The following is a 68,154-nucleotide window of genomic DNA, read 5'->3' on the forward strand; positions in this document are numbered from 1 at the left end:
AAGTGATTATATTTTATATATACATATAATATATGCTAGCAAAGGCATGTGATTACCAGTTTATTGGCTGATCAACCCTAAGCCAAGTTGGTTTAGAATGTTGGGTGTACTTGCTAGCTAGCTAATTAATCAAATTAGTACAATATTTATTTATTCATTACCTCAAGAAGATTAATATTTTCGGGAATTGCAACTGTTTTTATTGGTAATGTCGATCATGAGTTTTTCTTAGTAATATAATGCATCTTATCACTACATCCAATACTTATTAAGTTTATAGAACTAAATTAAAATTCTGACTTTCTCCCGCTCCAATCTTTTCTCGAGTTCGATTTTATTTAAGTTCAACCCTAGAACGTAATACTAATTACCTTTGGTGAGATTGTAGAGTCATAATCTTGATCAAAGATTTGCTTCATCAGCATCCTTCATAAACGACCTTAATTATTTATATAAATGTCTCTTCCAAATTCATAAGAGATGACAAATAATCAATGCCTTATAATTTAAGCCAAAAGATATATAATTAAGGAGCCCCAAAATTTAAATTTATTGTACCAAACGTATCACCCTATTGGACAGTGGCTTGTCAGAATCTTATAATATAATTCATTTGCTTATGTATTTTGCAGATTCGAGCCATCAGGAATCTGAGCATGTTTGATGGTGAATCTTGTCTTTTTTATTATATGAAAATTTTATTTGCATTTCATGGACTACATTTCGAGGCTCCCAACAGTTTTCAGTACTATTTTACTTTCCACATTTTGATGCTTCGCAATTCTAAAGAGGTAACTGCATCTGCAAATCATATATTGGGTTTGAAATGGTAAAACTACCATGTAACCCCTTGTATCAAGAGTTAGGTTACATGTTGTCCTACTATTGAAAAAATGAGAAATTAGTCCCTGTACATTATATTAAAGAGCAAATTGGTTCTTTCTGTTGAAAATTTCACCCATTTATATTGTTAAAAAATTGGCGTGATTGATGGAATAATCAGACAGAGACGTGTCACCTGTCATGTGTACCTCATGTTGACGTACAGGGATAAATTTTTAATAAAAGGACCAGCTTTTTGGTCTACGTACGAGGACTAATTTGCTATTTTTTTAGTGGAGGGGGCAAAATGCAATCCAACTCCTAGTATAGGGGTTCCATGTTACTTTTACTTTTTTTAAATTGATAAATACAATTTAACTAGGGTTAATATATTATTTGGTACTTGATTTTGGATTTGATTTTCAACTTGGTACTTGAGCTATATTTTTGTCACAATTAACCACCTATGTACTTTTTACCAGAACACATTGAATTTTTATTTTTATTTTTGGCTCAGTTGATGTGAATAAATTAATAATAGGAAGCCGTTGGTAAATACCAGCCACTTTCCTAGACAAAAATTACAAAACATCCATCACACATGCAAACTACTAATAGATAAAAAGAAAATAGATCACCACCAAGCTTTAAATAATGCTGATCTTCTCACCCCTGCTACAGCCAAAGCTGTAGCCATGCCATGACCTTGCCTATAAACTAATGCAAAGTGAACACTAACCAGATAGTCAATACAACGATCAATACCTACGAAAAGATTCCACATTGAACACTGAAGCTGAACTAAGGTACCAAGTTGAACTTAGATATAAAATGATATATTAACTCTTCCAACTAGGAGCATGCTTGAAGTTATTGTTTATGTTATAACAATTGTGAATAGAGTAATCATTTGATACATCATCTATGGAGTTTTTTAGACTCCACAAAAGATTAAAAGTATGATATATAAGTGCTACTTTTATTTATATTTATATTTTTACTACATCCTATAATACATTTGTTACACTTTAGACATTTTTGCATTGAAAATATAGATTCCATCTATTTTATACAGGCAAAAATTACATTCCTATGGACAAAGAGAAAAAATCTACCAACACATGGACCCAACCTTAATTCTCGTAAGTATATATCTGTTCATTCACTCTCTATACAGATGATAATTACCAAACATCTACTCTCTATTTATTTAAGAGTTTGATTAGATTGGTGTTATTGATAAATCGGATTTTAAATTAGTTAAAAATTATAAAAAATGTTTTACCTATTATTATATTTTTATATAAAATCTAGAAAATACATATGCTATAGTTTTTAATAACTCAATTTTATTATACCAAAACTTCATTATTTGTTTTTCTAATCAATTTTCTGTAAATATATTTGTTACATAAACTATTTTTCCCTTACGTAATGAGTGTGTTATAATCTAAATTAAATAATTGACATCTTGTAACCATTGGATCCATAAAACATTAGATTATAAGCAGGCAGGAGTATGATTTATGGATCAGCGCATGTGCAAATAATAAGTCAAAATTATGGTGGGTTTTCTGAGGGACAAAGTCAAAAGAATATTGAATTATAAAATATAATTTTGTTATTGTATTAATTAATAATTTTAAAATTATAAAGAAACAACCTCATTAATGAAATAAAAGATGGTCAATGCATCAAATATTAAGGTTTTTAAAAATATGCTCTAAAAGCAATTTGTCAATGAAATCCTTAATTTCCGTCATACTGTCCAAAGAAATTAAGGAATAATGGCATATAATCTTTATTCTTTAAGTTCCAAAATCGACTGAGAGATTTTCTAATTCCAAGGTTTTAGATCTCATGGTCCCAACTTCCCAACTTTAGGACATGTTATTAACTGGATTAAAATATATATTATGGTTATTTTTAAAGAATAAATATATAAATTTTAATTTTATGTAATTTTATACGTGTCATTTTGATTTGATTCGGTTTTCATGAACTATAATTTTCATTATTGATATAACTGCATTTTATGTTTATATATTTAAATAATTATTCTTATACAATATAAAAAATAAATTGAGGTGTTTATTTCTTTAAATGTGTACAGTTAAAGAAAAATTAAAATTAATACGTACAATTACACGAAACAGAAGTTCATATATAATTTTGATATTTATCCATTTTCTAAAGTGTATATATGTGTGTTTTTTATATTCTTCATGTCCGTTTTATGGTGGAGTTCGTGGCTGTCCCTCCCAACAATGTCATCTTCAAGGTTTAAACATGCGTATTTCTCTTGGGAGTGTAATGTGCCTTACCATTACACCCAATCACTTGTTGATTTAAAGTGTATATATATATCATGATTATTCGAAGTGTATCAAGAGTCCTTATACTATAATAATTTATTCATGACCCGATTCGACTCATAAAAGAAACAACCTAATCATCCCCCAAAAAAACCATGTATTTTTTTCAATCATACGCTAGTTCAAAAATACATGAATTTTCTTAGGGATGGTTGGATTTTTTTTTTATGGATTAAGTCATGGGTAAAGTAGTTGGGAAAGATATATATTTTGTCTAAATTATCAGCAACTTAACGCCATATTATAATAGTGTCAAATTTTAATATATAAAAATTAACGTAGAGCCATTTTAGTAGAGAGACTAAAATAAAGTTTTATGTAATAATTTATTTTGATATTTTGATATTACATTTAATACATATTGTGATTTTAAATACTCACAGTATATACTTAGAATAATTCATTAAGATTTAAGGAAAACAGTACTCGTGAATAGCTTAGGATCGCACACGCATTTAAAAATTTGGTTTACTAGAATCAATAAAATCTGGTCCAATAAACATCATTTATTTATAATTAATTATCTTAAATTTTGCTAATAAGTTTTGTATTAAAATTAGGGTTCTAACGTGTATTCCAACGTTATTATTATTATTAAATTCAAAAGATAAACAATACATAAATTTTCCTTTTCTACAAAAGCCACCTTAACTTCTATATAATATCATTAAGTATATGTTGACTAACATCATCCCTTATAAAATTTATTATTCAATTTTGAAATTCGATCTCGAGAAGTTAAAATGTCAAGTTCTTCTATTAGTCTTGTCGTATATTTGACTTGTGAATTTAGTATATCTTTTCTAATTTGATCAATTTTCGTGCTTGATCTAAACAGTAGCAACTAAGTTCATTAGGTCAAGTTTTACTATCAGTCTTGTACTATATATAAATTGTGAATTTAATATCAATTTTCTTTTGTTTTATACTTTTCAAATTTCAAATTTTCATTTCTCACTTAAAACAGAGTCGCTAAATCCCTTAATTCAAATAACATGACTTTTTTCGAGTATTATTTGTAAATAATAACAAGCTAACATTGCATTAAAAATAAAAAAAAGTATAAGGACTAAAAATAATTAAATTAGAATACAAAGACTAAATCTACAATTTACACAAATTTAACTTGGTTATTATGTTAAATGTATTTAAAATATGAATTAAATACACGAACATCTTAAAATTATGACCCTCATTCTAAATCGATCTTTACAATTCAATTGTTAAAACCATTTAGTTTAATTTTACAATTAAATTGATCGACTTTAATGATGGGTGACATGATTGATATAATTTTAATAGTTTCTTAAGGACCAATTTAGAATGAAATTCATAAATTTGAGATGCTTGGTGCAATTAACTCTTAAAACATTGTTTAGTGAAATCAATGTTAAGCACAGAGCGTAACTTATTGACTTTCAAAACTCCAAATTTAAGGTTTAAACGTTTAATACAATATCTCTAATAACAACCAATGTAATTAATGCTTTGTCTTACCCTATTTTTGGAGGTTTTTCCGAGGTTAGGTGTGTTGATGTCACGACAACTTTCGCATGTTTACTGTAATAACACGACACAAATTTTAAGATCTCGTGAAGAATTTTTAAGTTCTAGGCTAAATAACTATATATATATATTATCATAAACTTAGTTTTTCATATAAAAATAACATTCAAGTATTAGTATTTGTATTATTTTTGGGTACAAATTTTAGGAAACCATAAATTATTTTCAACAATCTCATTTCATTACTTTTAGGGTAAATTATTAAAATAATCACTTTTTGTTTGTTAATTTAGACTATATTTTAGTTATTTATATTTAAAATGTTATGTTCTAGTCACTTACGTTATCGTTTTGTTACGAAATGATCACTTTATTAAAATTTGTTAGCTCCGAAATGACAATCAGAAGTAGTTAAAATAAGTTTTAAATGCCAATGTGGATGCTCAGTTAGGATGAGAAAAACATTACTTACTGTCACATATACAGAAAAACATGAAAAGATGGACCTCCTTTTTGCAAAAAAAACTATAATATCGGAACCCAAAACCCAAGTAAAGAATAAAAAAATCATTACTTACTGTAATTCATGCTTGGACCTTCCATTGAATCGATCCTTTATTCTTCCATTTTCAATAAAAAATTCAACTGATTGATGGAGCACTCAGTTTGATTTCTATTGTTTCGATTCAACAAAGATTGACTATGAAAATGTATGGTTTTTTTTTAGTCAAAATGAAAACAAAAGCTAAAAGAAAAAGAGGCTAATGGTTCTTTTTTTCTCGTTCAATGATTAATATGATGCATTGGTTCTGATTAATTCGGGAAACCAAATTAACATTTTTCTTTAATTAATTTAGAAAATTCAGTTGATTAAATTTATTTAATTAAAAAATCAATTAATTTACTTGGCTGGACATCCGTGTTGGCATTTAAAACTCATTTTAACTGCCATGTCGGATTGCCGTTTGGGAGGTAACAGATATTAATAGCAGAGTTATCGTTTCGTAACAAAACGATAACTAAGTGACTAAAACGTAACATTTCAAACATAAATGGCTAAAATATAATCGAGGTAAACAAAAGTGACTACTTTAATAGTTTACCTTTACTTGAAGCATTTATTTATTTGGGAAATTTTTTTCTAAAATAGTTATAGGCTAAGTTCAAGGAAGTAATTAAACCTAAAATTATGCTCTAATTTACCTATTATTCATTGATTTTTTTTTTCCAAGAATGTGATTAATTTAAATAAAACATGGACTTTGCACATTAATTCATTACAAGCCTGATTGAGTGGAGTGGACGATTATGGGCTGTTAAAAATAGAATGAACAACTGTCCCTGTAGTTCTACAAAATTAAAAATTTAGTCCAATCATAGTAATTTTGTAAAAAATTCTACTCAGTATATTTATTTTTCATTAATTATGTCATGTCAGATGATGATCGTTTGATGAACATTTAATGGTAAATTTCGATAAAAATAATATCAATGTTGAAGACACAATTTTAAATAAAAAAGGAAAAATTAATTTTTTAATTTTTAAATATTAGGTCTGAATCTCAAATTTTATCCAAGTAATATTTTAACCTATAGTAAAATTGCCTTTGAACATTGTTGTACAACTCTAAAAAAAAAAAAAACATGGTACGTTACGGAGAACAGGAAATAGCATAATACTTGAAGTTGTATTTTGATAAATTAATCGAAGTATATCGAAAAATCCGAAAATAATTAATTGGACTGAATCTTTTTTTTACCTTAATCTATACAAGGTAAATATATAAAATTAAAAAAAAAAAAAGGTTAAATTAAACTAGGCAATAATGACTCAAATCCTCTAATAAAGAAATAGAATCCTGCTTGATTTGTGCTTGGTGTGGATTCTCGTGTAATTTGCTGTCATCATCATCATCATCAACAGCCATTTGAGTTCCGGTCAGTTTCATGGCTCTTTCAGCTTCAAAATCCCAATCTGTTCGAACCAAAACCAGTAACATAGTGGCCATACACGACACTTGAGCTGCCAACATTCCAAGCCATAACCCTTTAAAATCAAAACCAGCAAAAAAAGCTAACCATACAGCAACCGGCATACCAACAAGGTAAAAACAACCCAAGTTTATATTAGCACCGTATTTAGGCCTTGCTGTGCCTCGAAGAACGCCGCACCCGGTTGTTTGTGGGCAGTTGCCGAGTTCACATAAGCCGATTATAGGTAAAACAAGTGAAGTTAATGCAATGATATCTTTATCGGCTGTAAACATGGTAGCCCATATGTTTCTCACCAGTACAGCAAAAAGGAGTGCTGATAAGCCCAGAATGAATCCACAGTTTAGGCCTACAAAGGCGGCGAGTTTGGCTTTTTTGGGCTGGTTAGCACCGAGTTCATTGCCGACTCTTGTTGATACACTGAAGCTTAATGAAGATGGGAATATGTATATCAATGCTGTTGTTTGAATCAAAATGCCCATTGAAGCAACTGTTGCTTTGGGGTTTAAAAGTAAACCACATAAAAGGATCATAATCTCGTACCACCACCATTCAAGACAGACCGAAATACAGCTTGGAATGGCTAAATTCAGTAAAGATTTCCATTCTTTAAAACACTCCATTGAAAACCCTCCCCATGTTCTTTTATGGACACCAAAGTAAAGGATATAGATTATCAATGAACCAACTAGGTTGATATTGGTCCAAACCCCACTAAGTGCAACCCCTTTGATGCCTAATTTAAGGTGTGTTACAAGAAAGTAATTGATGGGTACATGTAGAAGAATAGACAAAATGGCACAACATGTTAAAGGGAGAGTTATTGATTGGGTTCTGAGATAAATCCTCAATGGGTGTAAAAGAGATTGAGCTAAAAGATCAGAGACTGAATAAACAAGATACCGTTGTGCTTCATTAGCTATACTTTCATCTTGACCACAGACTATCAGTATTTTCTTCATATTCATCCATAAAACAGAAATAGGCAATGATGAAGCAAGCAACAAAAGCACTGTCCTTTGTAAGGTGATACCTAAAAGGGTATATTTTTTAGCACCAAAAGCTTGACCACAAATGGACTCCATCCCCATAGCAAGACCTGAAAGAATAGAATAACCAGTGATATTGGCAAAGCCAATGGCGAGTGAACCACCAGCCAAGGCAAGTTCACCGAGTCGGCCGAGAAATAACATGGAAATCAATGAACGGGAGTATAACATGAGACCGGTTAGGATCATAGGGAAAGCAATATTAGCTATGGAGATGGCTTCTTTCACTGCAAGGGAAACAGAAAAAAGACTGCCTAGCTTTTTTTGTGTATGGATTGTCGGGGATTTTGGGATTAAAGATTCGTAAACATTGAATGACCCTTTAGAGGCGTTGATTGAAAGAAGGGAAGGAATATTTGAATCATCATCATCACATTTGCAGGAAGATGTAAACTGGCACATCTTTTTTGCTATATGTGAAGACGATACGAGAGAGATAATTAAGGAGGGGATTGTATAAAGAGGGAGTAAAGGGGTTTTATAGTGGGTTTTTGTCACACGCACTGGCACCAATACAAGGGCATATATAAATATATATAAATATATAGATTGTAGGTTCGTAAATGTCGTGTTGCTGATTGGGACCGGCATTGGCAGTAGGGGTTAAAAAGAGAAAGAAGAAGAAGAAGAAAAGTTTACTACTTTATCAACTGAGATTCTAGATTAATCACTTGGTTTTATTTTGATATAATGATAAATTTAGCTCTTAATGTTTATAATTTTTTCAACTTAATTTTTATATTTTTAGGGTTAAATAAAACATTACGCTTTTAATGATGTTGGTACATGACCTTATTTATCTTATATACCGTCAATAAATAATTTAAAATTTATAAAAAAAAGTTAATAAAAATAAAAAAAACAAAAGAAAGTATGAAATACACATGAATTGCCATGTAGATTGTCATGAGTTAGCACTTCTATTAAAAAATAATTCGACTTTATTTGAAAGGTTGATAGAATTTGACTTTTTTAAAAGTTGAGGCTAAACTAATAAAAAATGTAAACATTACGGGCTTAATTTATTATTATGCATTTTTTTCTTTGTTTATGTTTGGCTTAAAGTGTTTCCAACCCAAATTTTCAATTTCTCTCAATTTTGATATTGAGCAAATTGGTCTCTTTAAAAAATTAAAGCAATTTAATATTTATCGATTTGAAAGTGATCAACTAAAGACAATTAATCGCAACATTTTCATCAATTATACATAATTTTGAATGATATAACAAATTAAGCCCTCGATGTCTACATATTCAGTTAATTATTCTAAAAATAATCTAAAAATGTATAAATTTTAAAAAAAATCTAAAAATTTCAAAAACAATACGTGTAGCTTCAAATATATATAAAAATAAATAGAAGGTATAAACTTCAAAGGCTAAAATTATTATCATACCAATTAAAATTATGTAAAATTGATGAAAAACATTACCGATGCAATTAACAAAGATTGACTTGCTATAATTTTTTTAAAAGAGATCAATTTGATCAATATCGAAATTGAGGATACCGAAGTGGGTTTTTACAAATATAATAAGGGGGTTATGCAAAACAGATATACATAAACTGTATGTAAGAGGGATTAAAAAAATATAAGGAAAGGAGTAAAGGAGTCAAAAGTGGTACTGTGGACGTTTTCGGGTACAAGATGTTCCTACAAACATAGGACAAAAACAACACATTAGGATTCCATTTCATACATATTTTTTTATTAACGGGTAAATTAACACCTAAAGCCATCATTTTACACATGTTACTTGAAACTAGAATGGTAGATTTTCAATTTTAGCCCTGTACTACATTCAAATTTTAGATTATATAAAAATGGTCAAGTTTCAATTTTGATCATTGTGTTACACTCGAATTTAAGATTCAATCTTTGCTCTTCAACTTTTTGACATAATTTGATATCTCAATTTTTTTCCAATGTTATTGATTACCGTTAAAATTCTTTTATTAAAACTTATGGTGTTGAAAATAATTATTATATATTTTTCTAAAACCTCTCATTCAAATCGTCACGATAAACTATTCTTTTCCTACCGGAATAGTGTTCTTGAGAAAATTCATGTCAACATTTTGGTTGAAATGATTAACAATATTAACTATTTAAACTAACTAATGACATTAAATTATGTTAAAAATTAAAATATATAGATTAAATCTCAAGCTTCAACAAAATGTAGAGGCCAAAAATAAAATTTGGTCATTGTCTTACAATGTAAAAAGAAGAAAAAAAAAGCAACACAAATCTAGAAGAATTGGGCAGTAACGCGTTAGTTTCTAAAGTTCTTAACGTGTTCAAATTATATATAATTTTAATTGAATAATTAATTATTTAAACTAATTAAAAACATTATAAATATATAGAAATTAAATTATGTTAAAAATAAATTATTTAAACTAATTTAATCATTTTCGTATAATGGAAAAAAGAAGAAGAAAGCATTGAGATTGCCACGTGGCAGCATTAGGTCCATCCTTATATATAGCTACGTAGATGTGCCAAAAGAAATCCTTAGTAGGATCATTAATATTGTCTCGGCACTAATGGAATTTTTGTTACATTTCATTGACGTAAGGTTTAATGTATATTATAAAAACAAAAATTTTGCCACCCTTTGAAGAGTTGTTTCACACACCACATTTACGACAATAATAATAATAATTAGTGGCATTTAGCTGATTAACGAACGATTCATGTTTAATATTTGTGATTATTTCGTAAAATGATATTATTCTTTTATTTATGAGTTCGGGAGAGATTATAAATAAATTTAAGTATTATATTAGAAAAATAGATATAATTAAAATCTATAATAAAATTAATATAAAAGAAAAAAACCAGGAGAGGCCATAAATAGATTTTGGTTTATATTTTGTTGGTTTGTATTTAAAGGGGGGGCATGTACTTTGAAACCCCATTTAGGGTTGTTCCTACCATGTTTGGGAAAATACCCAAAGTCAAAGTCAGCTTTTTATTTTGTTTTCTTTTGTTTGTCCTTTATAATTGATACAGGTAGAGGTATTGTGAAAGTTTTTATAATATGAGTCGGGTTGTGTTTTGTCTTTTTTACTCATAAAAATGACAATTTAATCTTTATACATCAGATCAAAGAGCATATTAGTTCTTCTGTTAAAAAAATTATTTATTTCTATTGTTAAAAACTGGTCTATTTACGTCAAAATGAGTTACATGTGACACATAATGTGAAACTATATGATTTTTTTGTTAGTTATATCAATTTTGATGAAATTTTAATGAAAAAATCGATTTACTTTTTGATATAAATACAGAACTACTTTACTTATTTTTAAATAAATATACAAAATACTTTCAGAAAGTTTTATAATACATTTACCAATTTATACACTACCGATAATTCCTATTACTAAAACTACAGACTATAGACTATATATAATATAAGATTATTTTCCTTTTTTTCATAATTTTTAGAATCAGAAAATTGGTAGATTTTAAAACTATTTTATGATTGGATTTTTAACGAGAAATTTAAAATTTTCTAACTTAATTGAGAACAAAATATTCCAAAAGAACAGGGTAAAGCCTGAATAACAAATACAACTATCGCGACTCAAACTCAAGTTACACTTGGGGCGGTGAACACCTTGACTATTATGCCATCACATAAGGTTCTTAATTATGTGTAACTTTTATTTAAAATAGAAGCAATTTATTGTTATTTTTTAGTATTAAAGGGAATACAATACTAAATAGTAAATTATATGACTGGACCTTAATTTCGATTTTTTAGTAATTTATTCATAAAAAAGAAGACTTGAATTGATCCCCTAGTTAAATGGGAAAATTTTCCTTTAGCCCCTCTCAAAACTTAAATAATTTATTTTAAGTATGTTATGAATAAAAAAATTGCATTTTCAGTCCTTCATAAATTAACAAGGCAGTTTTATGTTAATCGTCTCTTTCCCTTAAGTTGTAAAGACTTAACTTCTTGTGATAATTGAATATTCAATCTTAATTTTGGTAATTAAGATATTAATAGAAGAAGCTGCCCTACAATCATAAGAAAAAGGACATCATTGATTAACGAGGAATGAGGCTTGGATTGCTGAAATTTGATTTATCCTCCGTTGACCCACACAAAATCTCAAATGTAAATCAAATCTTTTATATTATTTTTATGTAAGATAAATAATTAATTGAATTTTTAAGCAGAACGTTGGGTTTGGAACTTGAATATATTTTGATATTTAAATTTTTTTTAGTTTTACTTTGATACTTAAATTATTATTTCATTACCCGATTTAATCACCAGTTTATTTATGGTGTCAAAAGAATGCGTCACGTGGCACCTCCACTAATATAGAATGTGTAACACGCGGTGTCTGTATTTATTGAAGGTGTTCACCGTCATTGTCCAAAATTTATTTTAATTTTAAGATTTATTTTTAATAGAATTTTATTTTTCAAATTTTTCTAGAATGTTTTGTTTTTCAATTTTTGAGTTACACTTTGAATTTTTAGAAATTTTGTGGTACTTTTCAGAAAAGTTAAAGTTAAAGTTATTACCATTTTAATAGAATATATGTTTTGAAATTTTCTTAATTTTAGCTATTTTTAATTTATATATATTTTGTTATTTAAATTTGTGTGGCTGACTTGAGATTAAAAAAAGTATCCAAACCTAAATCAACCTCTAAGTAAGACAAATTTAAAACTATTCCATTATTATTCAAAGGTATTTTTTGGTATTTAATACATTATTTTACTTAATTAATTACATTTTTAAGATTATACTTTAACACCAACATTTCTGTTTTTCTTCAATTTCATAAATGCAATAAATTAAATAAAATAAATAATTCTTAATTGACCTGCAAACATTTGTTAAGCAGACCTTCAATTAATTCTTGTCCATTGCCAATCACTAATTTAGTTTGACAGCAAAGTCAAAAAGAGGATTCTAAAACATTCTTGGCCACATTTAATAAAATTTATTCTTAAAAAATTGATACAAAGGAATTTATGAGAACCATATGCAAGTTAGGATGATACCGCGAGTTCTCCTGACTGTCCTCTCACTGTACGCGTCGCGCATAAAATATATATATTTTCTAGAAAGTGTGAATACAAATTAGTGTATACATGTAAAAACATCTAAATTCTATGATAAAAGTCTACTTTATTAAAGATTTGATTAGGATGTTTGGTGAGTCATGGACAAAATAAAATATGGTTCAAACATAAAAAGAAAAAAGGGAGAGAATTATATATCTACTTAAAAGTCTCAAATTGATTTTTTATTATATAAATTAAGGTGATTGAACTTAGGTTTGAACACCTTTTAAGACATCTTTTGTTAAAGGCCAAAGCATTGTTAGATATTTGCTTTGTTAGCTTGACCATTTACTTTGCTAAAACCCACATTCCCATTTGACCCGGATTATTCATCTGAGCTTAAAAGATTGTTCGATATTTAAAAACGTTTAATAAAAACAAATATTAAACTCAAAAATGAGCTTCAACAAAAAAAAATGTTTAAAATATAATTCAGACTTAAATTTTATATAAAATTTAGGTTCGATCGGCTCAATCTATTTATTTAAGAATTTAATATAGCATAAATATTAAAAAAATATGTTCAATAATTTAATTTTAGAAATTTAGATACGAGTTTAAATGCGTTCAGATATGTCATTTGCAAATATGATCAGACTTGAGAAAATGTTAAAGCTCAAATTTGGGTTGAGGTAAACTCGGACAATTATGAATGATGTTAGTATCATATATGATCCCAGTTAAAATTCGATCTGTCTAGCTCACACACGACCATCTCTACTACCAACAATGAAACACCTTTGTTAAAAGGTTTTGGTTGGTTTCTTGATTTCCAAAATGTACAAGTTTGGAAGGTTCGTTGAAAGTAAAATAAAGGCGTCTTTGAAACATCAAAAAGAAATGTAGCAATCTAGAATTTGATTCATCAGTTGTTGAGAGATAAAGATTTAATATGAATTTCGATCTTAATACCTTTCTTCCTTTATTTTCGAGCTACAACAATCCTTTGAAAAGATTGAACCCCAAAGAAAAAACGATCCTTTGAAAAGTAATAAAAAGCACTAAGCTCATGGTGATGGTGGTTCATCCTCTGCTCTGATTTTCCAAAAGCAAAAGGCGACATTCATATTTTATTCATCTTTTTTTAGAGAAGGATTTTGTTTTTTTTTTGTCTTTGGTAGTACATGAAATATCTCAATTACAAATAAATATGAATCAATATTGTGATTTTTTATCTTCACTTCATTATTGTTTTTTCTTGGTCCCTCGATTGCTGAACAAAAAGTTATTTGGATCACCATAAAATTTAGAATATTAATATTTTTAGTAAGTTGATACAGTATAAATGGTTGAAAGATAATGGCGGTTCACATGGTATCATGCAGAGAGCTGTTATGACGTTGTCGAAGATTCTAGTTTTAGAAATGTAAGCTTGATATCCTTGAGTTCTCTCTAAACTCTAGTAGTTCCTTATTTGTCCATTGTGTTACACATTCAGTGTTGGGGGAGAGTTCTCTAGATCTCTTGCACGTGTGTTTGGACATGACTAACAAATTACATATGGTCTAATTTGCATGGTAGTTGACTCATAAGCTAAACAAGTGGCACCCAATATTTGCTCTTCACGGGATCCACTCATTTGGCAAGGTTCCTTTAGCCAGGTGATCATCTTAACAGAGTTTCCCCAAACATGGCTATAACATACATATATTAGAATACGACACGATTTGAGTTAAAAAATATGTAAAAATAAATAAATATTTGATTGAAATAATAATGTTACATGCTTGAAACTTATAACATTGACTCGAGTTGAAATTCTATTATTTATTTTGTCCTATTACCTCATGACAAACCATCGAAAGAGAGTAGTTGATTGGATGGAGTGGAAGAAAGGATACCATACTACCATTCACATCGTGACAATCGATTATTTTCTTCAATTTGTTTCCTTTAATGCAGGCACCTTATCAGTATTGTGATTCGCTCCTTACAAAGGGAAAATATATGCCACCCACCGCACTATTTCCAAGGAGATATGCAACACCCAAATTGTAATTGCTTTGTCTGCTGTCTGAAAAAGCTTTGTACACTTCTGTAGAGACGCACTTGGCGAGTGCCACTTGCCATAATTTGTAGCTTTTTCAAATGGTGGCTTTCATTCAGGTTTCAGCCTTATACTTGATTGACGCAAATAAAATGGACCAACTCTGGATTTACATCCAACAGTCACAGTGGGTCCAAAAATGAAATCCCATTCATATCCACTTCCAAGAAAATTAAAACCCACACATAAAAGAAAAACAAAAAGAAAAAGAGGCACTGATTTCAGCCTCAGAAGCGATCTGTAATAAAAAATGCTAACAAAGGAAACTAGATGATAAGCAAAGACAATTGATAAACAAGTAGGGGTAGCTAATGAAATCAAATCAGACATAAAAAACAAAAAAGTTGGGAAATCGAGTACATAAAACATATTACTTCGAGTTCAAAGTAAACAGGATATATATCCATTTGCACCTAACTAGAAATCTAGGCTTTTAAAACTACACGCTACAGCAAAAGGTCAGAATCCAGCTCTAAATGTAATTGCCGAAACAGTTTTCGTCACCAAAGAAAAGCAAATAAAAACACTTCCAACTGAGTTCTGCCATGAAGACGAAGGTTCCTCCTTTAAATGCTTTCTCTAGATCCTAATCATTCCTCTGCTGCAGGAGATTGACTGCAGTTTCAAATAGCAAAATATAAAGTCAACCCATAAAAGATAAAGCAAAAACTTGTTAGATCATATAACTATACAGACCTTCCATATCTTTCATTGACTGGGCTTTCGGCTTCACCACCATAAGGGCTGGCCCTTCTTTCTGGCATAGAACCAGGGCTGCTACCACGGCCATTCTCTGGGCTAACTCTCTCTCTTCCATATGGGCTATGGCTGGGTGCACGACCATTGTCAGAAGTGGGCCTCTCTCTTCTATATGGACTGCGACTGGGGCTACGATCATTTTCAGCACTACGCTTCTCTTTCCTATAAGGACTGCGGCTAGAGCCTTGGATATTCTCAGGGCTAGCCCTCTCTTTCCTGTAAGGACTTCGGCTAGAGCCACGAGCATGGTCAGAGCTGGTCCTCTCTCTTCTCTGAGGACTACGGCTGGTGATCTGGCCATACTCAGGGCTACCTCTATCTCTCTTATAGAGACTCGGACCGTGGCCACGACCATAATCAGGGCTCCCCCTCTCCTTCCTATAAGGGCTACGACTAGAGCCACGACCATAATCGGGGCTACCCCTCTCTCTTCGGAAGGGACTTGGAGATCGTCTCCTGTCACGACCTCTCTCAGGTGACCTATCACGACCTCTCTCAGGGCTACATCCATTTCGACGATCATCATCATCTCGTACTGCATATTCAACTGAAATAACTCTATCCATCAGCTTGCTGCAAGTAGATCAGGAACCATGGTTCAGAAAACAAATTCACAGAATTATCTTTTAAATTAAGTGGTAATAATTGAAAATTTTTCGTGGGTGGCAAGTTTTCTACCTCATATTTGTAGCCTCCAAAGCTCTGGTGGCATCATCTTGGGAATCATATTGTACAAATGCAAAATTCCTTCTGATCCTTACACTTACTATCTTTCCATATGACTCGAAGTGCCTTTCCAAATCCCTAGTTCGAGTGTGATAAGGATCAAAATTGATGACAAATAAAGTCTTTGAAGGTCTTGTGTTTGCTGCAGATCTTCTTGATCCACCACCCCCACCCTCAGGCCTTCTAATGCCACGCTCATGCTAGAACACAAAGTAAAAAGAAATTTACAGCAATGAGAATGCAAACAAAAGAGCAATTTAAAGACCTCTAAAAAGTAACAATACCAAAGCATTACCTTTGTCCATTCAACACGAAGCCTACGTCCTTTCTGACCAAATTCTGTTCGATCAAGTGCTCGGATGGCATCTTCAGCATCTCTCTCATCTTCCATATAGATGAAAGCAAATCCTACACACCAGAAAAAGTTGGACTAATTATGACTTTCACTGCGGTGGAAAATGGTAACTAGGTTATGAATCCTCCCACCAAAGGAACCTTCAATCTGTTGGCATTTCCTCTTCGGCAAGAAACAAACCACCTAAAATCCTAGCCTAGGACAAAATTTTGGCAAGCTCCTTATAATCTATAAACTAAGACCAGTGAAAGTAGTAACAGACCTTGTGTGATGAACTAAGTGATGTCAAGGAACAAGAATCCAAAATTGGATGTCTCACGTGGGTCAAGGAATTAGTGTGCCTTCTCCATATTTTCTGCAGCCTCTGCCATGAGGTCAGTAATGTTTTTACCTTGAAACATGTCTGAATTTGAGGCTGGGAAAAAGTCATGAGGAATGAAAGGAAAAAATGCCCGAGGAAAATGAGGGATGACGATGCCATTGGGGATTAGAGTGACTCTTCTTGAAAGCAAGAAGAGGAAGCTCGTCACAGGCATGAAACAGAATTCTGAGGAGCTCCTCCATTACATCCCAAGAAAATCCTGCGCCAAAGAAAATGTTGAGTATGGGGGCTTATTTTTCAAAAATGCTTTTTCCCTTAAACATCCTGGACCCCCAGTAAAACTCAACAAAGGATGACTGATGCTGCTGAGTCGTGTATTATGAGGTCATACTGCTGCACCGCCAGCATGATAGGGACCAACACCTTAATGGACGAGGAGTAGGAACTTGACATTGCTCATTGCTGCAGGAACTTCTCTCATTGCGATATGTGCATACAAATTGCTCCATATTTTAATTTTTACAGACATATACAATCAAAGAATGTTATACTTGGGGTAAGCGTTCAATGAAAGCTAGTTTTTAAATACAGTATCAAGACTATCGTTTTTTTTTTTTTAAAGTGAGGGAGAAATTGGAAATGAAATCGCATAAAAGCCTGTCTCACTATAGATTGCTTTTAACCTATCATGTTGAATAATGCATAAAACTCAGTATATATTCACACAGACTATATCCTGGACCCCATCTTCATCTGTAGATTCGAAATGACTTAAAGTCCCAACAAAGGAAGCTCCTAATTCTAAATAAACAATCGCTCATTTTTTGTAACCTCTGACTTGTATATATACTTATCCATTACTGAAATCAGAAACAGACAGCTGCTACTTAAAAAATTCGTCAAACAATTATCTTATTGAGCAACTCAAGTTCAGAATAAAAAGCCCAGCTTGTCCCCATTTGCATAGTGAAGATAAAAACCATGTGGAATAGATTTTTCACTGTGCCATATTCAATAAGAAACAGCTTTTCAAGCTCAAAATACTCTTGACACCTTTACAACCAACACGTCCAGCCAAATTGCACCAATAGCATGAAAGAATATACTAAAAGAGGGGGCAGGGGAATGAAGCCCAAATTCTCACATGGAACCAATAATCAATAATGTAGATAGAGAAACAATACTTACCAGACTTCATATCTACTCTTTCGATTCTCCCAAATTTTCTGAAGAGTCGTTCCAAATCAGACTGACGTGCATCATACTCAAAGTTTCCACAGAAAATGGGTCTCATATTGCCTGAGCAGAAGTGACAACTTTCCATCAGTATTCACACAAACACACACAGACTTATGAAAGAACAAGTCAAAACTAGAGAGTTAACCATCAAGTAATAATGCGTTCTAACATGAACAGTGTAGGCAACATCATCAACAAATATTCCAAAGCTATTTAGTAAACAAATAGAGACTTCCTTGAAATATAGCATTGTGGTCAATTTCATAAACAGACCACAGAAGAAGAGACGTTCTCTAACTGAATTCACATATCTTTCGTTCTTTTCATGTTGATTCATCACACAAGAAAAAGAAAAATTGAAAACCATTCTTTTAGAGAAAATAAAAAAATAAACAGTCAACCGCAGCCAAATTAACTATTTCATAAAATTCCAGGTTCTGAAGAACTGAAACATACTGTGGATTAGGAATTTTTCATTTTTTCTCAGTTAAATACCCTCAATGGACAATATTTTCCAGGTCTTTGAAAGAAAGGGGAAAAAATGAGCTAAAAGTATAACTATAGCTTCAGGATCTAAGTCAAGAAAAAACGAAATCAAACAGCAATCAAATCTACCATAAAAATATATAAAAATCATAGATCTGAGCTAAAATGTCTTCTTAGAGACTATTTAGTACAAAAAATAGAGTAAAATGAGAGATTGGAACTGAAAGTTTTATTTAAAAGAATTATAAAAACCTAATTTCCCTTCCTTTTCACATTTCTTCATGGAAAAAAATTCAACAAGCTCGGGGAAATTAAAATAAAATAAAATTTGAACAAAAAACCGAGGATTAGAAAACGGACTTACCTTCGAAAGCAGCGATTTCAGGAAAAAAAAAATCAAGGAAAGTTCGAAACCCTAGTGAGAGAGCCCTGGGATATTTTCACGAACCGGGTTAAAATGTGAAGCTCGTGAGTCAATATATAATAAGAAAATAACGTTCGTATCTACCAAGCCCCTACTTTTTGAGATATTTGTGGAAATGGCCACAATATATTAATTAAATCCTAATTTGACCCCAATATGTTCCATATATATTATTGCTCATATTAACTAGACAAAGAAAAACATTATGTAAAAATTTAATGCGCTTTCCATCAATTTTTTGTTATTATTAAATAATAGTAGGAAATAATATATATATATATGTATATATAATAGTAACCACACGTGATTAAATTTAAACTAAAAAATAGATAAGATTTTATAATTTTACCTTTTAATACGAATTGCAACGTCTCGTACGTGGGGGTGAAATTTTATTTGGGAAGTGTAGACAAATAACGAAGAGCTTAGCGTAAAAATAAAAAATAATTTGAATAAGATAGGCAAATAAGAATAAACTAGAATATGAAATTAAAAATAAAAAAAAGGGTTTTTGAAATTTTATTTATTAATCCATCAATTTAAAAATTCAAAATTGGGGTAGGACCAAATATGCCTAATTTCAAATTTGACAGATACTTTAGAGGTATTTAAGAATTGGAGGCTAGGGCTCTAATTGACTAATTCAAAATTGGCAGGGACCAAAAAGGGGTTTAAACCAAAAAAGTTAGGAGGTCAAGACTTTAATTTATTTAATTCAAAATTAGTAGGGACCTAAGAAACAGTTGGACCAAAAAAAGTTGGGCGAGGCAAGGCCCCTTCCCACCTTCCATTTTTAGTTCCCATATTAATATTTACTTAATATAAATTTCTAATTATATTAAATTATCTCTTTGATTTTCTTTTTAAAAAAAGAATTCAATTTTCTATAACCAAAATACTCAATATGTAATTATAAAAAAAAATACCAAGTATATAAATTGATACTAAATCGTATTATAACATACTATTAAAAAATGAACAATTAATTTTAAAATTTCTTTAAAATATATAATAATTATTTTTCCTATTTTTTCTCATATACTAAAATAAATATTAAGACCAAACACAAATATCCCATTTTTCTTCAATTTTTTTTCTAAGATTAATCGTTTAAATACAATTCATTTTTGTGAGGGCTAATATATATGGCTTAAACAAAGTTGCATTAGTAAAAGTCACTTTTATTACTCAATAATGATGAATCATTTTATTCACTCGAACTAAATAGTATAGCCATATTCCTACATAAACCAAGAAGAAGCTTGATTGGAGAAGCTGGGGTTGCCAACATTGTTCAACAAATTGCTCTCCACTGCTTGGGGATGTCGTGCCCGAAAGGCAATCTCGGCCTGGGTCATAGCCAGTTGCCTCTCGACATCATGTATTTGTTGCTGCAGTAAAGATATGAGCCCAACGCAACCATACACGGGATCTTCGATTCGATATTGTGCCTCCAAGTATAAAGAATCCGCCGCTTGAGTTCGCAAATGCGACGGAAGTTGCTATGTAATAATCATCACAGACAAATTACTTCAATTCAAGTTGAATTAATCGGAATCAAAATTCATAATATAGGGTGAGGGAGATTTGACCTGAAGTAGTTTTGCGACATTGCTGGCACCATAGATCCGGTGTATGGAAACAAATCTTTGAGGATTATTGGGTGGGAAATAAGGGGAGAAAATGCAAGCGGGAGGGCATCTTCTTCTCAAATATCTACAAGCAGCACAACGGCCTGGATTCATGGTGTTAAAATTGTTATGAATATAGGATTTTCAGAATCTACTGTTATTGGAAAATAAATCTAGCAAAGATTAGGATTAATATATAACAAAATTTAGTGAAGTGAGCAATGGAATTAACGGCTAGTTCTCTTTTCAAATTTTGAAAGATTTAGAGGAGAAAGATGCTAATGTGTAGGGAAGAAAGGAAATATGGAAATTAATTAAGGCTAGAAAAATGGAGTAGAGATTTTTGCTGTCATATTTATTGTAAAAATTTAGTTATATCAAACATGTATAAAGAATGAGAGAGTATTATTGTTGTATATTATTACTATAATTGAGAGACATTGTCAAGTTAATCATCACATACGAAAATTTTGTTCGGTTAATTTTAAAGATAATTTTATTGACATCTCACCTTATTAAATGCTACGAAACTAAGAACATGTAAACTTTATATGATGCCCACGTGACTCTTACACCTATACATTTGTCCCATGAGACTTGAGGGACTATATAAGCTCCTCCTCGTGACCTAAGTAGGGCATTAACTCATTTACAAGAGAAAATGGCTCTTCTCCCCCTTCTATGAAAAATCACATACGACTTTCGTACTTTGAAAACATCTTCAACCCTCGTTCACTTATAAGGCTCTTGGCCTCCAGATGAACGGCCATTCCCAACCATATATGTCCATCAATGAGTATTTTCGATTCTTATGCATCCAATAAAGCTACTAAATTAAACCAATTTACCCACTTAGATAAGATCACATATATATTTACTATTACAAGGTATGACAAATGGCAACTCTCTCTTCATGAGACATCAACAATTTAAATATTATATATTAGATCCCACTATTAATCATAATATACAATTATTTAGTTTAATATAAAAATAAAAGAATATTTATGTTTAGTTTCAATATAAATATAATATTTATTTTCGGAATCAATATAAATAGTTTTTAAAAATAATTTTTTTAAAATCTATAATTGTTTTAAAATTAATTTTAAACTATCAAAATACCTTTTTCAATTGAAAAGGTTAAAACCTTAATAAAATTTTAAAAATCACTTTAAAAATTAAAGCAGTTTTAAAGTTAAAACTGTTTAAAATTATTTTAATTTGTCAATATTTTAAATTATTTTAATTAAATATGTTTAGAATTATTAAATTTAATTAAATTTAAAATATATTTACTTAAAAAAGTATATCTTTAATTATAATTAAGTTAAAACATTTTTAAAAAGCATGTTTTAAGACAAATCATTTAAAAAACTTTAATTTTAAATTTTTTAAATTTATATAAAATTTAAAAATGTGTTTAAAAACTAATTACAAATTATTCATTAAAAATGAATATTTTGTAAGGAAAAATGTATAAAAATTAAAACTATTAAGAGTTTGCAATCGAAAACATTTTCAACCCTTTTAAAACTATAAATATTTTTCAATAAAAATTCTAAAATTATTTTAAATTGAGAAGCTAAATAAAAGTATTTAAAACAAAAAATTTCACAAAAAATGTTTTAAAATTTTAAAACTAATAATTATTTAAAAGCAATAATAATATAAATAAACAAAGAAGTTTGGAATAAATATAGAGAGAAAGAGAAGACAGGAAATTTAAAGGTTCCAATTTATTTAAAACATAGATAATGCCAAGCATATATAAAGAGAGAAATAGTCACAACATTACATAACCAAATTAAAAACAAACTGTAAACCCATGTCCAAGCTTCTTATTTAAACCAAACTAAAACTAGATATTATAGATAGGTCCGAAACTTTATATCTAAAGTTAACTGTTTATTGAAGCTTGAAGTAAATGATTCAGACAGCTGCAGCGATGGCTATCACTCAAACTCGTCGTTGAAGTTCAGCAAGGAATCCAGGAAATCCTCATCATCCTGCAGTGATATAGAATTTATTTTTATTTAAATGTAAACAATACAAGCCATTATAAGATTGATTGATGATGATAATAACAATGATATACCTCATAGCTTGATGAATTAGCTCCAACTGGGGCACCATTGTTCGCATTGTTTGCCGAGTTATATACAGCCAGAGCTGGAGCAGGAGCAGGAGCGGGAGCTGGAGCTGGAGCGGGAGCGGAAGCGGGAGCAGGAGCTGGGGCAGTCATCACTTGGAGTACATTGCTGAGTGGGTGAGTGACAGTCACTTGTTCCCCTCCGGTTTGTTGCTATATTACATCACAAAAGATGATATAAATCAGTATGGTTTTAAGCGCGATCATATATATGTAACAAAACTAGAAATTGAAGTTTGCCTTATTAGTGACTGGGTTGGATTCATTGGAACCATCGCCTGCAGCAGGGTTGGGGTTGTTGATCAGCTCTTCAAGTTCACTTTGAACCTAGGCAAAAATCCTCTAACATTGTGAGGATTCATAAGGAAAAATGGTAGCATGCAAAATATGGAGTTAGTGGACTTACCTGCCCAATAGCTTCTTCACTCCAAGGATGGTTATCTTCATCGGACAAGGGATCGGGGAAATCGCAGTTGAGAAGTTCATCCAATGTCGGATAGATTTCCGGGAACAACGAAGGCAAGCAATAGTCGGAATTCTCAACACTCTGCTCACCAGCTTTCTCCTATACCGATAACAAAAAAAAAGCCAACCATTTTGAGAAGAATATAATACTAATTCACTCAATTACTACAATAGAAATGTATTACCTTATTAGCTAACTTTTTCGACTCAAGCACAAGGTCTTGGAGTAAACCATCACCACCTCGTGGTTCATTGCCGAGATTAGGAACATTGTTCAGCAGCTGATCAGAATTAATTTCAGTCAATCTTGTATTGCCAGTTCCTAGTCCTTGAATCAATGTCGAACTGTCAACTGGTGGAATAGGAAACTCTCGCATAAAATCTAGACTATCTAAAGGTGTAGTCCTCATGGTTGGAACATTAATATTCTCATTGTGAGTTCGATTCATTGAACCATAGTCACCGGTGGGACGGGTTTGATTCATTGAGCCATAGTCACCGGTGAGAGGGGGAGCCGACCCATTAAGGAGATGTTCATAAAACCTCATCCCACGATAGCTATTAGCAGCATTGTTGGTGTAACCAGGATTCAGGCTAGGGTAAGAGCTGTTATTCAGACTAGGGTAAGAGCTGCTACTGCTTCCGAAGAGCCCATTACCCAATGTAGCACCCGAAGAGCTGCTATTGAGACTAGGGTGAGACCTGCTACTGCTTCCAAAGAGCCCATTAACCACTGTAGAACCCGAAGAGCTGCTATTCAGACTAGGGTAAGAGCTGCTACCGCTTCCAAAGAGCCCATTACCCAATGTAGAACCCGAAGAATGAAAGCCAGCTGAGCCAAATCGGAACGGTGAAGACGAAGACGGACCAGCATTGTAAAAATCAGGCCTAGCTTGAACCTGGTTTGGGTACGTTAGCGATGAGTTTCCGCCATTCAACAAGCCACTAGAAAACCCACCCCCACCATTCACCGACGAACTCGATCCAATTCCAATTCCAATTCCAATTCCATTTCCATATCCCACGCGATTATTCAGATAGGGATTGTTCAACATGTTGCCACTGCCAGGGAAGAGTGGCTGGTTAGTTTGATTGGACAATAAACGGGATTGTCCATAGCCAAGTGGCTGTTGAGCAGCGTTGCTACTCGAAGCACCAGGATGACCGTAAAACAAGGGTACGCTCCCAGTGGAACTGTGACCCATAAGGCTCTCACGCAAACCAGGATAAGATGCTAATACCCTTAATCGTTCCATGTGTTCCAATCGAGAATACTCTTGAGCAGTTTTCAACAACAAGGGATGACCGGCGGCGAAGTTCGACTTCAGGAACCTGTCGATTACGGCCTTGGATGCAAAACAACCCCTCTCTGCTAGACGCTTTAGGAAGATCCGGTACTTCTGCAAAATTTACACGAGCCAATGGATGCATTAGGGATATATCAGAAAACATGATCTATAAAACAAATATGGAGAATAAAAAAAAATTTAAAGTAAAATATCTTTCTTGTTGGTTATTACCCAAACTGTTTTTTTTTCTTTTATTTGCATGAAGAATTAATCTTTTATTTTATGTTTACATAGCTGTTCTTGCATTGCAATTAAGAATCGATGTAATTTTATGCGGTTAATGTAAAAGTATGAGTTAAAAAATAATTGTAAAAGAAAATTAATGATATTAAAATAAATAACATAAAAATATGTGATATGATTATCATTGTATTTGTAAAAAGTTTACAAATATGTAGAAAAATATAATACATAATATATTAGAATTAAATAGAAATAGTATTTTTAAGTTTATTTTTTTATTTTTATGATGAAATCATGTATAAAAATAATAAGATTTGGAGGAATTTAAAAATATATCTAGAATTAGAAGAATGAATTTCTTCATTATTTTTACTACTAAATAAGTAAATTCAATTTTAAAATTTTAAAATTTTGATTAAAAGAAAATCCTCCTCTAAATCTCTATTCAATTGACCATTTTCATCACATTATCCATTGTTCCTTTTCAATTATCTAATGATACATAATTTTAGTATTTTTTATCTTGAATCTCAAACCCAACTTGAACCCCGAACTAATTTAGAGTTTGGGTTCAAGATTTGGGGTTCCGTAAAAAAATATCAACATTATGTATCAATGACCTGAAAAAATTACTGAAATGTCATTAAATAATTAAAATTGACTATAAATAATGTGGTAGAAAGATCCATAAAATAATTTCTCCTAAAATTTATATATCAAAATAGACTTAAATTTTATCATCTCACTTTTGGTAAATCTATGTTTATAATCTCAAAGTATTTATAAAATTTCATTTTCTAGTTTTTCAAAAATTATAAAGTCACGAAAAATAACATGTATATTCAAAATTTATTTTTGGAAGGAAAAATATATAAAATATAAAAAAATTGAAACAAATGTAGGACTTGACAAAATAGACTGGATACCATATATAAAAACAGCATTCCTTAGTACAAGTCTAAGGTTAATTCATTAAAAACTGTGTTAATTTATCAAAAATGATATAAGTAAATAATCAAAGCCAAAATCAAACCTGTAAATGACTAGCCACATTTTCCCTGGTTAAGCCTGTCGAATTCATACGCTCAAGGATCTTCTTTGGGACAGCTCCTGCTTGTGTTAAACATGAATAAAAAAATCATAATATATTAACAAAATCAACAAATTAACATAAAATATGACCAATATATATATATGTACATACTTTCAAGGCCAATTTGGCGTAGGGCTTCCAAGAACTGGTTATGAAGTGTATTCGTCCAAACAATCTTATGCTTCTTAGTCTTTTTTGGAGGTGGAGACTTCGATTCATCATCGTTATCATCCTTGTCCCTACCTTTGCCAGATGCACCTTTTCTTTTCGATCCATTCTTGGGATCGTTCTTTTCGTTATTCACCGATGACACCGACTTCGTGTTGCCACCGAGGGATAGTTTCCCGTCCGCTGGTGACGACGACGAAGATTCCCTGTCCATGTCTTCGATGAGCAAGGATTTACCTTTCTTAGCAGCAACAGCGTATTGCCATACGTTCTTTAACCCAACAGGGTCTACTGGTTTAACTATAAAGAACACAGCACCTCCTGCTAAGCTCTCTAGCATCACATTTTCATCGTCATCCGAGGACATTACTACATAACCAACAAGAACAACATTAGATATGTAATGAAATCATGAAAATAACGAAGAGATAAGATCTACTCACTGATGACAGGCAGTTTAAACTCTTTGTTGATTCGTTTTTGAAGCTCAATCCCATTCATTCCAGGCATATGGAGATCAGTGACCACTAGGTCAATACTTGGATTTGATCTAAGAACAGACAAAGCAGCTGCCGGTGTTTTAACACTCGTAACTGAGAACATACAGACAAGAAACAAGAAAAAATTAGTTCAAAATCACGCACACACACGTATATGTATGGATATATGTATGTATGTCTGTATGTACCTTCATATCGGAACTCTCTTAACATGGCAGAAACAATAGCCAATGAAGTAGAATCATCATCAACAACCAAGATAGTGATCTTCATAGCAGGAGAGTTGACACTTCTAGTAGAAACCATTTTTTTTTTCTCTTCTTGTTTGTTTTTTTGGAAGGCTTAATAGTATGAGTTTAAGAGCGACAATAGAACAGTTATATATACACTGAGTACCCCATATAAGCAATCCGTGGCTTGATATTTGGTGGTACACGTGGCAGCCAAACAAAAATTCGGCCGTTACTTTTTACATTTTTTGGAACATGAAATTATGTATTTTTGTGTGTGTGTGCGTAGGGAGTTTGGAAATTAAAAAAAAAAAAAAAACCAGCGATGACAACAAATAGTGGAGTGAGCCCCCAGAAATTTCATACCAATTTATGGCCAAAATCCAGCTCAGAATCTAAATATAAATGAAATTTACCAAATATAAGACGTTCTTACTAGGCAATTTGTTGTGTGAATGCTTTGTGTTCAAACCCTCTTCTTATGGTTCAACATATTTTCCTTTTTTGGAGTGCTTATCCTATTAATTTATAAAAATCGAGTTCCGATAATTCAAAAAATATATATTTTTATTAATTTAAATCATACACGTAAATTAAAAATGTTACAATTCTATCGCTAAATATATGTAACATATATTAATCTAGATTTTCGATTTCTTTAATCCTTATTATATATGCATTTTTTAAAAGAAATCAAGAAAATATATAAATTTTATAATAAGTGCATGTATTAATATTGGTAACATGTCAAATAACGGTATTTAAATCTTTATCTTAAATATTGTTGATGCGGAATACATTATCTTCAAATAATCTTGAATAATAGTATTTAACGATATTATTTTCAAATTCTTTAATCCTTTTATATATGCATTTTTACTGATTGTGTTACAAGTGTATCTATTAATGCTGGTAACATGCATAACAATCGTATCTTATTTGTAATATTATTGACGTGGAATGCATATCTAGAATAACGGTATTTAACGATATAACGATTTATCTTATGTTTAATATTGTCAACGCAGAACACGTTACTTTTTTTTGACAATATCCAAAATAACGGTATCTAACGATATAATGGTAAATGATCATAACTCAACTATAAGATCATTGTTGTAGAACTCATTACCTTTTTAAAATTATCTAAAATGACGGTATTTAAGGATATAACAATCATTACTCAACTACAACATCATTAACGTGGAACACGTTTTTTAAATATTACGAAATAACGACAATTAACTGTATAACGGCCGTACATTATCTATGATATTTATTGATGTGAAGTATGTTGCATTTTAACAAATCAGAATAATGATATTGAACGATATAACAATCATATTTCGCACGTTATATTATTATCACGTAATGTTCCAAAATAACGATCGATATAACGATCGTACTTTACGTATACTTGTTTTTGTCCTAGATCTAGTACCAGAGAAAGAATTAGTGTATTAGTTTCTATTTATAACTTTTTCCCAATCTTCAAGTCCGAAGAGAAAAGTATGTAAGCGTGCTTGAACCTATAATACCTTTCTAATTTTGTTATAGTAGCAATATCAACTGAGCTAAAGCTCAATCGATAATATATTAATTTTAAATATTGTTTAATCGTATAAATATTATACATGAACTCGTTTACTATTATTTTAGATTATATTATTACTCATTGACAATTTTAAATGCATAAAATTCAATATATACAAAAATTACGATGTGACAAGGAGAAATTTTGATTTGGTACAAACTTCGATTTTGATTTAATTTTCGCTTTACTCAATATTAAATTTATTTTATTTTAATATTTATATAATTAATTTAAAATTAAGTCATGTCTAATTTTAGACCAAAAATCTCATACTAAAACCTTATAAACCGGACAATGAAACATTGGTTGAATGGTATGGTTGAGATTTTAGGAATTTTGATATCCTAAATTCGAGTTTTGTCAAATTTAAATGTGTGGGTTTTTCGTCAAATATATTACAATTAATTAAATTCGAGTTTTTTATTCTATTAATTATTCAATTCAGTACTTATAATATAATTTGCTGTTTTTATTTTTATTTTTTAACTTACAAACCATAGGACTCCACTTGCTGGGCCACGGTCAAGGACTTTTTTCTGATTCCCACCCGTGCATGAAGAGTTAAAAAGTGGACTGAAATAAATGTGAGATAACCCCATGTTTATCCAATAATAATGATAAAGTAAAATTACTCCCATATGAAATCCTTTTATATTTACTCCATTCATTAATTCAATTTTGTTTTTATATAAAAGAAAATTTGAATTTAAACTGATTAAAATTAATTAAAATTTTCATATAAATCCCAAAATTTAACACAACGAAGCAACAATTGTTAAATTAGAAAAGACATAAGAGATGGAAGGAAAATAAAACTATGTTCTGTACCCACTGTTTGTAGTAAAACCATTTCCATATAAAAAATTAAATTTTAAAAAATAGAAAAGGTTTTATTGTCATTTAATACTAATATCTAATTAATTAAGAGAGAAATTAAGTTTTAACTCAAAATGGAGCAAAAACGAAATGGCAATTTTGTCTTCTCCTAATTAATGATTTAAACTAATTAATTACAATAAGTTTTGTTTCCTTTTATATTTTTTGAGGAAATTAAGTCTTGTTTCAATGTCCACTGTTTTACTAAACAAAAACAGTACCGGTGTTGTTTCATCTGGAGAAATTGAGATGTGTTTGGCTACAAATTTTCTCGTTTCGTAGGTTAATATTTGGTTAAATTGCTTGTCAGGTCCCTACATTACAGGGTCTCGATAAAATTAGTCTTTATATTGTTAAAAAAGAATCAAATAAGTCCAAATTACAACAGAATTGACATTTACTATATAAAAATGTCTTGAATTTTTTAATTGTTGTTCAATTCCAAACAAAATATTTCACTTATAGAAATTTTAAAATATTAACTTTGTCAAACAACAAATGATTTTTTTATAATAGTGATGTTATCTCTATTCCAATTTGACATTGTTTGATTCTTTTAATAGTATAGAGACTAAATTAATCCACTTAATAACAAGGAATTTAATCATGTCCCTATAATAAAGGGACATCTTAAATCTTCTTTATGTTAGCATGTCTCAAAATATGATACATAATTGAGAGACTTGTATAAGTTATTGTACAGAGAGTTTGAACACTTAATTTGTTGTAGTGAGGAACTTTATTGTACAATTCTTTTTTTATAGTAAAACTCGTTATATTGTAGTTTTACTTGTTGAATTCACATGGGTGAATCTAATTGTGGGAGTATTAGGCTTTTTCGGTTTGTAAAAATTGAATGTTGATAATGGTAATATAAAATGATCACACAGAGTAATGAGAAAGAAAAATAAAACACGCAAAAATTTTACATGGAAACAATGAAAAATAAAACACGCAAAAATTTTACATGGAAACCTTTTCGGGAAAAAAAACCATTGGCAGAGGAGAAGAAAATTCACTAATGTTAAAATTCGAATGATACAAGAGAAGTTTCGATTACACCTATTTAAAGGTTGAAAAACTTTATTCTAATCAATGTCAAATAAAAGAAGAGTGGTTATATATGGATTCTACTTGTGCAATCAATGTCAAATAAAAGAAAAGTAGTTCTATATGGATCTTACTTGTGCTACTTGATCTGTACCTCATTCGGCCATCGTCATTCGCCTCCACAGATCCCCTTATTTTGCCACTATATTTTATTTCTTTAACAATAATTTGAATCACACAACTCTAGCATAAAAAGTGTAAAAGTGAGGAAATTGTCACAAATGTGTAATAGATTTAGAATCAGTTGTTATAAGTGTTGAAGATGATGAATATTTCTCATTGAGTGAGGCTTCGCAGCCGTGGAGAAACTAAATTGCGTAAACAAACCTCGTGTCTCTTGTTTTTGTTCTATTTTATCGTAGTGCTTGAAGGAGTGTCCACTCCCTTAGCCATTCCTTTCAATCACATAGCTTTATCTCAACAACTTCAAATTTGTAACTACAAATTGTTACACAAAATAGCATTGTCTGAAAAAAAAAATCCAATAGAGGAGTAAGACAAACTTATAATAACCACAACACTAGAATGTTAAAAAACTAACCAAATTTGGTTAACAACTAGTAATTGTATCCTAACTCTGCCACAATGAACTACGATTAACCAATTAAGCATTGCTAAAGGACCCTAGGATACCCTACCGCATTAATGGTGTACGAAAAATAAAGTGTTAGATGACCAATCCTCTTCTTTCTCATCTTAAAGTCCAATCTCACGATTATCTTTACATATTGTTATTTTTTTTTATTATGTATTATATTTTATATTTATTTACAACTTTTTGTATTTAAATTTTATTTCGTTGGCTGGATAAGATGAATTTATGACAATTTTTTTTTATCAATTCTAATTAATTAATTGAGTCTTTGGGTTGGGTTATTTAGATATTTAATTATTTGGGTTGAGTTTGGTTTTATATGAGTATTGAGTGTTTGGATTAGAGGTGCTCATGGTTCGGGCCGGGCCCATAAAAAATTTCGGCTCGGGCCCGACCCGAAATATGGGCCTAAGATTTTGTCCAGGCCCGGCCCGGGAAAAAAATCATAAGCCCGGGCCGGGCCCGCCCATTTTATTTTAAAATTTTAAAAATTAAAAATATATTTTAAAATTAAAAAATTAAAAAAAGTATTTTAAAATATTTTAAAATTAAAAATTAAAAAAGTATTTTAAAATATTTTAAAATTTAAAAAATTAAAAAGTATGTAAAAATATTTTAAAATTAAAAAAATAAATATATTTATTATATCGGGCCGGGCCGAAAAAAGTGGTGCACAAAGCCCGGCCCGTTTTCTAAACGGGCCTCATTTTTTTGCCCAAGCCCATATTTCGGACGGGCCATCGGGCCGGGCCGGGCCGCCCGACCCATAAGCACCTCTAGTTTGGATATGGGTTTGGAATGGATATTTATTATCTAAAAAAGGTAAATATATTTTCGGGTACTTGAGTTTGATTTCAATATATAAACCGGTACTTATATTTTGTTTTGCTTCATATTGGTACCTAATTTTGATTTCATCCACACATTTTAGTCCATATTTATAACTCCTTTAAAATTGGCTTACTCAGTTTGGATATCCAAAATTGATAATTAACCGAATAAACCCTAAATTTGATTAAACTAACCAAATAAACCAAATTTATTTTGATTAAATCATTTTTATTTTATTAATTCGATTCATCTAACTTTCTACCCACCTTATGGGTGATAATTAATGGTATGTTTGATAAACTGAAAATTTAAATGTTGAAAAATAATTTTTATTTTACTATTAAATTTTATAAGTGCTGAATTTATATTAGAAAACCGAGTGGTCAATTAATAAATACAAGTATTGAATATAATTATGTTGTTTGATAAAACATTGATTTTTAAAATATAATATATTTTAAATTTTAATCTTATTAATATAATATTTTATATGATTTTGGATAGTTTTGGATGAAAGATAAATATATTAATTTGAATATTTTATTTTTCAAAAAGAAATTTATTTCAAAATTTTAATAAAATAAAATCAACTTAATATTTTCTATATCAAGTAAAAATTAAAATAATTATCAACACTTCTAAAATATTAAATAGTAAAAAAATTCATTTTTGAAAATGAATCAAATACCCCAAATAAAAATTATGTTAAAAAGATAACTAAATTAATTTTAAAACCTAAATAACAAAAAATTTATTCATTAAAAAAATACTACATGGTGATGACTAGAATTACTCATGGGTTAGATAAGATTTGGCCAAGGCCCAATTCTAAAAATTTTCCAAGCTTGGTCCGAGCTCGACTTGGCCCGCCCAAAAATGCATATTACTTTTTAAAAATAATAAAATATATTATATTTATAATTATATACTTTTTAATAATTAAATTTAAAGAAATTGTTTTCATTCGAACCGAATTGGGCCGTGAACAAAACCCTTTATTTAAGCCCTGCCCAAATTGGACCAGATGGGCCGCCCAGCCCAAGGAGAGCTAGGAATTTTCGTTTTAGATCTTATTGGGGGGAGAGGGTGCAGGTGGTGGTCCACACGGTGTAACGCGGCAATAAACTATGGTAGGAGGTTGGCTTCCACCGCCCAGGGACCACCGCCGCTTTGTATTTTAGGGATGAATAGCGGGGAAAGTGGCAGTTGAGGGAAGGTATTAACTGTCAACAGTGTGTCGGAAATCGTGACGTCACTCTGAAAAGTTTCCCTTCACTGTGCCTTGTTTTCTTCCTTACGGTGATGTGAAAAATCTTTCCTGTCTTTTCTATTTCATTGCCCATTCGTTTTTTCTTTTTTTTTTAAATGCAATATTTATAATATAAACATTTGAGAGGTGAAAATAAGAAATTTGGCATTGAAAAGACCAAAATAAATTATAAACTTTTTTGAGAAATTTCATTTGAAAAGGATTAAAATGAAACCAAAATTTAATTGAACAGATAAGATAAATCTTTATTATGAAAAAGAAAGTTTATGAAGTGACCAAAGAACGGTCGTGGAAGTAAGTCATTGAATTGGATTATGCTGAAACTGTCCAACTGTGGCTTGGCTTTTGACTTGGACCACAATCCATTCCAGAAAATACAGATTAATCCAACAGCCAAAATCGCCACGTTTCCTTCTCTGATTGAACCACAACTTGTCGGAAAATTAGTACACTTGGCTAAGAAACCTAGTCTTATGTTTTGTCCCTCTAATCTCCGTAACTCCACACCCTGGATTTTCCGTGTTTGCTTAATATCTAAAAATCTATATATATAATAAGACGCCCTTTCACAGTTGCTTGAAGCAGAAAAAGAAAGCTCATTTAGTTAATACTTTTCCTTGCATTTCCAAATTCGGAAGTTCATAAAGCAAGTGATTTCCTAAAATACTTGATACTAAGAGCGAATATCCTTTTCTTGAAATATACTCTTTTCAAGTCAAAAGCTTTGTTTAACTGAAACTTAAACTGATTTACTGTTTGGGTTTTTTTTAAAATGGATTTTTTAGTTCAAGATTATGATATGGTTGATTCTGGGTCGGTTTCTGAAAGTGGAACTGATCGTCCGGTGAATTTTTCCGATGACTATGTGATGTTAGCTTCGAGTTATCCAAAGAGGCGAGCTGGGAGGAAGAAGTTCCGGGAGACTCGACACCCGGTGTACCGTGGAGTTCGCCGGAGGAATCCCGGGAAGTGGGTTTCTGAAGTGAGGGAGCCTAATAAGAAGTCGAGGATTTGGCTTGGAACTTTCCCGACGGCGGATATGGCGGCGCGTGCTCACGACGTGGCAGCTATAGCACTGAGAGGGAAGTCAGCTTGTTTGAACTTCGCTGACTCAGCTTGGAATCTTCCGGTCCCGGCTTCTTCCGACCGAAAGGATATCCAAAAGACGGTGGCGGAGGTGGCGGAGACTTTCAGAACGGCTGAGCATTCGAGCGGGAATTCTAGAAACGATGCAAAGAGAAGTGAAAACACGGAGATGGAGAAAGGGTTTTACTTGGACGAAGAAGCGTTGTTTGGGACACAAAGATTTTGGGCAAATATGGCTGCCGGTATGATGATGTCACCTCCTCGTTCCGGTCATGACGGAGGATGGGAAGAACATGAAGTCGATGATTATGTACCTTTATGGAGTTATTCTATTTAAAAGTAAATTTTTTCAGACATTTTCAAGCATTCATTGGAATTTTTAGTTCACAGAAATCGCCACCGGCAATTGCCCTTTATGTTTTGTACGTACAACGATTTTTTTGGATTGTACGGGTAGTGCTGTAAGTAAAAAGATTAATGTGTATATATACGTCATAGCTTCTCCAAACAATAAATTTATAGCTTCATATCTATTTTACCATTGATATTCAAAGTTGTTCCAATAATAAGTAGAATTATTAGGGAAATTTTTATATTAGAAGTTAAATTATATATTCTATCCTCTGCTCAAAAAAAATACATATATCTAATTTTATTGTTAAAAATAAGTTATTATATATCGGTATAAGATACAAGTAACACGTCACATGTGACTTTCTGATTATTTCGTCAATCATGTCGCATTTCTGTTAAAATTTTAACCTTCACTTGTAATTCAAAAAAGATATATAAAGATTAATTTACTAGAAATATATGGATCTCTAAAGTATTTTTACGAGGATGGGAAGCTTCAAGAACTTTAAGTTAAAGCTAAGCTTAGCCCAAGTATTAGTAAGTAATTTTAAATCAAATGGGCTTCTGGGCCAGCCTTTGAATAGGCTAAGCTTCGGCCTTTTTGTCCAAAGATGGAAGATTTGAATACAATCCCTTTTATCACTCCACCAATGATTCAGTTGACAACTTCAGTGTATGTTATTATAAGTTAATGCAACAACAGACAACAAATTCGAATGTAAAAGATACAAAGCTTGCTTACATATTTTTCCATCCTTCATAATCATACAGAAGACTGACTAATCAAGCAATGCAAGTAAAAACAAGCTTAGTTTAAAGATTCAACACAAAAAATTTACATTGAAATTGGATAGAAGCCTTTGTGAATATTACCGATCACCTCGGGAAAAACAAAGACCGGAGCCTAAAAAACTTGGAGACTTCGATTACGACACATACCCTTGCATTGCGAAGAAAACACCAACCATATCGGTAAACAAAATGTCAAGCAGTCCGGTGATCGTTGCATCATGCACAAGTGAGTTGGATCGTTTCACCATTCAGTTCATGCACGAGTGGAATGAAGAAATATCACTTTATTTTCTTGAGGAGAGTTGAGGTCCTGAACTCGGCATCATCCTGGACAAAGCTCCAGCAGAAGTAAGTAAGAGGGATACTGACAGCATGCCACAGAGCGTGTGCATCTACAAACCCTTTATAAGGTGGAAAGTCTAATATTTCCAAGAACACAACAAGGCTTCCCCACACAACAAACAGCCAAACCTTCCAGCGTGATGGATGGCTAGTTATGCCGGCCCAAATTCCCCATATGAGAAGTTGAGCCACACCCATGGCCATACAAACTTTCATATTTAGACCTGCAAAACAAATCCAGCTTGTAACTAGAGTGCAACATGATAGAAAGTTCAGATGGACTAAAACTAGCAATTATACGAGTGGTTTGGACTGAAAATATCAAACTGCACCAGCGAATTAATGAATGTCGACAATATTGTTTTACGAGGGTAACAAAAAAAAGAAATACCATAATCAAGTTTGTAGAAGTTCAGATACAAGATGTGTGTTGTTACAAACGCAACCAACGGAGCAGCAACCATGACTCTTGAAGCTTCATCTCTCAAATCGAACACTCGTAATATCGCTAGAATAAGACTATACCCAACTAACGCAACAGCAGACGAATAATCTAGCTTCTCTGTCAACTCAACATCTCTACAAATAAAAGGAATCAATGATATCATGCAAAGTTATAAGAATACTCAGCTCGATATGCTTCTTCTTCTTTATTATTTTTTCTTTTTTTTTGTTTTCTCTCACCATTACTTGCCAAAGACAAAAAAACAAAGGCTTCTATGAGTAAGAACCTGATCAAGGCCTAACAGATTAGGTGCAATGTATAAGACTATGGGGTCAAAGTATATTGCTTACCGACTGTGAAAAATGGCACTCCAGAACCAGAAGTTCATAGCCAAGATGGCGTAGATATGCCACAAGCAAGTATATTCATAATAAGTCTTTTTATCAGGCCTCAAAGGCAACTTATAGTTAATAAGGATAAAAAAGGAGAGCCAACCATGAAACTGTACAGCAAGACTTAGTGCAGAGAAAGCTACAGCAACTGGTTCCTAAAAAAAAACACCATGAACTCAAAACAATCACTAACAAGAACAAGAATCTAACAAAAATGACACCAAGGTGATGATATGGTACGAACCTGTATCCCATAAACACGTTGAAAAGGCCATTTTCCATGATATTTGATGGGTTTATTCCCCAGTTTTTCCCTCTGTTCTTCTCTAGTAATCATACAATGGTACTGACAATCAGTACGGCAATCCCATTGCTTCCATTTTTGATATAGGGGTTCTTGTAAATACCATGGACCATCAATGGGTTTCCCATCGGATGAGAATTTACAGTGTTGAAAACACTTTTCCCCTACGCATCCACTCTTCTCACACTCTTCCAAACAAGCCCTAAACACCCAAATTAATAAGCAAGTTAAATTGCCGGGAAAATTAAAAAAAGATACGGTCTTTAAATTAACTCAATAAAAGAAATATTCTAAATATAGCAAATTTCAACACCATAAAAACTTTAAAAAACGGAAATTAAAATGGGTTTTCTTTTATAAGAATATATTCTTCTTTCAAGTGTTTATTACTAGTAAAATCCAACCCCATTTAGAATTGAATTTAAACAACCTAAAAATGTAGATTTTGCATCATAAAATTATCCAAATTTTCCTTCAAAAAACGATTATATTTTTCTTTTTCCTATCAAACATAAAAGAATTAAATTTATATTACTGAAGCTGCGATTCAAAATCGAGTCAGAAACTTACTTGTAAATTGGATCAGCATCACCTTCGCTGGCGTTAAGTGACGATACGAGAAAGGAAAGTACAAAAATTATCAGAATTAAACGGCAAGGAGCCATTTGATTCATAGGCCAAAAGAAAAGTAAACAGAGAAAAGAGAGAGAAAAAAAAAAGAATGATTCGACGTTTTTTTTTCTACAGAATTAGCGATTGTTGATTGAGGTTCCAGAGATGACGTGGTGGATTCCGTCCCATAGAATCGAAAAGATAATATAAATATGGAAAGAGAGAGAGAGAGAGAGAGAGAGTTTTGACGAACCGAGTTGAAGTGGTACAACGAACTCAGTAGAGAAAGAGGTGAGTCAGAGAATCAACGAGTTATGGATTTCTTTTTTTTTTTTTTCGGTTATGGAGAATCGTGACCGTGAACGTGAAGGGTGGGTTTGTTTTTCTTTTTTTTCCAGAGACCAGAATCTCGTGATTAGATGACCTCAGTAGGCTATCCGTCGCATGACACGTGGGTGTAAATGATTTTTTTGGGCAAAAATGACATACGATGTCATAGATAATGACGCCTATGCCCTTTTGACAAATCTTTAAACGGCGGCGTTTCTTTGCTGTCTTTCAAAGTAGCTGTTTGGTTACAACTTCCACGTGTGTCATAAATGAAAGTTCAAGAAAAGGGTTATTCTACCATTTGGTACCTAAATTTAGTTTTAATATTTAATTTGGTATTTGAGTTTTTTTTTTTTCAATTTGGTGTTGGCTTCAACATTCAAATTGATACCTGAATTTTTTTTTATCCTGATTTGGTACTTCAATGTTCAAATTGGCATTTAATTTTTTTATCCCAATTAAGCCCTTAAGTTTGAATTTAATGTTAAATTTGATATCTAAATTTTTTATCTCAATTAAGTACCAATAATTTTTTACTAGAGCACACATGTTAAACAATAGGGTAAATTAAAGTTTACGTTTTAGTTACTCAACTTTAAAAACTTACAAAATAATTTTTAAGCTACTTGAAAGCTTTCATTTAAATAATTAGACTGTTAATTTTTGTTTTTTTTTAAAGAGTTCGACTAGCATGCTCCAAGTGATGATTTGACAATCGTTATGACGGATCAATACCCATCAACTAATAAAAGAGCATACCTTAGATCCAAGTCGATACGATGGTTAGTGCCAAAGATCAATCAATAAAGATGTTTATATTTTGATTCATAAATTCACAGCGTTCAAAGCTATTTCATGAAAAAAACTTTATCTGTGGAAAAAAAAGGAAAATGAGAGTTTTCAATTAGTGGAGATAGCGCGAACAGAGAAGGTCATATGACTCCAATTTTAACCGTCTAGTAACTTAAATGAAAACTTTTAAATAATTTAATGAACATTTTATATCTTTTTGAAGTTGAGTGATAAAAAAATAAGGTTACTAATAATTTAGTAATCTTATGTGTAATTTATCCTTAAAAAACTCACCCTATTTTCTTCAGTGCCAGCGCCGGCGCCGGCGCCAGCGCCAGTGCCTCCGCCTCTGTAACAGTGCCTCTCCTTAGCAGCAGCAAGTGAGCCCACTCGCTCAAAAATCTCTCTCAAAACGAAAACAATGGGACATACTTTACGTAAGCTACTGCACCCGTGGACGTTTTCTAGCGCAGCAAAAAGCTGCAAATGGGTCCATCCATTCTCTTATACTCTTTTTTATTTTTTCGAACAGATACTTTCTCTTTACCATCTTTGTTTAACCGGCATAAGAATACAAGGGCGGATTTTGCCATTGAATTTTTGGGTTCAATTAAAAATTTTTAAATTTAAAGAGATTATTGAGAAGTTTTAAAATTTTTAGTAGGTCTAATTAAATTTTTAAAAAATTAGAAGTTTAATGAGAATTTATAAAAATTTTGAGGGATCAAAATGAATAATCCCAACAAAGATTAATTGTACTCACAAAATATAATATTTAATATTTAGCTATGTTTGCTATCCAAAATTATAAAAATAGCTTCATTGATAAACATAGTATATTTTTTATAAGTTTTGTGAGGATAAAGTTACAAATGTTATGCTTTTGCAAAAAGAACAAATATTTCCACTCACTTGGATAATGTTATAAACTCTTCACCCAAAAGATGTGTATATTTTAGTTTAGTCTCTTTAAAAATAATAAATTTATAAGTTTATGGTAAAATTATATTTTACTCCTTTAAATATAAAGAAATTTTATTTAGTCAGTTAAAATAATGGAATTATACCATACTGCATTTTAGCTCCCTAAATATGAAAAAGTTATATTTAATCCCTTCAAAATAATGAAATTATAAATTAATACATGATAAAATTACATTTGAATCTCTTAAAAAAAATTATAATTCAATTCCTATCAATAACTATGCATAACCAATAGGTTACATAAGCATGCATGGTGCTGGTACATATATGTATATGATATACATGTGTCATGTATGGATGTATCTAAAGCATAACCAAGTATGACTAAGAATTGCTATGCCAGGGCCCTATATGAAACTCCATTAACATTCAGCAACTACAAACATATGGTTTTTCAAGAAGATTTGGACAAGGTGATAACAGCATTCAACTTGGCAAGGCATTCAGTAGGTAAACTAAGGAAAGTATTCATGAAGACATCATCAATAGGTTCAACAAATGCTACCCCAACCAATTTGCAATTCCCCTCTTCATCTAATCTCTCACCTCTTCCACTTCTCATCTTCCCTTTCGATTCATCGGACGTTAAAACCGTCTTCACCACCAACGGCGGCGCTTCGTAAATACTCCCGACCGAAAAGCAAAACTTGGCTAAGAATTCCAAGTCAACCTACAAAAGGCAAAAGCTTCAAATTAACCTCCAATGGAATTTTAAGGCCTTCAACAACAAGCATAGCTAACCTTGCCGGATTCTTGATCGATATTCCCTTGAAACAATTGAGGAACAATGTGGATTTTCAAAAAAGGTGGCAATGGCAATCCAAGGAACTTAGTTGTTGAGCTTGCCAATGGTGGAATATACAGTGTTTTAACGTCGAAACTAACCGAAAGTTCATCGCTATCAGCAACCTTAGAACCGGTTCCAGTCCCTGTACCACCTTGTGCGTTGTATTCAAAATCTGGGTATCTAGAAATCCCAAGCTTACAAGCTCCTAATGTCTTGAAGCTAACACTGTAGACATCATTGGTCTTTGACAGTGGCAACTTGGTGGAAACAGGTTCACCTTTGTTTGGTGCATAAGAAGAGAAAGCAATAGCTTTAGTTCTAAAACATGGTGGTGTTGTTCTTACAGGGATTTGGTATAAGATTGGTGGTTCTAAGGAGATGAATTTGCACCCCATTTTGTGTTGGGAATGGAAAAGCTTGGTCAAGTTTTTGAGTTCTAGAAAGTGAAAAAGATGAGCTGAACATATCAAAAAATTTGAGGCTGGCATTTGTTGGTGTATTGGGACCTCATGTTTGTTGCATTACAGAAAAATCATCGTGTATGGTGATATTGGCTCTGAATTGAAATGTTTACCAATGGGAACATGAAGAATTAAGTTTAGGGCAATTACGTGTAGAATTTGACTCATCCTAAGTGTCGAAAAAGGTGAAGTTAAAGGGTAAAAGATGAATCATAAATCATTAGAGATAAAAAATTTATTTTATTATTGTACTAACATATAATTTCAAAAAAATTTTAAGGGACGAAAGTAAAGAGGATAAAGGCCATTGCCTGCCCCTCTTTGCCTACGTCCCTGATTATTGTCCTTTTTCTTATTCGGAAATACGTAAATATGTTTAAACTTTCCACCATGACTGCAGCTAGTGGGTGTTGGCCCGCTCTCTTCGGCTTTCCCTTTTCTCACAGTCGTCCTTTCAGACATTTTTTCTCTACCACCCAACTTTTCGTTTTTCTTTTTATCTCTGTGAGTTCCTTGTCTCTAAACGTCAACAGGGAGTGGGATGGTGCTGGTTCGGGACGAGGCTGAGCTTGGCCTCCTTTGGAGGTCTCACTAGAGCCTCTCTGGTTTTTTTTTTTTTTTTGTTCTTTGGGTTTTAACGGAAAAATAAGTAACCACTGCCAGTCTAACAGCAGCCTATAGCGTCCTCTTCGGCCTCACCCACCGGTTGTGGGTCGAGAATTGACTTTGATAGGCAATACTGAACCAACCATGCTTGTTCCTGTTCCATCTGTTTTTGACCTTAGAACCGCTAGCCTTGGAGGCTTTCACTTGTCTTGTACCGGGATTAAACCTGACCTGCTTGTAATTTCTTTCTTATGAAATGAAATTAATGTTAAAAAATAATTAAAGATTTAACAAATGGGAATTAGAAAACATAACTGGCATAATATTACAGTTACTGTTTACTTATACAGTGCCAAAATCTGAAACATGGAAAAAACTTTATACACGAATCAAAACCCCAGCAACCACAACTTGTTACTCTCTTCCTACCTATTGGATCTAACATGTTAATAAAAGCTAGAAGCAGCAATCCAACTGACACTAAAGCTGGTGCTACGCACCGGGACGTGGAAATACAGACTTGAAACACCACATGATACAAGAATTAGCTTACATGGAAAATGCAGTTTATCCGAACGTTAACCTCTGTTGGGACTATCTTGACTCATACTGACACAGCTCAACACACGAGAGATGACCTAAGGGATGTGGCAGTTGGGAGATTTGTGCATGATGCCCATCGGATAACTGATTCAGACACGATAAAATCAAGTTGTTCTCGCTCACCGTGACCGATGGTGCGGTTTCTCTTGCTGTGGAAGGCCAATAACTTGGAACCGTTCATTCCTCCTGTCCTTCCGAATTCAGCTGTCTTGGTCTCCTTTTCTCTTGCCTCAGGTCCACAGGAAAGTGAAGAATCCGGTAGCACGAGCAGTTTATCCAACCCTGTATCTGTAAGGCGGTGCAAGACATAAATTCAGATACTACATGAATGAGAACGAATCTTAAAGATTTGTTAAGATGATTAATGCAAATTACCTCCAGCAAATCGCTCAACCAGGGCAATGTTCTCTTGTTCTGCAACAGAGCTAGGACTGAAGAATGCAAAGCTTGGCATTGATGGAACAGCAGAAGAAAATTCTAAGGTTTCAGAATTACCACCGTGGAAAGAAAATCCACCCAAAGCAAAGCAAGTTGTAGATGGCTCCACCAAGGAAGAAGAAAATGAGGTTCTGCATGTTAACGAGGGTGATTGAACATCATAAATGATTGGCGATCCAGCACCAAAGCTGATATCCTGATCCCTGGACAACGAAAATGAGCCACTATGAAACTCCAACTCTCCATGACTTTGGTATACAAACTCACTTGATTCTTCATGGCAAGATTCATCGTACTTCATCCATAAATGATCTGAAAAAATAATGATTTGACTTTAAGCTTTACGAGAATTATTTCAATTTAAGAAAGCCAGTAACTAAGAATTACCAGGTTTGGCCCAGTTGCTCAGTCCCCAGTTTTAGGGAGTCGATCCCACGGGACCCTGTTTGAGGGGTTTCCCTTATAATCACAGCATAATAATAAAAAAGAAGCTACTGAAATTCCAAAACCTATGGCTATGGTAAGAACGCAATCCCAACACGAATAGCATTGTGAAACTATAAAAGTCCATTAATGCATCAGCCAGTAAGGGACATATTCGAACAGTCTTCGGGACATGCTCATGATAGTTGGTATCATAAAGCGAGTTAATTACAGTTATTGTCAGCTTACACAGGGAGAGAATTAGCAAATTACAAGATTGGTCTTTCCTTGTAACTACTTCAATTTACTTTAATAGCGACAAAAGATAATGATTTTATGCTTCAATAAATTTAAAACAAGTGTTTTTGCAGAGGTTCCAACGTACCTAAAACCTGCAGTGCGGTGAACCTTTGAGAGGGATCCGTATTGAGCATTCCCCTGACTAAATTCTTTGCAGAATCAGAAATCCGATCCCAAGGATCTGACGGGAACTGCAAATCAGCTGCCCTCACAGCATCAAATATCCTCGACTTAGTCTTACCCCAAAATGGTGGTGTCCCGCTAAGAAGTATGTATAGAATCACCCCAGCACTCCAAATATCAGCAGCCTGATTATATCCCCCAGCCAAAACTTCGGGTGCTATGTAAAACGGACTGCCAACCGTCCCGTGCAAACACTTCCCTGTTGGTAACAAATACCAAACTAGTTAAAAACATAAGAATCTCAAAATTTTTGAGGAAGCAAACAAGCACTGTGACAAAAATGTATAACTCTACCAGGCTCGATATATGTTGCAAGACCGAAATCTGCTAGTTTGATTGGCGATGATGAGGCTTTTGTAGCTAAGAGGATATTCTCTGGCTTTAAATCTCGATGTACAATCCCGATTTCATGACAATATAGGACCACTTGCATTAAATGCCTGAAGAGAACTCTAGCATCTGCCTCATAAAAACGACCATACTTCTCTAACCGGTGGAAAAGCTCCCCTCCTGCACAAAGCTCCATAACCAAATGAACATAGTCTTCGTCTTCATAAACAGCCTTGAGATCTACAACATTTGGATGCCCGGATAACCTAGTCATTATTTCGATTTCGAGCTTGACACTCCGTGCATCATCAGAGGTTACCAATCTATCTTTAGATATCGATTTGCATGCCAACACTTCTCTCGTCAACTTATCCGAGCACAACCTAATAACACCAAATTGACCCCAACCCAATTGCTCTCCAAGAATGTATCGATCTTTCAAATTTGCAGTTTGGCCAGTCTCCAATATCGTTTCACTCAAGCTTGCAACTTTGTAGCAATTACATGGCTGCTTTGATGTTTCATTGAAGCTGCTGCTCTTGGCAACAGCCATAACACTTTGAAAAATGTCCAAGTCCAACCGATCAAAAATGGTTTTAGGTTTTTGCCTTTTGGCAGGTTGTAACAACTTAGAAATCTCCCCAAAAAACCCAGTTTGTCAAATTTTAATGTCAAAGTTTTGATTTATATATCTCTCCGTTCACATAGCTCTTATCAAATCCAAATTTGAGATCCAGACCCTTCAAACATAAGACTTTCATGGGTAGTTGTTGAACTTTGACAGCAACACTCGCCTCGAAGATCACGATATCCGAAATCATGACAAGATGATACTAAGGTGTGAACAGTAACCCCAAAACATCATAATCTTAAATGCACATCAAAGGATTCATCTTAGTCCTCTTAGATTGCCTGGATCTGTAAAATAATTAGCAATTATCAGATATTAATCAAGCAAATCATTCTTTGTGAACTATATTGGAAACTATAATACCATGAGAGTCCAATTATAGAAAAACCCTACATTATTTTATTAGCTGAACAAACTTTAATCCAAGCTCAAAAAAGGAAAAACAAAAACGATTCACATTCTAAACATCAAATAAGGAAAGAAACAAACTTTATCATATACCCAAAAACCTCAACAAAACAAAACGATCACCCATTGAAAACCCTAATCACATAATCAGCTCAAAAAAGCATCAATAACCCATCATCTAAAAAACACAAAAAAAATCACAAAAAAAAAACATAAAGTATAGTTAAACAAAACCCATAAAAAATCTACCTCAAAACAAGCCATCACCAGATCCAAAATCACACCTTTCCACACACACACACAAAGGAACCCAGTTTTCAAATTCAACCATCAAACCCCAAAATCATATACAAAGAGAAACAAACCTGGGTAAAGAGCACCACAAAAGAAGAAGTCCGTTGGAGCAGTGATAGAAAGCTCTCCCCCGAAACAGACCTCTGTCTTTCTCTCTGCGGGCTCTTCTTCTTTTTGGTCTATCTTTTTGTAAGTTTTTTTTTTTTGCAGAAATTTATATATTTTTTAAATGAAGAGGCTTTGGCTTTGAGTTTTGAGAATGTAGCTGTTGTGTTTACTTTTTCATATTATTATTTTTTCTTAATTTGTCCTTTGTTTGGGGGTTCTGTTTTTTGAAATGGAAAGATGAGTATCTCCTCGGACTCCACGTTTTAGTTTAAATTCAGTTTAATTATAAAATCTTTGGGTAAACCGCACCCAATATCACTAAATTATTTATAAACTTATGTTTTCGCCACTCAACTTTACAAAATGGTTATTGAATTATTCGAAAGTTTTCATTTAACTCACTCTGCTATTAAAATTGCTACTTTATGATCTTTTCTATTCACAACACCTACACCAAATTAAAAGCTTTCTTTTCACTTTTTTTCTACAGTTTAATTTTTTTATGAAACAAATTTGAATGTCACAAATTTAGGACCAAAATCCAAACAACTTTCTTCTTCAATCTCTGATACTAACAGTCAGATCGACTTGAATCTAATGTATATTTTTCTGCTTGTTGATGTATATTGATCCACCATACTAATCATTACTTAGAGCTCGCTAGTCGAATTATTTTTAGAAAAAAACTTAATAGTCTAGGGACTTAAATAATTTTTAAAAATAATTCAGTGATTTAAGCGAAAAATTTTGAATAATTTAGTGATCAATTTGTCTTTTTAAAATTAAGTGATTAAAACATAAATTTACTAATGATTTAGTGACCTTAATGTAATTTACTTTCGGTGAAAATTCGGGTTTTAACTGCCCTATGTTACTCATTGGCTATTCACGTTCTTTCTTTAATAAAAATTATTGGCTTATACCTTACAAAAGAAAGTATTGCACCTTTTATAAATTCAAGACGAGATTAAAGTTATGGATAAAATTTGGTTTTAAATAATGGATAAGGTTTGTTTGAAATTTTAAATCTCTAATGGATTTTGAGTTAAGTTTAAAATCGACTCAAAATTTGAAGTTTTGATTCAATTTAATTGAATAATTTTAAAGTTTGAAGTTGGTTCGATATATATTTGAATTAATTGAACTTATTTAAAGTTGTTTATCGATTTTAGTACTCAACCTTGATTAAGATCAAATGTACTTGAGCTTAAGTTTATCTCGAAAATTAAGTTTAGGATTAATAATATATATTAAGAGCATAATGTAGTTCAACATATTTAAAATAAATACTAAAAATAAAAATGCTTGATAAAGCTCACAAGTTGTTAGACTCAGATTTGGCTCAACCGATAGCTTGAAGTTAAGCTCATCTCGATGATCACCTAATTGAATTTGAATTTTTCAAGTTGAACTTTAGTAACTTGCGAACACAAATGTCTCATTTACACACTTACTCAGTTGACAAGTTTTTTAATATATTTTTGGTTAAAATATGCTACTAGTCTTTGCACTTTTTTGTAATTTTGTAATTTAATTATTTTCAATAATCTAGTCCTAATTTTCATATTTTAAAATCCAAGTCCAATTGTCAATACCATTATATTTTTGATTAAATTTATTTTCGTGAGATTTTAAAATAAAAATACTCATTTAATAGTCATGTAATTAAAAATTATGTTATGATGAACCTAAATTTAACAATAGAGTTTTAATGGTGGTAACAATTAAACTTATACTTTTAAACCCGTGATTAAATTCATTAAAATAAAAGTACACAAATTAAGTTTTAAATTTATGAAAAATACAAAGAATTATAACTTATTTTAACCTTTTATATTTAGTACACCAAATAATATATCTAAGTCCAATCCAAAATATTATCTTTAAATTGTTGATCCATATATATAAATGTTTAACTAAAATTGGTTTAAATCCGAACTATTTGTAAAAAAATATTATTTTCTTCTTTTCAAAATTACTTTTAAAATTTTATATTTTAACAAATCATGTAGAATATCAAGTCCATCTTACAAATTTAATAAAACTTTTAAATTTTTAAATTTTAATTTTTTAAAAATTTAATTACTTTTCAAAAAATCCAAAACTTTTAAATTTTTATATTTAAAAGAAATCCAAAAAAAAAATTGAAAATTACAGGACTGGTATCGAAATTATCCAATCTCGTCTAATTACCACCTCTCTCTCCAATAGTTTAGCTATTTCCTCAAACAAGGAAAAAAAGTTCCCAAAAAGAAAAAAACCCCGCCGCAAATTGCAGCAATGGAGCTTCTAAATCGTCTGGGTTTCGATTCTTAGGTAAACTCTCTTTAACCATGGCTTAATTAATCATACGAAGACCTTGAAACTTTGAGATTTCTCTCTCACAATCTAAGTTAGCTGCATACGATTAGCAACTTTGTAGAAATGGGGATTTTGTTTTTGTTTTTCTTCCTTTAATTGCTGATTATTTCTGGGTTTCCACAATAGATTTAAAATTAGCTCAAGTTTGATATTGCAAGGTTCAGTCGAAGTTTTAGTATTGGAAACTGCAATTATTGACTTAATTCGCTGATTCGATTAGAAAAAGCAATTTAAGTATTTGAATTTTACTTCTCAAAAGAAAAAAAAAAAAAGTGATTTTAATGTTAATGGAGTGTTTTACACAGTAAATAGTTAACAAAAATAAGCATAAATTCTGTGTTTTATTTATTTACAGTTTGGTAAGGTTTAGATGTGATTTGGGGAACGGGTTTTGTCATTGAAATTGAATCGTTTTTGTTTACTATTTGTTGGAGAAGAAATTAACTGAATCATTATGCCAATATAGACAGAGTATTTTTGTAGTTAGATGAGTTTCTGTTCACTTATGAGTTGAAAAGTAAAAGAGAGTTGGCTGGATCATGTGATCATATAGGTGAAGGATGATAGTATTTCTTATTATTTTTTTGGCCTAGAGGTTAAATTGGATGCTCCTAATGACCTGAAAGGATTTCATAGGTGCCTTGTGAAACAGTAAAAGTACCATGGAGGCCTCTGTACTAGGAGTTAGATTGCATTTCCCCCTTACTAAAAAAAAGGCAAATTAGTCATTGTACATTAGATCAAAGAGCAAATTAGTCATTTCTATTAAAAGATTATTTATTTGTACGGTTAAAATGAATAACCAGGTAGTGACACGTGGTGTGCCATGTGTATCTCATGCCGACTTACAAGGACCAATTTTTAACAGCAAAAAATGAATGAATTTTTTAACAAAATGACCATTTTACTCTTTGATCTAATTTATAAGTCTAATTTGCCCATTTTTTGAGTAGAGGTGGCAAAATGTAATCTGACTTTTAATACAAGGGTCTTCGTAGTACTTTTACCCTTTCGAAACACAATTTGTATTTGAAATGCCGTGGATTGTTTCAGCACATTTCTTGGATGCTTGCAGATCACACTCTTCATGGATGCTTTTGTAACTTTGCTTGCTTTTGTGTTTTGTGTCCATAGGTTCGTCTTCGACCTTTTCATCTACCTGTTTTCCAAGAGAGGCATTCTAGCTGACCCTTTTCGAATAGTTTGATGAATAAACCATAAACAGCACTTATGAGTTTCATTTCTGTAAGCTTCAAATTCAGTTTGAGTCCTCAAACTAGACTTCCATGTAGAAAGTCTTTTATTTCACGATCATCACCTGGGCTTCTTAACATCCGAGCTGTGCAAGAGAATGGGGGTCCTCGAAGATTGGTTGACATCATAAGGCTTGTGCCAGATATTTCTAGGAACTACTTTCGAAGTCCTTCTCGAAGGGCACTTTTTGGTGGAATCTCCTTGTTAGGGGGTTTTTATGTTGCACAAACAATCTCTTTGTCCTTTGGTGCTTTAGGAGTAAACGATGTGATTGCAGCGGTAATATGCGTGCTACTGACGGAGTATGTAACAAGGTTTTATTACAGCCGTCCAAAGGTAACATTCCCTATTGCTCTTCTCAACAATTTCAAGATGGGTTTCACCTATGGACTTTTCATTGATGCTTTTAAGCTTGCCAGTTGATTATACCCTGTTTATTCTGACACCTTTCAAGTTTATAGACTTCGCAAATTTCCCATTTTTACTATATACATTTTGGTCTATTCTTTCCTCACATGTTGGTGACTCTAACTCGCACACCAAATGATTTGATGTATTATATTACCTTAATTGTTTTGTTGTGAAGCTAGTAAATTTTGATTTCAGACATAGGTCTCTCTTAGTAACTATTGTAGTGAATCGGATGTGGGTTTTTCCCCGGAACCCGGAGAAACTGCAGTTGCTTACTTTGTGTTTGGCATAATTCCACATCCTACTTTTCTTGAAACTGTTAAAGATGAAGCTTATAATTATATAAAGATTTGTGCCATAGAGGCAAAAACTGCTTAATAGTTAGTTCCATGGAATATGGTTGGTTTCGTTCATGGTTTTGGCATAAATATCCCAAGTAAGTTTCCATGATTTATTTAAATTTTAAGCACTGTTATGTGCCAATGAATATTATAAGAGTGGTTTTTGATAATTCATGTATGCCAGTTCCCAAAATTTTGTTTCTCTGATCTTCATTAGTAAGTTATGACATTTTTTCGAGTTAGGTCATATTATTATTTTTAATAGGTGACTAATGACATGTTTTTTTAGCGTCATGCACATGTCATACATTATGATCCATAAACTATACTCAAGGTCATTAAACTGTTAGTAATTTATATTTTGGTCAATCAACTTCAAAACAATTATGAAATGGTTATTGAATTATTTAAAAGTTTTCATTTAAGTCATTGGGCTATTAAAATTGTTGCTATATGGGCTTCTCTATTCGCACCGTCTGTACCAATCGAAGGCACGTCTTCCTCTTCTCTTGTACAATCTAGTTTTTTTCATGAAACAATTTTATACGTCGCGAATTTGCAAATCAATATCTGAACAACTTTCGTCTTCGATTTCCGACATTGATTATCAAATCGGTTCTAAGGTATGTTCTTCTATTTGTTAATAGGTGTTGATCCACTATACTAATTGTCGAATCATCGCTTAGAGCTCTCTAGCTGAATTAAAAAAAAATAAAACTTGACGGTCTAGTGACTTAAATAAAAACTTTTAAATAGTCGAGCGATCATTTTGTAACCTTGTAAAGTTGAGTGATAAAAACTTAAACTTGCTAATAGTTTAATGATGTGTATAATTTACAGTATATATTAAACTATATATGAAAATCAAATAAGCTTAGGTTATGATGAACTTAAAAGTTTATAAAATTCTAACGATTTAAGTTGAAATTTTATTATAAATAAGTTTTATTAATTTCACATAACATTTTCATAATATTATAATTTACTTGATATAAAGAAGGTTTTTCTTAAATATTTTTAATTAAATTGATGCTTAGTATTTTAAACTTTTAATTTTCATTCAAATAAAAATATTTGATTTTTTATATAAGGTTTAAAATTATTTATTACTCTCTCCCATTTTTAAAATTAAGGAATAAATGCGTTTTAATGCGCCGAGATTACGTCTTCTTATAATGACAATAATATTTATGTCGACTAAACTAAAATTCAATCGACAACTTTTAATAAATATAATTTTAAATTTTTCTCACCACATAAAGTGTGTATCAATCTAATATAAATAGACAACAACTTTCATTAAGTCAAGAAATAAAAAATAAAAATCAAGTCAAACCTATATATTAAATATATATAATTTTATTTTCAACCAATACATTTATTCTTTTTGTTTCTATTTTGTAGTCAATACATCTATAGGGTGTAAATCCTAATCATGAATTAGAAATATATTAATAAGTAATATAGATATTCGAAACGTCTAAATAAAGAATGTGATAAGATAAGCATGGAATAAATATGAACCAAAAAAGAGAGATAAGTATGGAATTAATAATTGGTTGTATGTTTATAGAAAATAAGAATAATTATTGAATGGGTGATACTTTGATTTTTTTCGTAATTATTTTATCCCATCCACTTAAAAATAGATAAATTAGTTTTTTCTGTTAAAATTGGAATGACCGACAAAATAATTAGACAAGTGTCACGTATAATGTATGTGAACTTGTTTTAATAATAGAAACGAGTAAAATTTTTAATAGAATGACTAATTTGTTATATGGTCTAACTGCAAGGATTAATTTATCTATTTTTAATGGAGAAGAAAATATAATTTTACCTTTGCTTTTAATATATAATTATATTTTATAAATAACAATAAAGTATATACTAGATGAGATTCTATTCAACATATGAAGAATTTTTTGAATCAATAATTAATGTAAAAGTAAATGTAATAAAAAAAGTACGTATCAATATGTATTAAAATGTAAACTTTGTTTCCATAGATAAATCACGTAAAATCCCCCACAAAAAAAAACACATAATATTTAATAATATTTTAATTTTAATGTAAAAAAAAATACGAAACCATAAAATTAATTTTATTTATAATAAATTAAGATTTTTACTTTGCATAAATTTCTTAATAACCTATTGATAATTAATTAGAACGGTAAATGAAATCTGCTGCCGTGCGGACCCGAAGGCAGCAGCCAAATTCCTACTCCTAAAGCATATTCTCTTCGTTTCACCCTCGAAATCGGTGCATCGTCCGCCGTGATCGGACTCCGTTCAGGTTAGGATTCCGGCTATCTCTTTCTCGATCATATTCTCAAACTCAGCTAAAACTGAAAATTCTTCCATTCAATCCAGTGTTATTTACAGGCGACAATGGATTTAGACGGCGGCGCCGGCAATAATAAGCGTGTCTTCAACCGGCTTGGAACAGACACTTCTAAAAACCAGAAAGTTTGTTTCCATTGGCGGGCCGGTAAGTGTACCCGTTTTCCTTGCTCTTTCTTGCACAGCGAACCGTCTCATCCTTCGGGCTCCGCCGCCGCCTCCTCCACCGCTAACGGATCGGGTGCTCCCAAACGCTTCGCTGATGATTCCGGATTCTCGGGTTCGGCTCAACGACGAGGCCCGAACTTCAAAAATAATCATAATAATAGTTGGGGGAGAATGGGAGCTAATAATAAGGTGGTTAGAAAAACGGAGAAAGTATGTAATTATTGGGTGCAAGGGAACTGTACTTTCGGAGACAAGTGTAGGTTTTTACATTCATGGAGTTTAGGTGAAGGTTTTAGCATGTTGAATCACCTTGATGGGCACCAGAAAGTAAGTTTTTTTCCCCCTTCTTTGTTGTTAATTCTTGGAAGTATCATAGTATGATGATGATGATGGGTTTTATTTTGTGAACAGCTTCTCAGTGGAATTGTGCTGCCAGCAGGTATGGATAAGCTTTTTACAGGGAGTAAAGATGAGACGTTGAGGGCTTGGGATGCCAACTCTGGTCAGGTTGTGATATACTTTGTTTCTTTATTCTATTTTGGCGTTTTAATTTAGATTTTAGTATATTGGGAATAAAAAGAAAAGAAATTTATTTATGTTTTATAACTTGATCAATCTTAAAAATGTTTGGAAATAGTCAATGTTTATGCTGTGTGATCGAGTTATTAGATAACTTAAAGCCTGCTATCTTATGTTTCTATGGAATCACTAAATTTCTGAACACCAAGGGATCATGCAGATTGCCTTACGTGGACTTGTATTTTTACATGTAATTTGATTGTACTGTACTTGTTAACTTTCTAAAAATTATGACTTCAAAGTAAATGAAGAGTCACTTGCAGATGAAAATTACTTTTGAGTATTGATCATACACTTTTTTCTGTAGTGTACGGGTGTGATTAATCTTGGTGGTGAAGTGGGTTGCATGATCAGTGAAGGTCTTTGGTTGTTTGTTGGCATACCGAACGCTGTCAAGGTATAAGGTTCAGGAACATCTCTACCAGTTGTTTCTTCTTTGTCACATTGTTAACTGGTTTGCACTTAGAAGAACAATGTTTTTCCCCATTGCTGGTCTCAACTCAACGATGATCATATTGCAGGCATGGAACACGCAAACTAACCAAGAGTTCAGTCTTAGTGGACCTGCTGGGCAAGTTTATGCTATGATTGTTGGGAATAGTTTGCTCTTTGCTGGTACACAGGTGATAATTAGAATAGTAGTTTTTGGTCTCGTTTTGTTTATTTCATTTGGAATTTCTTGTTGTTCAATGTGTAGGGTCAGTCACCTTCAATCATCGGTTTTCTGCAGGAAGGTATATTGGCTTGGAAATTTAATGCCGTCACCAATAGCTTTGAACCAGCAGCATCACTCAAAGGTCATACCCTTCCTGTTGTATCATTAATGGTTGGAGCTAACAGACTATATTCAGGTTCCATGGACCATTCTATAAAGGTACAGTTGTTTTAGTTAAAATATTTGATATTCCTGATCAATATTTTAGTTTTAATAGTATGAATTGCTAATGGATTATCATTTTTACCAACATGATTATCATTATTCTTCTTTCAGGTCTGGAGTTTGGAAACTTTGCAATGCCTACAGACTCTAACAGAGCATACTAATGTTGTTATGTCCTTGCTTTGCTGGGATCAGTTTCTTTTATCTTGTTCATTGGACCAAACAATAAAAGTTAGTGTTTCTTTTTTATTTTGTTATTTTTTCCCTTCCATTAAAGCTAGATTGTTTGGATTTACTTGTTTATTCTTTGCAGGTATGGGTGGCTACTGAGAATGGAAACCTGGAAGTAACATACACTCACAACGAAGAACATGTATGTTGTATTAATATATCATGCATGCCGTATTTTGATTTAATGCCAATTAGTTCAAAGAACAAAAGGGTTTTGAGAGAGAGATCTTCATGCTCTGCATTTGAGTTTTCAAAGTTACCCTCATGGGGCAAGGTTTTTGGGAGAACGGCTGGGATGTAAAAGAGGATACCGGTTCCTTGTGCATTTTATTCTATTTCCTAGAGTCTTGTTAAATGTTCAACACTTGAACCGTTTTTGGCTGCTGTTTCCAGGGCCTGCTTAATCTTCGTGGGATGCACGACTTAGAATCCAAGCCGGTCTTGTTGTGTGCATGCAATGACAATTATGTCCGGCTTTATGATCTGCCCTCGTATGTTCTTAATGCACATATTGTTTTGCATCTCTTTTGTCAATTCATACTGCTTATGAAAATACCCTTTTTTCCTTTATGATTGAAGGTTCTCCGAGAGGGGTAAAATTTTTGCTAAGCAGGAGATTCGAGCCATCGAAGTAGGGCCTAGTGGCCTCTTTTTCACCGGCGACGGAACTGGTTTTAAAGTGTGGAAATGGGCTGAGCCAGTTGCTACAACTTGATTGCCTTGCACCATTTCATAACACATTCATCCTCCTGTAATTTTTTGGTGTTAATTATTTTATATTTTTTCATCCTTTCAGGTAAGTCTTTCACAGTGAAAACAATTTTGGGTTCCACCTTTTATAGCATAATAGATCATTTAAGAGTAATTGTATGAACTGGTTACCCTAATTTCACCAAATGCTTGAATAAGAATACGCATCAAAGTTCAAAACCCTCAACTTTATTACATATACAATACGCATCAAAGTTCAAAACCATCAACTTTATTACATATACAATACGCATCAAAGTTCAAAACCATCAACTTTATTACATATACAATACGCATCAAAGTTCAAAACCATCAACTTTATTACATATACAGTCGAAGTTTATAACAAGAGTCCATCATATAGATAGTTTCCACTATGTTTTTATCTTGTTGGAAGTCACAGGTTGAACATGACCTTAATGGCATCACCGCCGCGAGCACTAGTTTCAAAAGCTTCTTCAACCTCTTTCTGGGAAAACCCGAACCTGTGAGTTATCAATGGCTTCACATCGATCTTACCACTTCTTAGAAGCTCAATGCACAAAGGCCAAGTGTTCTTATACCGGAATATCCCGATAATATCAACCTCCCTGCAATCAATCCTGGTTAATTTTCAGGCAACAGTCAAGTAAATGAATCATTGAAATAAGTACCTAGCAGCAGCTGGTGTAAGTGGGACGGTCATCTCGTTATGGCCTAATCCAACAAGGCAAACCTTGCCACCGGCTCGAGTGGCACTCAAAGCAGTCGACATTGTTTTGTTAAAGCCTGCACAGTCAAAGGTTACATGCACTCCTACTGCTCCCATCACTTCACATATTCTTTCAACTTCTTCGGGTATGTCCTGAAACCATTTAAAAAGTCAGACAATGATTTAATTATATATATCTCATAAAACTTGATGATATGGACCTGCATATTTGTTGAGACTTTAACAACTCCATCAGCACCGAGGTTATTAGCAACAGACAGTCGATAGTCGTCCACGTCTACAATGACAATTCTAGGTGCCCCGAAAGCACGAGCTGCCAGAAGTGTAACGAGACCTATTGGTCCTGCTCCCATGACCAACACATTGGTTTCTGGACCGATATTAGCTCGGCGACAAGCGTGGACCGCTACACTCAAGGGCTCACACATAGCTCCTTCTTCCAAGCTTAGATTGTCTGGCAGCTTGAAACACAGGTCTGCAGGATGCACTACCTACATTGAAAATAATAATCTTGTACACTATTAGTCATATGGATAAACAGAGTAGAACCAAGGCTGAAATTGCAGCTTTATAGGTTCACCTGACGGGCAAGAGAACCATGAACCGGTGGAGTGGCGAAAAACTTCATATCAGGGCATATATTGTATCGACCTTCCTTGCAAAGATCACATCGCCAGCAACCAATCCCTGGTTCCAATGCCACTCGGTCACCAGGCACTAAATTCTTGACTTCACTTCCAATCTCCTCTATGATCCCAGCACACTCATGCCCTATCACCATTGGTTCTTTCACTACAAAATCTGCAAGCCTCAGTGTCTACACACACACACACACGGGGTTAAACAAGGTCATATATATTTATATACATATGGTTACATGGATACATGTAGAACATACCTTGAGAAAGTGAACATCACTTCCACAGATGCCAACAGCTTTCATCCTAACTCTCACATCATGGGGTCCTTAATTATATTCACCCACAACAAAAAGAGAAGTGATCAATCAATTTATAAGAAACAAACAAAAAAAAAAACAAAAGGATTATCTGAAACCATAATGGTAATTCATAAACTCCATAAATGGAACAAACTAAAAGAGCCCAAAATGAAAAACGAAGGGTTATACCAAGAGGAGGGAGCTTGAATGGTTGAATTTTGAGGGTGTTAAGATCCACGAGCCAAGCAGCCATGTTTTCTTCACCTTCTTGATGAGATTTCCCTCCTTTACCCATTGTTTTGCTTTTCCTTGTGATGGACACTCACAAACTGATGTCTGCTTAGCAAATAATAGATTTTTATGCTTGAATTATATGGAGCAGCCAAGAATAATATCTAATCTTGCAATATGGACCAGGAATTATTAATCACTTGATTTTTCTATAGGTAATTTGTCTTCAGCTGATCCCTTCTTTTGTAGCTTTTGAAAATGGATAAACATAGATTGAAACTTGGTGATAAGCTGAGTATGACGTGTGGTAAAATTGGTGACATCCGCTTCACATGAAAAATACCATTTAGGAATTAAATTATATTTTATCCTTTAAAAAATTAATAAATTAATCTCTTAAATTAAAATCATAAAATTTTCAAAAAATAGTTTATTCATTTTTTGAATAAAAAATTAATCCAACACCTAATATTAAACAAACCTAATATTAAACAAATTATGTTTACATTTTCTATTTGGACCATATTATTTATTATGTTACATCAATGAGTTTGCTGGTTTACAAAGAGGATTGATAATTGACATCATTGAAATAATCTGGTCTAATAATTTGCACTGAATTCAAATAGCAACAACCTCATCTTAGGGTACTCAAACATCAAATTTATTACATATACTGCCAGAGGTTATACATGACACTGTTTTATTAGCATCTTTAATCTTGTTGAATATCACAGATTGAACATGACCTTAATGGCATTGCCACCACCAGCACTGGTTTCAAAAGCTTCTTCAATCTCTTTCTGAGAAAACCCAAACCTGTGGGTTATCAATGGCTTCACATCGATCTTACCACTTCTTAGAAGCTCAATGCATAAAGGCCAGGTGTTCTTATACCGAAATACCCCAATAACATCAACTTCCCTGCAATAAATCCTGGTTAATTTTCAACACCAGTTAAGTAAATCAATCATTGAAATAAGTACCTAGCGGCAGCAGGTGTGAGTGGGACAGTCATCTCGTTATGGCCTAATCCCACAAGGCAAACCTTGCCACCAGCTCGAGTTACACTCAGTGCAGTCGACATGGTTTTGCTAAGGCCTGCACAGTCAAAGCTTACATCCACTTTTGCTCCCATCACATTACATATTGTTTCAACTTCTTTGGGTATGTCCTAAAACAATCTAAAAAGTAAGATAATGATGTGATAAGATCCATTTGATGTTATATATATATATCATAAATTTTGATGATATGGACCTGCATATTAGTTGAGACTTCAACAACTCCATCAGCACCTAGTTCTTTAGCGACTGATAGTCGATTGCCGTCCACGTCTACGGTGACAATTCTTGGTGCTCCAAAAGCACGAGCTGCTAGTAGTGTAACGAGACCTATAGATCCTGCTCCCATGACCAACACGTTGGTCTCGGGACTGATATTACCTCGGCGACAAGCATGAACCGCTACACTTAAGGGCTCACACAAAGCCCCTTCTTCCAAGCTGACATTGTCTGGCAGTTTAAAACACAGATATGCAGGATGCACTATCTACATTGAAAAAAAATCAATTTATACACTAGTTAGTCAGTTTTGTACTTAGGTGTTGAGCGTGGCAACCTAGGCAAAGTGCAGTTTTATCATATATTGATTTATAATTTTTTGAATTCTAGAGGGGCTAAAATACAAATTCTCTCTTTTAGGTGTCAGACCCCTGCCTGCCCTTAAGTGCTCTTGGGAGAACTCCTTTAAGAGAAGTCTTCCAAGTAGTCCACAGGATAACCAGCCAGCTGAACCCCCCAAAATGGTCGATATTATCCATGTCAAGATTTTATCTTCCGTTTTCACCGAGAGACCTGAAGTGTTCAGGGAAGACAGCGCCACAAATTAGAGATACGATCTGCAAGGCTCACAAGTATAGTGCGGAACAAGTATAATGCGGAACATTGATTATGTAAATCAACTACGTACAGGGACTTGAACCACCCGTGAAACTTGTAGGTCGTATTTCAACCAATCGAGGTGCTCCCCTCTATGAACTCTTTAGAGCTCTCAGCGGAGGCGAGAGACAAAACTCCTATAGGGGATAATAATGACCATTATAGAAGGCTTGACCAACTGCTTGGACCACACTTCGAAAAGCTCAATATAAGCATAAACCTTTGTAAACAGAGTAGATCACCAAGGGTGAAATGAAGGTTTATAGGTTTCACCTGACGAGCAAGAGAACCATGAAATGGTGGAAGGCCAAAAAACTTCATATCAGGGCATATATTGTATCGACCTTCCTTACAAAGATCACATCGCCAGCAACCAATCCCTGGTTCCAATGCCACTCGGTCACCAGGCACTAAATCCTTCACTTCACTTCCAGTTTCCTCTATGATCCCAGCACACTCATGCCCTATCACCATTGGTTCTTTCACCACATAATCCGCAAGCCTCAATGCCTACGATGGGTGCAGTAATTGCAGTAATGGGTAGAATATACCAACAACTAGCTGCTATATATATATATATATATATATATATATATATATAGTATTAATATACCTTGAAAAAGTGAACATCACTTCCACAGATACCAACAGCTTTCATCCCAACTCTCACATCATGGGGTCCTTAAAACAAATATTTTTACCCACCCCACCACAGAATGAAGTAATCAATAAAATATATAAGAAACTAAAAGGAACCCAGAATAAAAAGAACAAAGGGTTATTATTAAATACCAAGAGGAGGGAGCTTGAATGGTTGAATTTTGAGGGTGTTGAGACCTACAAGCCAAGCAGCCATGTTTTCTTCACCATCTTCTTGATCAGATTTCCCTCCTTTACTCATTTTTCTTGCTTTTCCTTGCAATGAACACTCAAACTGGATTTTGCTTAGAAACGAGTAGAGATAGAACAAACTAAGAAGAAAGGTGAATGAAAATGATTTGATCTTTCAGCTGGTCTTTTTGTAGATTTTTTGTACAAGTGATGTAATAAACATAAAATGAAAATCGGTGATAATACTAGGTTATACTTGTTTGTCGGTGTATTAACATCTTTAATTGACATCTGTTTGACATGCACCATGGATTCTTTTAAATCTTTTTACGTTGAAGTTATTCACGTCCTTCAGATTTTGATTATTTCTTTCTCTCGCCTATGTCAGATTCTTGATAGTTTTTCTTGCTTGACGTGCATCCTTCTTGTTTTAAGAAAATTTTAAATTGAATACGGCCAGCTTGAAAGTTTTGTCGACATTTGCCACTAAAATCGTGTCTTATAGGACCCATTACTTTGTTAGTAATTAGAATTCCATCAAAATGAGCCAATCAAGATTGTCATAAGTAGGACAGGTCGCGAGAGATAAGCTGAGAGCGGTTCACACACAATCTCTCGTGGGACCAATTTAGAGGATAGGATCATTCTGTGCGTCTCGTTTGTGAGATCATAGGGATGCCATCCCTACACGTAGTCGATCACACAGTCATGGTTATCCTGTACTAACAGTTACGTGGCACTACAAGACGATACGTGGCACTACAAGACGAGGGATGACTCCTCTATATATATTCCAGAGCATGAGAGATTATGGATACTCCTTTCTCAAGAAAAACCCTAAGTATTAACCTCCTTTTTCTCCTTAAACACTTAAATTTCAGCACTTAATTCTTCACCTATCACAAGTGAATCAACATTTTTATCTCCATCACTTAATTCTCCTTGTTGAATACCTGTATTTTTTGTGACAATAGGCTAAGGTCCATTAAGCCTTTTCAGCACTGCTGCATGTATTACCATTTCTCCAACTTTATGTGTTATAATATAGGTGTCAAAACCTTTTTTTTTTTTTTAAGAACGGGGATTGACTTTAAAAATGAGAATGAGAGTCGCCACCGATCTTTTATTGAGGTATGATCGGTTCTCCATTAAAAATGATTTTGGTTTGTGAAATTTGAGAAAACAAGTTCGGGAGTCGGTTACGCACGAGGAAGGGTTAGCACCCTCGTAACGCCCAAAATTGGTACCGAATTGATTGTTTGGTGTTTTAATGTCGAAATTTTGAAAAGATTTTAAAACACTATCCTTTGATGAGAAAACTTGAATGAACTAAATTGAATGATAAGGTGCACTCATTTCGTAGAAATAAATTGCCACACTCAGTGAGTTACGATGTAACAATTCAATCTTCGAAATTAGATTTGTCCCCTTTTTTAAGAAAATCATGTATTTTAAGAAGGTTATTTGATTATTTAAGTCAATCTAGAAATTAGAATCCAGTAAGTTAGGGTTCAATTTCTCGAAATTTCTAAACTTCAAATATTCCCTTTATTTTGAAATCAAGATAACAAAATATTGTATCCAGTAAGTTAGGATCAAACATTTTGAAATCTTAAAAACTTTATTTTAATAATTGCATGGTTTTAATAAAATGGACACTTGATTATCTAAATTCATCGAGAAGAATCGAAGCCCAGTGAGTTAGGGCACAATTTTCTCGAGAACCTATGAACGCCAAGCCCTTTTTTTTATAGGATTATGAAATAAAACAATTATGAAGCTTTAATAAAATTCAACTCTTACAAAAGAACATGATTAAATAACGATACATATAATGTAAAAGATAAATAACAATTTAAACTTAAACTAGAAGCAATTAAGCAAACAATAGGCAAATACAAACATCCATACTAAAAATTAAGCAACTCATAAATTCATAATAAAAAAGAACAGTAATAACAATAAATAATACAAATATTCGATATAATTTGGTAAGGAATAAAAAAATTTACATAAAAGATTTAAATAAGTTTTAATGAAAGATCTTAACAAACATAAAGAAAAAAGATGAAATAAAAGTGAATAGCTTGAAACTAATATCTACATTCTAATTTATATAAATAAAACTTAGTAGAAATAATAGTATATACCTAGTAATAATATATAAAAGTTAAATAAATAGAATAAAATAACAAATTTTAGAAGAATAAGGTTTTTATGCATAAGAAAATATCATTTGAAAAATGATAGTATATTATTATATATACACGTATACTAAAAAGAAAAGAATCATATTATATATGCATATATATAAAATTATAGAGTATTATTATTAAAATTAACTTTCTATAAATATGTATAGCTATTTATATATATATATATAAAACAAATATATAAAGAAAATATGATAATACAATAATAAGAATAAGTATAATAATAAAAATAACAATAAATTTCTTAAAAAAAAACTAAATAACAAGAAGGATTAAGTCACAAACAAAATCGAATTAACAGGGAATAAATAAAATTAAACTAAAGTGGAGGACCATACTGCAACTTGCGAATTACATGGGGGCCGATTGGGAAATATCCCGCCTCCCAAAACGCAGCGTTGCAAGCTGGGTCGAAATGATACAATAACGAAAATGCAGAGCAAAATTAGGAAAAATAAAAAGGATCGATTTGAACACGCCATAAAATATAAAGGACCATTTGCACAAATCGCCCAAAAAAGCCAGAACGCGCGAATCCTTCCCCGGTTCGGGTCACCGCGCGGGTTGCTGGGGTTAATCGGCCAATACGACACCGTTTTAGGGCCACTGAAACAGGCCCTAAACGGTGTCGTTTTACGTGCTATATAAGGCCCCCATGTAACCTTAAAATCAGTCTGTTAAGAAACAGACACCAGCCTCCAACCCTCTACGCCGTTTCAGCACTGAGGCACCTGATCGGTTTTCGATCCTAGCCCGTTCTCCGATGACGACGAAGAGGGCCAAGATCTCACCGCCAGGTACGTCTTTCCTTTTCTTCTTATTGTTTCTCTTTTAACCAACGATTAATGAACACAGAAATCAGAAAAAGAAAGAAAAGAAAATGAAACCAATAACCAGCAAAAATGAAAAAAAAAAAAAAAGAGAAACCCAGAAAGCACATTTAGGTATTTCAATCAATTTTTTTGTATTCTCAATGTGTTTTTCTGTGTGTGTTTTTTTTTTCGTAACCCCTTACAAAGGCCTTTTTCCTTTCGTTTTATAGGCCGAAAAAACTAAAAAATAAAACAAAAAGAATACAATTTTTTCTGTTTTCTTTGCTGCGTTTTCTTCCCATTTGCAGGTACGGCGTGCAGGGCTGGGGACATGGCATGTACGGAGGCGAAGGCGCATGCACGAGGCTCGTCACGTGCCGAGGGCTTGGCTGCAGCACCTGGATCTTCTAGGGTTTTCGGGTGCTGTTTTGTGTTTTGGGCTGATTTGGGTCATTGGGTATTAGGAAAGTGGGCCGAATTGGGCTAGTAATTTGGGTTATTTTTGGACTGCTGTTTTATTTAGTTTTTAACCTATTGGGCCAATGTAAATGGACTAATAAATTTTGTTTTTATTTTTATTGGGCCGGGCAAATTGGGTATTACAATAGGTAATTTTTTAGTACATCATTAGAATTGAGATTATTGTTGAGAAAGGTAAGTATCAAATTAATAAACCATAATTTGAAGTTTAGGTCAAATTATGTTATTAGTTCATGTATTACGTGTAAATTGTGAATTTAGTTTCTTTGCTCTAATTTGGTCAATTTTAATATTATATTTTCTAATTTTAAAATTGTAGTCCTAACAGAAATAATAACAATTAAATCCGTATAATTAAATTATGCTAGTAGTCCTGAACTATGCGTAAAGCTAGAGGTACAGTCCACGCTCTCTAATATAATCATTCTTAATCCTTCTACTTTTGAATTTTGAAATTTTAATTTTACACAAGCAACAATTGTTAAATCTATTAATTGGCTTTTTTGTGATATGACATTACATATATGATAATACGTTTTCCACGTAAGACTTTTGAAAATAGCAAAATTTAATGCAATTAATAACTATCATTTGGTTAGGATTAAAATTTTTAAATTCTAAAAAGTAAAAAGAAAAAGAAAAGAGAGAGGCTAAAATAACTAAATTAAAGTACGATGACTAAATCCATAGGTTACGATAGTACATGTATTAATAGCAAAATTTAATCACTTTAAAATGAAAATTAATAGTCAAATGGTGGAATGGGAAGTTTGGCCATTGTTGATTGTATAAGATTAGAGGAATAGTACAGTCCCTCCCAAGTTACTAATAAGGGATTGATTGCCAAGCATTTATATCCCTTAAATGTCCTTAAATGTAAGTTTTAATAATATGCTAGCATAGGATAGTTTAAAAAATTCGGTTGCTTTTGGTCATTTAAGCTGACAAATTAAATAAGAAATGGAGTTGATTGTCATACTTTCAATTGATAACAGTTTTCCAAGCATAAAAAAAATGTGGTTGAAAAGCTTTAAGCCTAAAATTAGTGTTGCTTATTGCATTTCAATTTATTCTATCAATGCTGACGCATATGGCTGTATTGAATTTCCAATATTCTTTGAGATTAATTTTGATATTTTTAGTGATGTTTAAGGGTTTTTCTTTTTTTGGGTTAGTAATGTTTAAGTCGTCGTTGTCTTGCCAATTGACTCTTAATTTAATTAGCATCGTTGTTGTGACAATAATAAAGAGGACGTGAATTTGAGTATGTTTAAGTGCATATTATCAAGAGAAAGGTAAGAATTTTCGCCCTTAACTCAATGGCGTAATTGTAATTTAATGCCTCTCAAATGTCAATTATTTAATTTAATCCCTTTTAACTTTTATTAAATTGGAATAATTGTAATTTTGATTTTTTTAAAGTTTTAAAAATTTAAACCATTTTAATATATTTAGTTTTTAGTTTTATCTCCCCAACGTAAATCATGGGTGGACTTAATAAGAATTGTATAAAAGATAATAATCTATGTTGACTCCAATTATTAAGTTCAAATATCTTTCTTTTATCTTTACCAAGATTTTTAAAATTTCAAAAATAAATTTAATTTTTAAATCTAAATTAATTTTAAAAATTTTAAAGGAATTTCAAGTAATTCAAACTCTTCATTCACACTCCAATTAAGATTTCATTTAATACATGTGGTACTACAATAACATAAAAAGCATGAACTTTAAAATGTTACTTTTATTTAATTTCTATATGTTTTCATTAAAAATATTTATGTTGTTTTACAAATATAATAATATTTATATTGCATATTCTTATATTATTCATTTTAATATCATTTTATAATTATTCATCAACCTAAATTATTCTTAAAAATCATTTATATTACCCTTTTAAAATGTCCTCAAAATTTATTCAAATACACCTTAAAAAAAACCCTTCTACTTGTGTTGCCTAATTTTTTAAACTAAGGTTAAGTATAGTTAACCTATAAACTTGAGGAGAATTTAGGGGGTCGCAGGTCCCGATCCCTCCTAAAATGGAAAATTATTATTTAGGTCCGTTAAAATTTTGAAATTTTAAATTAATAAAGTTAAAATTATACTTTAACCCTCCTAAAATTATAAAAAAAGCGATTTAATCTTTTAAAAATTATAAAGATATAGACTATTAAAATTAAAATTTCATTCGACTCCTAAAAATTTTTTCTCGCTTTTACTTTACTATAAACAAATATTGACCGGAAAATACATAAGGTTGTATTAGTTCAATTTTCAAATATAAGGCTGTATTAGTTGAAACTAGGTAATTAAAGTAAGTGAACTACTATATATTTTTAACCCTTCACTTAATTCAATTCAAAAGTTGATTTGACATGCAATAGTAAGAGAACTAATACTTAATTCAAGTCAAAAAGTTTAATGACCATCGTGGGCTAAAATTAATGCAAAAGGTATAGTTTTGGTATTAAAATTAATGGGTATTCACACACTATTATTTTCACCCAAGTTATACACGAAAAGAAAAGAAATTAAAAGTATTTTATTTTTATTGGTATTATAATAAATTTAGTGCGTAATTTAATCTTGATTCTTAAAAAATCAAGACAAAGTGTTAAATTTTCTTTTATAACTTTTAGATTTTTAAAAAATTGTTAATTTTTTTAGAATTAAGATAAAATTTATAGAATGTATAAACATTAAAGACTAAAGTTATTATTATACCAATAAAAAAATAAATTGACAGCAAAAATGAACATCATTATTAATTTTCTTTAATTACCCACTTTTAAAATTGTCAAAAAATAAATTGTTTTGATTTTTTTCAAGAGCAATTAAATTACTTAATATTAAATTTGAGAAGTCATTTTCAAGATCATTTAGAGTAGTGGCAGAGTCAAGCGGGGTAAGCAAGGTCTGACCCCTCCTAAAATAAAAAATTTATCATTTAAATCTTTTATAATTTATAAAATTTTAAATTAATAATAGTAAAATTATACTTATTTCCCCAAAACTAAGTTCACATGGGGTTAAAAATGAAAGTAAAATTTTAATTTATCTTATTTTTATTGGTATGATAATAAATTAAACTCTTAAAATTTATATATTTTTTAATTTGATCTAGGATAAAGTGTTAAATTTTATTTTTATAATTTTTAGATTTTAGAATTAGGACCAACTTTATAGAATGTATAAATATTAAGGACTAGATTTATTATTATACCAATTAAAAGTAGAATAAATTGCCATTATTAATTTTTTTTTAATTGCTCACTTTCAAAGTTATCAAAAACTAAATTATTTTAATTTTTCTGGAAATTTGAGAAGTCTTTTTGAAGATGATAGATAGCTTTTGGTGCAAAGATAAGAGATGGCATGTAATGCTATTTATATAAAAATTCATTACATATGTCAACGTGACATCATTTTAACTGTTTTCATTCAATTGAAACTTATCTGGGGGCAAAAGAAGAAGTCTTGGGAAGGAAAGTTTTGCAGTAAAGTACCGTAGATGTCTCTGTATTAAATAAGTAAATTTATTACTTGTTTGATTATTCCCTAAGTGTATTCAATTTTAACAATATAAATAAATGAAAATTTTAATAGAAAGAACTTTAATTTAATATATAAAAATTAAATTTTAAATAAAAAATAAAATATAATTTAACTTTTACTATGTTTTTTTCTGACAATCAGCCTAAATGAAGCAACACCAATTGGGATGTTTCTTATTATGATTTTTCCTGCCACCTTCGTTTGTCAACTTGGACCGACCAATGATACCCCCAACATTACTTTTACTTAAGAGTCTTACCAAATCCCAAAGACATTCATCAATAGAAAATAAATCATAGCCGCAAAGTCCAAACCATAATATAGTGAATTTGAGAATGATGGGTTTTTGGACTTACAAAAGCATTGAGCCGTTCCAAATGGGTGAAAGACTCAATCGGTCACTTTTTGCAAAATTTTTTGCACGTTTGATCCCATAACTTCTTCAACGACTCATACACAAGTTGGAATATTAATTTAAATATAAAATTGTAATTGAATTATTTACAATTTTTTATTTAAGTCATTAATTTCATCGAATTTTTTTATTTAAGTCATTAATTTTAGACGTAGATTTAATTTTTTTATTAATTTCTTTTTCAATTGGTTCCATTGATTAGTACTATTCCAACAATACAATTTGTCATCTGTATTCTATTTTATAATTTACCCGAATTTGTAGTTGTAAATATAGATATATTAAGTGAAACTAGACTTGGTCAACTGTTTTTTAAATAGTGTGTGTATATACTAAGTGATCCATCCCCCTTAAGTGGGGAACTTAGGGATAGGTTAGTTGGTCGGTTTGGGCATTTTACTTTGTCAAAGGTGGTGGAGACTGGGACGGCCACAATTGCTTAACTTTATTGGCCACGCCCACACACAATTTGCACCACAATTTCTTCCAAATTTTGAATTAATCAACATTCTTATTTTTACACAGGAGAGAAAATTTTATGGGATAATCTAATTTTTGTCCCCCTAACTTAGCAATTAGATCCACTTTGATATATGAACTTCACACCTAGATCCAATTTGGTTCCTGAACTTGAATTCTGTCAGGATTTGATGATATCACCAGTGTTCTTTAAACATGATTGGATTGGTCGGTTGGACTGAAAAACGACTGGTATATCAGTCCAAACAAATGGGCTGAATCGGTTGAATTGAGAATTGCTCAAAACCAGTATAAATAAAAATCGGGACAAAAACTAGTAGTTGAATAAGTTGAATCGGTTTAATAATTTTATTTTAATTTTTTAAAATTTTTAATTAATTAATTATTGGTCTAGTAGTTGAAGCAGCCAAACCGTTTGAATCAAAAATCAATGGTCTAATCGGTTCAACCATTAGTCTAATTATGCGACACTCTAAGATTGTACCACTTTATCATCTGAAAAATCATATAAATTTTTTAATTTTCAAGTTATAGTGTGACACAATTTCAGAATGTCATATCATCAAACTTTTTTATATATTTCGAATTTAGAAACTAAAATAGATCTAGTTCCCTTATATTTAAAAAATAAAATAAATAAAATTAAGATTAGAAATTATATTTTCCTTTATACTTTAAAAAGATTCAAATTCGAATCCTAAAATCAATTACGAATGTCGACACAAATCATAAAACCTACAAAAACAAATATTTTTACCATATTTGACACATTTTTAGATGAACGGATGCATAAAATAGTAAAAAAAAAAAAAAAAGAAAATTGAAATAAAACAAATCATTTTTGTAGTGCATGATATTGCTGGTTTTGACAAAGATGTTTCAATTATCATGATTGGAAAGATAGTTATACTTTAACTGACAACCATTAAAAATATTAAAATAAATAGCAATACCTTAACTGA

The 68,154-nt window shown here is 32.0% G+C and overlaps 13 protein-coding genes and 1 long non-coding RNA gene across 17 annotated transcripts; 4 read left to right on the forward strand and 10 right to left on the reverse strand.

The window, feature by feature from the left end:
• Positions 1 to 6,448: 6,448 nt before the first annotated feature.
• LOC105765570 (protein DETOXIFICATION 49) lies at positions 6,449 to 8,174 on the reverse strand. The gene has a single exon (XM_012584750.2). It carries the CDS (start codon positions 8,144 to 8,146, stop codon positions 6,515 to 6,517), a length of 1,632 nt encoding a protein of 543 aa, XP_012440204.1. The 5' UTR covers positions 8,147 to 8,174; the 3' UTR covers positions 6,449 to 6,514.
• A 7,006-nt stretch (positions 8,175 to 15,180) lies between these two features.
• On the reverse strand, positions 15,181 to 19,300 carry LOC105765571 (serine/arginine-rich splicing factor RS40). 3 transcript variants are annotated; one of them, XM_012584752.2, is made up of 6 exons: positions 19,145 to 19,300; positions 18,244 to 18,354; positions 16,674 to 16,786; positions 16,331 to 16,578; positions 15,590 to 16,225; positions 15,181 to 15,508 (listed from the first exon to the last, which is right to left on the reverse strand). In XM_012584752.2, the coding sequence occupies exons 2-6, from the start codon at positions 18,347 to 18,349 to the stop codon at positions 15,484 to 15,486; spliced, it is 1,128 nt and encodes a 375-aa protein (XP_012440206.1). In that variant the 5' UTR covers positions 18,350 to 18,354; positions 19,145 to 19,300; the 3' UTR covers positions 15,181 to 15,483. The 3 variants fall into 3 exon arrangements, with proteins under 3 accessions (XP_012440206.1, XP_012440208.1, XP_012440207.1); XM_012584754.2 differs by having other exon boundaries at positions 16,996 to 18,354; positions 19,145 to 19,194; XM_012584753.2 differs by lacking the exon at positions 19,145 to 19,300 and having other exon boundaries at positions 16,674 to 17,314.
• A 1,142-nt stretch (positions 19,301 to 20,442) lies between these two features.
• On the reverse strand, positions 20,443 to 20,949 carry LOC105762554 (LOB domain-containing protein 24). The gene is made up of 2 exons (XM_012580310.2): positions 20,797 to 20,949; positions 20,443 to 20,706 (listed from the first exon to the last, which is right to left on the reverse strand). The coding sequence occupies exons 1-2, from the start codon at positions 20,947 to 20,949 to the stop codon at positions 20,446 to 20,448; spliced, it is 414 nt and encodes a 137-aa protein (XP_012435764.1). The 3' UTR covers positions 20,443 to 20,445.
• Positions 20,950 to 23,209: 2,260 nt separating this feature from the next.
• Positions 23,210 to 25,459, reverse strand: LOC128035536 (uncharacterized). The gene is made up of 4 exons (XM_052625321.1): positions 25,439 to 25,459; positions 23,638 to 24,852; positions 23,394 to 23,552; positions 23,210 to 23,314 (listed from the first exon to the last, which is right to left on the reverse strand). Exons 1-4 carry the CDS (start codon positions 25,457 to 25,459, stop codon positions 23,210 to 23,212), a joined length of 1,500 nt encoding a protein of 499 aa, XP_052481281.1.
• Positions 25,460 to 26,011: 552 nt separating this feature from the next.
• On the reverse strand, positions 26,012 to 27,051 carry LOC105765572 (two-component response regulator ARR1). Its single transcript, XM_012584755.2, has 4 exons — positions 26,934 to 27,051; positions 26,689 to 26,838; positions 26,189 to 26,614; positions 26,012 to 26,094 (listed from the first exon to the last, which is right to left on the reverse strand). The coding sequence occupies exons 1-4, from the start codon at positions 27,049 to 27,051 to the stop codon at positions 26,012 to 26,014; spliced, it is 777 nt and encodes a 258-aa protein (XP_012440209.2).
• A 6,768-nt stretch (positions 27,052 to 33,819) lies between these two features.
• Positions 33,820 to 34,882, forward strand: LOC105765573 (dehydration-responsive element-binding protein 1D). The gene has a single exon (XM_012584757.2). The coding sequence runs from the start codon at positions 34,024 to 34,026 to the stop codon at positions 34,672 to 34,674; it is 651 nt and encodes a 216-aa protein (XP_012440211.1). The 5' UTR covers positions 33,820 to 34,023; the 3' UTR covers positions 34,675 to 34,882.
• Positions 34,883 to 35,345: 463 nt separating this feature from the next.
• LOC105765574 (uncharacterized) lies at positions 35,346 to 37,953 on the reverse strand. The gene is made up of 5 exons (XM_012584759.2): positions 37,537 to 37,953; positions 36,907 to 37,168; positions 36,621 to 36,817; positions 36,217 to 36,404; positions 35,346 to 36,049 (listed from the first exon to the last, which is right to left on the reverse strand). The coding sequence occupies exons 1-5, from the start codon at positions 37,638 to 37,640 to the stop codon at positions 35,763 to 35,765; spliced, it is 1,038 nt and encodes a 345-aa protein (XP_012440213.1). The 5' UTR covers positions 37,641 to 37,953; the 3' UTR covers positions 35,346 to 35,762.
• Positions 37,954 to 39,866: 1,913 nt separating this feature from the next.
• On the reverse strand, positions 39,867 to 40,954 carry LOC105765576 (uncharacterized). Its single transcript, XM_012584761.2, has 2 exons — positions 40,426 to 40,954; positions 39,867 to 40,354 (listed from the first exon to the last, which is right to left on the reverse strand). Exons 1-2 carry the CDS (start codon positions 40,864 to 40,866, stop codon positions 40,079 to 40,081), a joined length of 717 nt encoding a protein of 238 aa, XP_012440215.2. The 5' UTR covers positions 40,867 to 40,954; the 3' UTR covers positions 39,867 to 40,078.
• An 885-nt stretch (positions 40,955 to 41,839) lies between these two features.
• On the reverse strand, positions 41,840 to 45,428 carry LOC105765575 (calcium-dependent protein kinase 26). The gene is made up of 5 exons (XM_012584760.2): positions 45,220 to 45,428; positions 43,780 to 44,733; positions 43,388 to 43,684; positions 42,517 to 42,891; positions 41,840 to 42,429 (listed from the first exon to the last, which is right to left on the reverse strand). The coding sequence occupies exons 2-5, from the start codon at positions 44,366 to 44,368 to the stop codon at positions 42,158 to 42,160; spliced, it is 1,533 nt and encodes a 510-aa protein (XP_012440214.1). The 5' UTR covers positions 44,369 to 44,733; positions 45,220 to 45,428; the 3' UTR covers positions 41,840 to 42,157.
• A 1,990-nt stretch (positions 45,429 to 47,418) lies between these two features.
• Positions 47,419 to 49,480, forward strand: LOC105765581 (uncharacterized protein ycf20). Its single transcript, XM_012584768.2, has 2 exons — positions 47,419 to 47,572; positions 48,752 to 49,480. The coding sequence occupies exon 2, from the start codon at positions 48,848 to 48,850 to the stop codon at positions 49,292 to 49,294; it is 447 nt and encodes a 148-aa protein (XP_012440222.1). The 5' UTR covers positions 47,419 to 47,572; positions 48,752 to 48,847; the 3' UTR covers positions 49,295 to 49,480.
• A 2,282-nt stretch (positions 49,481 to 51,762) lies between these two features.
• On the forward strand, positions 51,763 to 54,764 carry LOC105765577 (zinc finger CCCH domain-containing protein 63). Of its 2 annotated transcripts, none has more exons than XM_012584763.2 (10): positions 51,763 to 51,922; positions 52,000 to 52,464; positions 52,549 to 52,644; positions 53,024 to 53,113; positions 53,238 to 53,339; positions 53,414 to 53,590; positions 53,708 to 53,827; positions 53,910 to 53,969; positions 54,221 to 54,318; positions 54,407 to 54,764. In XM_012584763.2, the coding sequence occupies exons 2-10, from the start codon at positions 52,018 to 52,020 to the stop codon at positions 54,540 to 54,542; spliced, it is 1,326 nt and encodes a 441-aa protein (XP_012440217.1). In that variant the 5' UTR covers positions 51,763 to 51,922; positions 52,000 to 52,017; the 3' UTR covers positions 54,543 to 54,764. The 2 variants fall into 2 exon arrangements, with proteins under 2 accessions (XP_012440217.1, XP_012440218.1); XM_012584764.2 differs by having other exon boundaries at positions 53,447 to 53,590.
• Positions 54,751 to 56,648, reverse strand: LOC105765579 (sorbitol dehydrogenase). Its single transcript, XM_012584765.2, has 6 exons — positions 56,419 to 56,648; positions 56,188 to 56,255; positions 55,870 to 56,106; positions 55,490 to 55,780; positions 55,231 to 55,421; positions 54,751 to 55,167 (listed from the first exon to the last, which is right to left on the reverse strand). Exons 1-6 carry the CDS (start codon positions 56,522 to 56,524, stop codon positions 54,975 to 54,977), a joined length of 1,086 nt encoding a protein of 361 aa, XP_012440219.1. The 5' UTR covers positions 56,525 to 56,648; the 3' UTR covers positions 54,751 to 54,974.
• A 299-nt stretch (positions 56,649 to 56,947) lies between these two features.
• Positions 56,948 to 60,431, reverse strand: LOC105765580 (sorbitol dehydrogenase). The gene is made up of 6 exons (XM_012584766.2): positions 59,193 to 60,431; positions 59,014 to 59,081; positions 58,674 to 58,910; positions 57,721 to 58,011; positions 57,447 to 57,634; positions 56,948 to 57,384 (listed from the first exon to the last, which is right to left on the reverse strand). Exons 1-6 carry the CDS (start codon positions 59,299 to 59,301, stop codon positions 57,192 to 57,194), a joined length of 1,086 nt encoding a protein of 361 aa, XP_012440220.1. The 5' UTR covers positions 59,302 to 60,431; the 3' UTR covers positions 56,948 to 57,191.
• Positions 60,432 to 62,130: 1,699 nt separating this feature from the next.
• LOC105762555 (uncharacterized) lies at positions 62,131 to 62,970 on the forward strand. Its single transcript, XR_001123957.2, has 2 exons — positions 62,131 to 62,241; positions 62,565 to 62,970. It is a non-coding gene; the product is annotated as an uncharacterized LOC105762555 (long non-coding RNA).
• Positions 62,971 to 68,154: the final 5,184 nt, after the last annotated feature.

Source organism: Gossypium raimondii, chromosome 12, assembly GCF_025698545.1.
Source record: "Gossypium raimondii isolate GPD5lz chromosome 12, ASM2569854v1, whole genome shotgun sequence".
Lineage (NCBI taxonomy): Eukaryota > Viridiplantae > Streptophyta > Magnoliopsida > Malvales > Malvaceae > Gossypium > Gossypium raimondii.

Bases quoted from the DNA above. Each gene is read 5' to 3' on its own strand.
- LOC105765570 (XM_012584750.2), bottom strand. From the start codon at position 8,146: ATGTGCCAGTTTACATCTTCCTGCAAATGTGATGATGATGATTCAAAT.
- LOC105765571 (XM_012584752.2), bottom strand. From the start codon at position 18,349: ATGAGACCCATTTTCTGTGGAAACTTTGAGTATGATGCACGTCAGTCT. The intron at 16,787-18,243 runs GTAAGTATTGTT...TCTGGTGTGTAG, and splicing joins AAGAGTAGATATGAAGTCTG to GATTTGCTTTCATCTATATG. The intron at 15,509-15,589 runs GTCTGTATAGTT...TTGAAACTGCAG, and splicing joins GTCAATGAAAGATATGGAAG to TCAATCTCCTGCAGCAGAGG.
- LOC105762554 (XM_012580310.2), bottom strand. From the start codon at position 20,949: ATGAATCCAGGCCGTTGTGCTGCTTGTAGATATTTGAGAAGAAGATGC. The intron at 20,707-20,796 runs GTCAAATCTCCC...ATTATTACATAG, and splicing joins ATGTCGCAAAACTACTTCAG to CAACTTCCGTCGCATTTGCG.
- LOC128035536 (XM_052625321.1), bottom strand. From the start codon at position 25,459: ATGGATAATGTGATGAAAATG. The intron at 23,553-23,637 runs GTAATACATTTC...TTATCGGTATAG, and splicing joins CGAAAAAGTTAGCTAATAAG to GAGAAAGCTGGTGAGCAGAG. The intron at 23,315-23,393 runs GTAAGTCCACTA...ATTTTTGCCTAG, and splicing joins GTGAAGAAGCTATTGGGCAG to GTTCAAAGTGAACTTGAAGA.
- LOC105765572 (XM_012584755.2), bottom strand. From the start codon at position 27,051: ATGGTTTCTACTAGAAGTGTCAACTCTCCTGCTATGAAGATCACTATC. The intron at 26,839-26,933 runs GTACATACAGAC...GTATGTTCTCAG, and splicing joins AAGAGAGTTCCGATATGAAG to TTACGAGTGTTAAAACACCG. The intron at 26,615-26,688 runs GTGAGTAGATCT...TTGGTTATGTAG, and splicing joins GTTTAAACTGCCTGTCATCA to TAATGTCCTCGGATGACGAT.
- LOC105765573 (XM_012584757.2), top strand. From the start codon at position 34,024: ATGGATTTTTTAGTTCAAGATTATGATATGGTTGATTCTGGGTCGGTT.
- LOC105765574 (XM_012584759.2), bottom strand. From the start codon at position 37,640: ATGAATCAAATGGCTCCTTGCCGTTTAATTCTGATAATTTTTGTACTT. The intron at 36,818-36,906 runs GTTCGTACCATA...GTTTTTTTTTAG, and splicing joins AACGTGTTTATGGGATACAG to GAACCAGTTGCTGTAGCTTT. The intron at 36,405-36,620 runs GTAAGCAATATA...TTTTATTTGTAG, and splicing joins AGTGCCATTTTTCACAGTCG to AGATGTTGAGTTGACAGAGA.
- LOC105765576 (XM_012584761.2), bottom strand. From the start codon at position 40,866: ATGGGGTGCAAATTCATCTCCTTAGAACCACCAATCTTATACCAAATC. The intron at 40,355-40,425 runs GTTAGCTATGCT...TGCCTTTTGTAG, and splicing joins TCGATCAAGAATCCGGCAAG to GTTGACTTGGAATTCTTAGC.
- LOC105765575 (XM_012584760.2), bottom strand. From the start codon at position 44,368: ATGGCTGTTGCCAAGAGCAGCAGCTTCAATGAAACATCAAAGCAGCCA. The intron at 43,685-43,779 runs GTAGAGTTATAC...TGTTACCAACAG, and splicing joins TGCAACATATATCGAGCCTG to GGAAGTGTTTGCACGGGACG. The intron at 42,430-42,516 runs GTAATTTGCATT...ACCGCCTTACAG, and splicing joins GGTTGAGCGATTTGCTGGAG to ATACAGGGTTGGATAAACTG.
- LOC105765581 (XM_012584768.2), top strand. From the start codon at position 48,848: ATGAGTTTCATTTCTGTAAGCTTCAAATTCAGTTTGAGTCCTCAAACT.
- LOC105765577 (XM_012584763.2), top strand. From the start codon at position 52,018: ATGGATTTAGACGGCGGCGCCGGCAATAATAAGCGTGTCTTCAACCGG. The intron at 52,465-52,548 runs GTAAGTTTTTTT...TTTTGTGAACAG, and splicing joins ACCTTGATGGGCACCAGAAA to CTTCTCAGTGGAATTGTGCT. The intron at 53,591-53,707 runs GTACAGTTGTTT...TTCTTCTTTCAG, and splicing joins CCATGGACCATTCTATAAAG to GTCTGGAGTTTGGAAACTTT.
- LOC105765579 (XM_012584765.2), bottom strand. From the start codon at position 56,524: ATGGGTAAAGGAGGGAAATCTCATCAAGAAGGTGAAGAAAACATGGCT. The intron at 56,107-56,187 runs GTATGTTCTACA...GTGTGTGTGTAG, and splicing joins GTGATGTTCACTTTCTCAAG to ACACTGAGGCTTGCAGATTT. The intron at 55,781-55,869 runs GTGAACCTATAA...TTTTCAATGTAG, and splicing joins ATGGTTCTCTTGCCCGTCAG to GTAGTGCATCCTGCAGACCT.
- LOC105765580 (XM_012584766.2), bottom strand. From the start codon at position 59,301: ATGAGTAAAGGAGGGAAATCTGATCAAGAAGATGGTGAAGAAAACATG. The intron at 58,012-58,673 runs GTGAAACCTATA...TTTTCAATGTAG, and splicing joins ATGGTTCTCTTGCTCGTCAG to ATAGTGCATCCTGCATATCT. The intron at 57,385-57,446 runs GTACTTATTTCA...GATTTATTGCAG, and splicing joins CTCACACCTGCTGCCGCTAG to GGAAGTTGATGTTATTGGGG.